Raw genomic sequence first — 72,089 nt, forward strand, 5'->3', positions numbered from 1 at the left:
AAGAATGGTTAAACTTATTCCAAGAGCATTTGAGGAACAGAAGTTACACATCCCTCCACAAAGATAAGATGAAATGAATTTGTTAAGTTAAAGACAAAACTGAAAAATGACCTACAGGCAATAGACCAAAACCTTTGGAATCATCTTTCCTCCAGACATATAATGTCCATCAATACTAAACACAAGGCAGAAATTAACATGTAACTTCATAGAGTCTGTGCTCTGATCAGTAGGATATAGAAGGTCAAGTGAAGTTGCATGTTTCTACATAAATGACACATGGGTGGAGCAGTATTATATTGAACGTACTCTCAGCCATCCCTTTCCCTTATTTCATGTTTTGGATGTGTTTTCTTAGTAGTCCTGAAGGTTATTCCTAATCACAAATAAGTTTATTTCATAACATTAGCTCTGCTACTTAATACACATGAAACAACAGGTGCTGTTTAACTATATACACTTCTCTATGATCATCAACCCTAGAGCTAGTTACTAGGATCATGAAATTACTTTTGCCTTGAAATTTTATAAAGAATCCTGGACTCTGAATGGACTTTGAAAAGCCTCCACTATTTGCTCCTCGATTCAGAAGCTAGGAAACTAAACCCAAGAAATTTTTTCTACCGGGTTTCCCTTGCACTAACAATAAATACGTGTGATTCCCTCTCACTTTGAGGTCTCCAATATCCCATAATGCACCTAAGCTGGAAGGAAGTGACCTTTCTCCTTACCTATAATGCAAAGAATCTGTTAGTTTCCTGGGAGGGCTTCGTGTTTCCCATATGAATTAGAACCCTTGTTCTTTAGTCCTGGTCTTATCATAATGTCTTAAATAAGATGTAGTCTCTAGCTTTGGCCAGGGTGGCTCAGTTGGCTGGGTGCCATCCAGAAAATGAAAGACCACCAGTTTGATTCCCAGTCAGAGCACATGCCTAGGGAGCAGATTTAGCCCTCAGTCGGGGCATGTATGGACGTCAACCAACCAATTGTTTCTCTCTCACAGTGATGTTTCTCTTCTTCTCTTTCTCCCTCCCATCTCCTCTGTCTAAAAAATTAAAAATTAAAAACATTTTTTAAGAAAGATCAATTCTCCTGTTTGGCATTCCAAGCATGTCTTTGGTTACACCATTATTTTGTCCTACTATATCCAAGTAAAAAAGAGGTCAGATTCTCATTAAACTTGTGCAAATGACTACATTGCCATGAAAAATAGAGAAATGTTAAAAGCTTTTCTGTATTGTAAGACATCAGAAAGAAAAAGGTAACATTTAAAAAATATTTTATTTCACACTGTAGAAGTATTTTGTAATAAGTTGAGTCATAGGGATAGACCAAGAAAAAGGAAAATGGACTTTCTAGAGTACCAAGTAAATAATAGGACCTGAAAAGCAATATTAATAATATTTCAAGACAAACAACCATAATTCTGCTTCCTTCTTCATCATTCTTATTCAATCACTTTTTTCCCATTGGCTTTTGGACCTCCAGCTGCTTTCATAAAATCATCTCATTCTGGGTTGAAGAGAGTTCTAGAAACACTCACTTATTCCCCAAATATGCAGTTGTCAAGTCAAATCAATTTGAAGGCTTATGGCATAAAATAAAAATAGTTAAATGTATTTGTTTGCTAGGTGTGCCATAAAAAAATACCACAGAGTGGATGGCTTAAACAACAGAAATTTGTTTTGTCACAATTCTGGAGATTAGAAGCTCAAGAACAACGTATGGGGACAACGTTTCATTATGAGGCCACTTTCCTTGACTTGCGAATGGCTGTCTTCTCCCTTTGTCTTCAAATGTTCTTTCCTCCATGTGTCTGTGCCCTAATCTTCTCTTCCCATAAGGACATCAGTCATACTGTATCAGGGCCACCTACAGGACCCCAATTTACTCTAATTACCTCTTTAAACACACTACATCTTGAAGTATTGGGGTTTAGGATTTCAACCTGTGGATCTCAGGGCCTACCACTTAGTTTATAACATTAAGTACATCCGGTTTAGTTTTTTCCAAGAAATTCTCAGTTGTCCTATTTTGACAACTAAACTAATTTGGGTAAGCATGAAAGGAAAGTAGTAACAACTTGCTGATGATAAGACTGAATGCCATTAATTTATTACAGTAATCCTTCATTTCATGATGGGGATGAGTAAAATACCCTCTACAAGTAAATAAGATACATAACCATTTTAAAAGGATTAGATCAATGTTTCCACTGAGGATAAGAACCTATTATAAACTGACAAATTTCCAGGACCTTCCAATGCGTCTTATAAAGCATGCAACCAATAAAACATATTTATAGTAATAAATTTTTTCCTGTACAAAGTTAACCTATGGAAAGCTGAGCTGCTTCTTTTATTTTACAACTTTTCTCATGAAACTCATAAAACAATGTTGAGTTAATTTAGAAAAATAGAACATACAAAAATGCCTAATTATTTTTTTCATCTCTCTTTTTATATATGGTGAAAGACAAAATCTTCATAATTTTCTAATATCTATCTGGAAAATCTCAAAGACAGTTTTAGTTGTAAAAGCAATCTCATTGTTGTTTTTTTAATGTAAGGCTCATGAAGAGACAATGAAGTGTGATATTAAGAGAGGGATCATCAACGGATTAAAACTGAAGCTTAGATATATAACAGTAATGAATTGGAGTAATACTGGTTGAGATTAACTACATGTAAATTGAAACAATAATGTAGTACTTTAAAATAAACATAAAGTAAGAAAATACAGTTGGAAGAAACTAATAGTTAAGAAGAGAAAAAGATTATTTTTAAAAACAAACCAATGATATAACAAAATCATTATACAGCACAGAAAGTTATTTTGTTAACATATAAAATCTTAGTTACATAACTATTAGAAAACATCCTTTTATGAATTCTTTGTTAAGAGTCAACTGAATATTCCATGACTAATTTGCCATTTTAAGATTGAAAAGAAAGTGAAACTTTACTTATTTTTAACAAAACAATTTTATAAATAACATACATCAAAATGAGCTAAAATCTTCTTCTAACAATGATGTAATAACAGAACTAGGACTTACCACCCTACCCTAGACAATTAGAAAACTGAACAAAATTATGTGAAACACCAAGTTTTCACACATGGGACAAGAGCAAGCATAACAAGGTGAGCTTTCTGATTACTGTGTAGATGTTGAACGTGTAGTTAAAAATTTTCAACAAAAATATCTCCAGGCTCAGGAGGTTTCAATGCATTTCTCCCAATACATAAAAAGAAATTATATCGATTCTACCCAAATTATGCCAGAAATTTAAAGAGGACACACACAAGAATACCCATAATCACCAATGAAATAGAGATTTTCCCTGTCTCTTTTCAGCTTTAATTTTAAAAATAAAGAGTTATTTGAAAACTCTATATTGTGCACCTACAACACGAAAGCGCTGCGCTAGGTGACATGAGACATTCAAAGGTGAGTAAGTCAAAGGCGGGGCTAAGCTCTGATTTGGTTCCACTAACTGGCTATGTGACATCAGCAAATCTCAGCTTTTCCAGGTTTAAGTTTTCTCATGGGTAATAATCTCTCAGATATCTTGACATTTTAAAGGGTATAAATCTATAATTTTATAATTCCTATCCCTAAAGAATTTAGTAAAGTTTTTTCAAGACTTTTAAAGATGTACAGAGTGGAAAGCGGGAGAGGTCCCAACACAGAGGTTATTTCATTCAGAGTTTTTCAAATTTTTACTTTTCTTTTGTTTGCCACAGACTTAGTGGTTCAAAAGCACTCGAAACTGGGAACATAAAGAAGTAAAACAAATAAGCATGTGTTCTGACCAAGTCAGCTCCGAGGTGCCAGGACTCCTTGGCAGACCATCTCATTCGGCCTTTACACTGCCGGGTCCCTAAGCAGCTCCACCGAACCCCACCGGGTTCTCTCAAGTATGTTTAAAAATCATTTTACGTCCAACCTGTGTAGTTTAAAGGTAATAAAATAATAGGAATAGGGAAGTTAATCTTCCTTAGCCAGAAATGTTCTTTCCCAACTTCACAGAGATCGGGGACAGAATTCGGGCCAGGCCACCTAATTACCCCCTCTTCAGGCTCTTTCGGCTCTCTGTGCCCCCTCTCTGAAATACGGATCCTCTTCTGCTCACTACCAACTCCTCCACCCTCTTTCAAACCTACTGAAGGTTGTTATTTTTACAGCTTTGCAAAAGGACCATTCAACACCAAGATCAACATATCTGAACATTTTCATAGGAGTTATCCGGTAAATGAAAAGAACGAAGGAAGGATAGCCTGGAGGTCATAATACATGAGCTTGCGCTCATATGCCACTTGCCTCCTAAAATGTTTTGTAGAATTGTCATGTTTGTTCATGAACATGCTGATGGAGGGCCTCCAAAGGTCATTTTCAAATTTCTCCATTTGCAGTGTATCACTTCCTGCTTTGAGGTCAGGTCATGTAGTTTCTGCTGTCTTTCTGTTTCTGGTGAGGCATAGTCTTATTGTTCTTTTAAGGATTTGACAATTTAACAAACTATCTTATGATTTAGACCCAATAATGGGGCTTTTGTGGAGAAAAGCTGGGCAGGTAGGAAGGAGGGAAGGAGAGGGAGTGTGAGGTTAAGGGATGAACTCAAGTGTATCGGGATTGCCTTTTGAAATTGTACACAGATTTTTTCCCCATTCAGATAACTTGCTGACCTTATCTTCCGCTGTATCTGATTGCAATTACTTCAGTTTGTTAGGCTGACTAATTTTAGAAACTTGGACAATGTACTTCGTTGCAATCAGATCTTCATTAGAACACAGAAATGAAGGATAAATTGGTTATTGCCATTTAAGTTGTTATGGTATATTTTTTCCAAAAGAAATACACTCATGTCAGCAGACCTAAACTTTCATTTCTTCAAACTTTTAACATGTCTTCTGCCAATAATTTTAGTATCTTCAACATAATTAATCTATAATCTTATGAAACTCAATTACAAGTTGTTCTAGTAGCTTTTCCTAATTCTTCACTGCTCTTCTCCTTTGTAAATTTTAAAATTATTGACAAAACATTATAAGGTACAAATCACACAGAGAAGAAAAATTAGGGGACAGTCATACCAAAAATTTTTCAACATTAGAAGATAAGCCTTCTCTGTTCACTGATAAATTTCTATTTATCTTTCTATCATGCCACCACGCCCATGGGTGGAGTGATGTGGCAACTTCTTAACACAGTGTGATTTGAGGAGTACAAAGGAAAGTGTCTATGCCTTTTAAATTCCTTCCACAAATTGTGTTAGCCTCCAACACTCCCTCCCTTTCTCTCTACAGTAGGGATCTGGATGCAAAAAGCCCGGTTAAAATGCAGCTGTAGCTCCTGGAAAAATAGGCTGTAATCTAGGATCTGCGCCCAGGGCTTTGTGATATCCCAACCAGAGACCAAAGCCAGGAGATGAGATGGGATTTCGGGAGGGGAGAGTGAGTCAAAGAAAGGTGCAGAGCCTTTAGGGCAGCTAGTCACACTCTCCTGGAATCAAAGATGATGTTTTCGCTGGCCAGGTGAAGCAGGCTTAGATGAGATACTTTGGCAAGGCCACCACCAGGTGTGGGATAATGAGAGAGCCAATCACTTGCCCATCTCTGGTGCTCTCAAATGCATTATCTGGTCTCACTTCATCTTCAAGGCAATCTTAAGTGTTAGGAGCTGCTATACTAACCAAGAGAAGAGAAAATGAATCCTGAGGACCCAGCTTCACTTTACATCAGCATCTGGATTTCAATTCATTGTCCACCACCTTCCACATCACTGTCTCACAGAGAAAGTAAACCTTGCTTCTTGTGACATCTGGTATGAGAAGGTGAAATGAGCCCCATGTCTGAATAATTCTGAGCAGCACAGGAAGACTGGTTTCCAGATGGGTAAATATTTAGCTGCAGATTCATTTCATGAGGTTCCTCGCCCATCGCCTCCATTTGTTCCACCCTACGCTCCAATATTCTCCTCTGCTCCAAGTATTGATTGGTTCATGCCATTCCCTCCACCAGGAAGGTTCGTGTCTTCATCTACGCCAAACTCCTAAAAAGAGGAGCAACCTCTGGTACTACTGCTAAGTTGTGAAGTCACCTCAAAGTTAATCTGTAAAACTCCTGAAATCACCTTTCAAGTTCAAACTCCTTGGATCTGTCCCTGCAGAGCTCTGCGGCACACAACAGCTGAAGCTACTGAGGGAAGGGCACGTTCGCGGCTCCCGTCTCACACTCCCTCCAAGATGCATTCTCATTACACAGAAGGGTGCGTGGGGGTGGCCTTGCCTGGTTGCTGCTTTGTTTTTTCTCCTCCTTTCCAAATAGAGCATATGCGTAGTTCAATTCAAATAAATTACTCATGATACAGCTTGGGGGTAATTCACTCAACGTGGATTTAGATGACAGGGACTTCTTCAATAGATAGGACACCATAGACTATCACCTCTTTTGGCACGCAATTTATTGTTCCATATAAGGCTATCTTTTTTGGACTCATCTTCCACGTGATTGTAAGATTTCTGTGGTCACAGACGGTGCTCCACTCATATTTCTAGGCTGTGCCATATAAAACCAATGTGTTGAGTTTAATCAAAATAAGCAGATAGTTGTATATCAATAGTTCTGCTCTGGCTGGCCAGAACCACTGGCTGAAAAGTGCCCAGATACTTTATGACCTCTACGGATATGCCAGAGGCATCGCAGGGCCAGGAGGAGAAGGCAACTCCTGTAAGAGGAAAGGCCCAGGCCTAGCCTGGCAGCACTTCGCAGCCTGGTGGCATCAGTGAACCAAAGTCAGGGGTTCGAGGCTAAGGGAGGGAAAGGACCTGTCTCCCTGCCATCACTGGGAAGTGCGAGAGGTTTTGCTATGTAGAGGAGGCCCCGCCATGAGACCGATGAACTGATTACTGGAGCCAGAAGGGCCTCAGCACAAACAGAACACTGCTTAGGAAGGGAAGGCAGCAGAGGAGACCATTGGAAGAATTTTAGGCAGAAATGTCATAACGAATAAGGGAGGCAGGCTTTCAAAAATGCTTCCTTGAAGAGACCAGCAGGAATATAGACTCCATCCAAAGAGATTCTCTGAAGTAAGCACAGTGGGGAGACATTTTATTTCCACCCCCATACGGACTCAGTGCTGGCCTAAATGTTTAAATATCTGTTCTTCCTGATTTTTCTTTCCACACTGGCAGCTTTTAGGTATATGTTCTTGAGTCAGTTCTGGAAGTGTTCTGTCCCTCAGTTTTTTCATGCGTCAGGTGGAAATAGTTATCATCCTTACCTCAGACAGCTGTTCGACGAGTAAGATGAGCTAGTCCAGACAAATCACATAGGATAGTATTTGACCCTTAGTAAGCTCTCAATAAAATTCACTTTGCACCTTATCCACATCCGCCCTATTTCCCACTGCCAGTTTCACATACTCCAACCTTTGTACTTAGCCTCTACCATGTCGGTTTGGAGATTCTGCGTGCATTCCTCTCAAGCTGAGTGGCAGAAGCTATTAGCAGGCACTGTTGTCTTTCTCTGTTTCATTCCCTTGAGTTTTAGTTGGACCCTAGGCCACTTAGCTAACGATTACATTTCCCAGCCTTCCTTGCAGCTAAGCATGGCCATGTGACTGAATGCTGGCCAATAGGAACTAAGATAAATTGTTATGTATAATTTCCAGAATATGTCACTTAAAAAGAAGTATGTCCTGCACGCTGCTGGCTGAAATGTGGCTGTTCCACAAGATGAAAGCCACATAGTGAGGATAACAGAGCAAAAAGGCACGTGAGCCTGAGTTCCCGATGACTTCCTACAGCACCCACCCGCATTCAAACAAGCACGGTAGGTGAAATCTTCTGTCTTATGACGTATCCTTTTCTATTTGGTACCTGCATTTTTTATGGATAACTCATATTAGAGGTAAGGATATCTACACAACTGTTTCAAGCCTCCAAGGTCTTATAATCTTGAGAGATCTTAAAGTGAAAAATATGACAAGGTCCAGATTCCACTGAAAAGCAGTTCACTAAGGCCAGATTTTCCCCTTTTTGTTTCCTTTTGGCTTTGAGGAAAACCAAGTTCTCTCTATCTGTTTTTCTTGCTAATCAGTACAATTTTGAAAAATTGAGACACCTTGGCTAAATTGTAAATTTGTTATTAAAATGCATTCTTTGTAAAAACTTGCCATAACTCTTTTATGAATGTTCCAAAGATTTATATGAGCAATTCATGTCAGTTTTTCCACAGCATGTTCTCCCTTCTTTTCCGAATATCTGTCAGCACACATCTGTGCTGTGTTTATAACATTTTGCCACGTGAGAGCCCCACATTTGACAGAATCGAGTTTGCCTCATTTTTCAAACAGTGTTAATTCAGTTTAAAAATACTTTTCTCATTATGTTATTGCAAGGGTCTTCTTTTATTCTATCGTATGCTTTAGTCTATCCTGGATCTAACACTTATTTAATCAGAATTTCACCATTGGGAAGGTGGAGCTCAATAAAATGTGGCCACCACTTCCCAACCCCTGACCAATTTCTTGGGATGCCTCAAAGGAACGAAGGAAGGTACCACTTTCTTCAGGCAAACACTAGAAATTCGATCCATTTGGAAAATGTCTTCCTCATATCCTTTATCTGTAGGGTAATTTCCCTTGTAGTGGGTTTCACATCACAAAGTATGCACAGCTGATGTATACCCAAGTCCAGGGAAATGAATTTATATGTACCCCAGAGGACAAGTTTCATAGAGACATCCACTGTTCCCCACTTTAGGGCTATAGGGACCTCTGCAACACATCCCCTTATGGAAAGATCCTAGAGGTACACAATAGGGGCAGCCTTTGTGAGGCAAATATCACCCCCCTGCACTTAATGGAAGACTACCTAGAGTCATCGTTACCACTTTAAAATCGCTTCAACTGGCTAATGTGTTGCTAGCAGTCTAACTCAATCAATCAATTTCATATTGATTTCCAATTAAAAGAAAGGCTCTGGCCTTTATAAAAGATACAACTTAAGATATTATTTCTCCCCAGTTGCAGGAACTTGTGACAGTTCCTTGTTTTTCAAGACATCTTTCGAAGAACAAAGTCACAGCCCCCATGTGCCTTACAAAAGAGAGTCCCTAGGAATGGCTGCACCCTCCCCTGGCTGTACAAATCTGTGTGTCATCCCCATATCACCCAAGTCTGAACAGGCTTTTTAATCTTCAGTGAAGAAAGTCCTTAGCAGGGTCTTCGTCTTAGAAATTCTTGTCCTCAATGCCTAGCTTGGTGCTGTACACAGTATTCAAAATATACTGATGAATGAATAAGCGAGTAAAAGAGTGAATGAGTAAACTTTTGGTACCATGTCAACGTAGTTTACAAAACTATCTAGTTTATCTCCAGGTTTACGTCCAGGACATTATGGTGCAATAATTTTTTCTTATGCTTACGAGGGACTAAAGACAATGTGGCTCCTTTGATAGCCATCCAAGTCTCCAACAAATATTAATTGGGGGCTCAGTATATGTCAGATAGTGTAGTAGACGCTGGGAATACAGTGATTAACAAGCCAAGAATTTTCCCTAAGGAAGTTTATCTTCTAGGAAGAAAGTAATTCTGAGGAAATAAAAATCTCTAGGGTAAATAAAGAAGCCAATAGGGAAAGAAAGAAGAAAACAACCCCTTCAGTTTGGGCTTACAAAAAATAAAATTTATTTATTCAAGCTTTATAAAATTCAACAACAAAATGTCTTTAGTCTCAGAAGTGAATAAACCAAAATGAATATGCCTTGAAAAGTGGCAATAAAAATTATAAGACATTTTTAAAATAAACTACAAAAATTTAAATGCACCTCAGAAATAGCTGAACTATTCTTTGCATGAAATTTTATTCTGTGCTTTAAGCTGAAGCTTCTCTGATTTATTGCTAGTCTTTCTTAACTCCTTCTGCCTCTTTTAACAGTCTTCTACCAGTGCATAAACTGCTCACTAAAATTCTCATGAGGAGAAAAACACTGAAAAGATGCCCAACTTAAAAATGTACTTCTGTTTTATATAATAAAAATACTGTTTATAAAAACCACAAAAGTCATGTCTTTTACCCATACATAAGTTATTGTTCTTGTGACTTTGCAGCCCCTCTACTGCCACCCTTGGAATGCGTGACTGAGCTAGGGGTCAGCAACGAAAGAGGTTAAGGCTTCTTTCTAAAACTTAAAATTTTCATTTGCTATATTTGAATCACTATCAGGCAGGTACCTTTGAACACCAGTGGTAGGTAAAGATGGAGAGTAAAAAATCCATCTTTCACTAGTTTGAAAAATTGTTTTTCAAGTAGGAAACTTGAACTTATGATGTTAGTTTATTGCCCTGGCCAAAAGGTCATGTGTTCAATTCCCCAGTCAGGGCACATGCTAGGTTGTGGGTTTGATCCCCGGTCAGGGTGAATATGAGTAGGCAGCCAATCGATATTTCTCTCTCACATCAAAGTCTCTCTCTCTCTCTCTCTCTCTCTCTCTCTCTCTCTCTCTCTCTCTCTCTAAAAAAGTGATGAAAAAATTCCCTTGAGTGAGGTTTAAAAAATGTTACTTTGTTGTTCATTCTAAATATTGCTAAACACTGAATTAGGCTAGTATAGCTTCCTCCATCTATTTGTGACTGATGAAAATATTTGGCTAACTTCACTTTGGAAATATTTTACCTCTATGACATAATCTATATAAAGACTATGTCAGAAATTTTTCATCTTTTCTGTTGAGAATAATACACTGATGATATGTATGTGTCATCCATATCTAATTCTTATTTTTATCCTTCTAACCCTTAATGATTAAACATTGTGTCTTCATTTACTTATAGACAACCTCTCCATCACTGAGTAGTGTTTCCCAGCATAGGAGTTCTGGTACCCAGACTATTAAGGTACCTTAAGGGAGGGGCAGGAAATGGACATCCCTCAGCAAAGCACCTAGAACTCAGCAGACACTGGGTAGGGAAGAGGAGTCTGGCATCTGTGATAAAACTGGCCAGATAGTCACAAATCACTTCTTCTGTTGTGCTCAGAAAAGAGCCACATTGGCTGCTGCCCTTGCAGTTGAGAGTGGCCCTTAAGACTGAGTTCTGAGGGAAGGGATGTGGAAGTGATGTTCGTCCCCCCAGGCTTGACCAGGAAATGCCCTGCGCAAACCTACACTCCTCATCCAGGCCAGCCAGCCCCAGAGGGTAGGGGAGCCATCTCAGGAGGTCCTAGCGGGTGTTGGAGCCATGAGACCAAGCAAGGGCAGCAGAGGACCCGCACGGGAAGGGTGACCTGAGTGAGACAGAAATCTTTCTGTGTGAAAGCACTGAGGTTTTGAGTTATTTCTTGTAGCAGTAGCCTCCCCTGAGTAATACACACCACAGAAATGAATGGGGGCTGACAAACTCCTCATCTCGTAGCCCTGTGAAGTAGTTGATCCTCACCAACCAGGCCCTGTTAGGACGTCTCTAATGACAAAAGGAGCAGGAAGAGGAGCCTCTCCGTGTCCACTGAGTAAGGGACGCATCCTGTCCATTTACAGCCATAAACATCCGGGCGGTTTCATTGCTCCTCACAGCAATTGAATGTTCTTTGATGCTGTGTTGATGGCCAGTGATGTCTTCCTTTCTTTGGGGGTGGGGGGAGAATCCTGGGGCAGTAAGGTTGGCTATCCCTGACATATGAAGTGATTTTGGCAAACCCAGCGAGCCTTTTGGTTGTGATTTATATCTAGTCAGAGAGAAATGACATCTGGGATGTCTGATTTATTCACTAGCAAAATGCTGGCTGAACCTAAAATAAGAAAATAGAAATTTATGTAACAGATTGCAGTGCCTTAATTTAAGAATGGTTAGGAAACCAGCAGACTCTCCATGGCTCTGCTCAGCTTGGGATCACATGCTTCAGGCTAATATTACCTTTCTCGAAGTATTGAGTCACATGTTGAGAGTTGGGGCACTTTTTTCTTCACCTGAACATTTCCAAGATGACTATTTTATATCCAAATAAGTCCTGGCATTGCAATTACATGTCAGCTGCCATAAGAAAAGCAAACAGCTCCTGTGGAATTCAGCAGACAGCTATAGTCCATGGACAATAAGTCTACTTGGAAGCACACAAACTACTTTGCGCTAGCCTCGGTGCCAGGAGAATCTGGGAATGGCTGGGACTTAATAGCAGGGGATTCTGTCCCCTCTGTTCAGAGACCACTTGAAGTCAATGTCATAATTGTTTCTTTTTTAAAACTTAGATAAGTTAAAACTTAGACAACATTAGACAAACAATACTCAATGTTGTAAACACCAAAATGCACTTTCTGCCTGGTCTCAGTGCCCTCAGAGATGGGCTCCTCCTGAGCTACCAATTTCTTCTCATCTTTGGAACACTGAGTCCCATGACATAGTCCTGCTTCTGCTTAGTATGAAGTGTGGGAAGTGCAGAGCCCACATGAAATCCCCTCCAGAGAACGCAGTGGACTCCACGGCATGACTATGGGGTGCATTTCTCTCTCTGTTCAGATGTGGTCGCCCATGTCCTCATCCATGCATCAGCTGATCAAACAAAATGTTTGTTATGTTTGTTGGCTAAAAATTTTTCTGACTGAGGCTAGGGGATCCACAGAGAGGTTGAAAGCTGATAAAAGGGAGAAGAAAAATGAACAAAGAAGGGAATAAGAGGATAGGGAAGGAACAGCAGGATAGAGGGAGGTAAAGAGTCCATATTTCCATCAGTGTTCAGCAGGTGAGAAACTTGAGTAGCTTATCAAAGGATCACTGAACAGGTGTATTTACCTTTTTGCATCATTTTTTTTTTCCATTTCAATCCACCATATGGTGAATGAATGGCACGAACCCCTCTTGCAGTATGAGATTTTGATACCTCAGCGTGCCTTTCTGGATGGCAAGCTTTGAGAAGAGTCCCTGTTGTGATGGTTGGGGGTGAGATTTTAAGCTCTAGCATGACTAACCTCGGAAAGCCAGCGAGAGCTGTTTAGTTGCCTCTTTTCAGTTCTATCCCAAAGGCAGGGGACTCCTCAGGTACCATGTCAAGCCTGGCCTCCCAGGAGCTCAGCTTTTATGTCAGCCCACCTTCCACCCCCAGAGAACTCCATCTTCTGGGGGAAAAATATGGGTAGGGATAAAGTCTGGTGCTTTCTTAGGCCTCCAGTTCCCTATCCTCCTCCACAGCCCAGCCAATCCCATCTTTTGAACTCCAAGCAGCACAATTCATCTGCCATTTCTCTTCTGGAACCATCCAGTGCAGCAGGCCTGACTTTTCACAAATCAGCATTGAGCATCTAAGAAGGAGAATCACCTTCTTGCCCCATAATTCTCTATTTCCTCCCCGCACCCATGTCTCCAAGACAAAAGGACACAGAGACCTGGCCACAAGAATGAAATGAGAGTCTGCAGAAGAGGGGAAGGAACTGCGGGGCACTGTGGACATTGGCCCTCTACTGCCTCCCTCCCTGGAGCACGGGGTGCTAAGCGCATGTACCCAGAGCAGAGGAAGAGAGACACTCTGGGTAAGAACAAAGCTTTGGACTGAGAAAAAATCGGGCTCAAATATGACTTCTGCCATTCAGAACCCATGTGACACTGTACACATTAATGTCTACCCTGTGTCTTGGCATCCTGTCATTAAAATGGGACAGGAACACTTTCTTGCAAAATATTCTTGAGGAATAAATAAGTCAGTCCCCTTTTTCTTTAAATCTTCCCCAAATGTACCAAAACACCCTCAGATGCTGGGTGGAAAGGCAGGAAATGGCAGAAAGGCCAGGGGAGTTTTTCTAAAAAATTGTCCAGAAAGATTTTTCTCTCTAGTCCAATGTCACATTAAGCTCCACATGCCTGATCAAGCAAGCGTAAGGGGGGTTGGGGACAGGAAAGAGAGGCCACTGTTCCTGCCTCCTCTCCTGCCCCATCTGGCCCTGAACGTGATCTTCTCAAATACAGTCTCGTGTTTACAGCCTTGGAGTCCATCAGACCCAGGTTGGAATCTCAGCTGCATCAGGAACACTCTGAGCAAGCCTACTAATGTGCGAAACAGGCACAACCTTGCTTATGACAAAAGCTAGTGTAAGAAAAAAACACTGGGATGACACACGAAAGGGTTAGTACGGTGTCTGCCAATACTGGTGGCCCGCCTGTAATTTCTATTGTCGTCATCATTAACATCTTCTGTCCATTTGCTGAGAAACCTTTCCATGAATACATCAGTTAGAGTTTTCCTTCTGGTTTCATTATTTTTAGTCTCAAACAGGGTTTTTTGACCTCTTCCTGATTCTGTTCGATCATGAATCCCATTAACTCTCTAATATGGAATCCTAATAATTATCATTCGTTCCAAAGCAGCTCTAAGGTACCAGAGTTCACCAGCCACAGAGAGTGGCTTCCATGGAGCTAGGGAGAACACCCTGCCGGCCACTGCAGAGCAAAGTGCGCGCAGGGTCCGTGCTGATCACCGGTCTCATCTTCACCCGGGTTACCATCTCGGGTATGACCCTGACTCTTGTTTTCTCCTCGAGGCTGACAAGTTGCACCAGTTATTGCCTTCTTACTTAAACACCAAAATAAAGTCTTGTCCAAACTACTGGCTTTGGCGATCTCATGCCAGGGCATCAGAGCCAGCCCCCGAGTCACGCCGCTGAAAGCCAAGCTGAGGGGAGGTGGTTTTCGTTTCAGGCACTCGGCTCCGCTTCCTGGAGACTAAGCACAGCCGCATCAATAAATAGGGGAGAAAGGAGGCAGCAAAAAAAGAAAACTTGAAACTTCAGTTTCAATCTTAATTAACATGTATACAAGAGTTAAACGTGGCTGTGCAATGCAAAATATTTCGATATGGTAGGCGGAAAGGATCAAAATCCAAGACAGAATAAACTCTGATTTTGCTATCAGGTAGCCAACACGGATGGAAATAGCATTTTCTTAAATCCACAGTTTGCTTATTGAAATAACCCAGACTGTTCCTAATGTGTACTCTGAAGTACCACTTTTTCTTCCATTCATTCTGTAGATATTATCAGCGCCTCGCATCGATCAGAGCACTACAATTAGGAATAAGACAGCAGTGGTGTCTAACTTCATGGGGCTCATACTCTACTGGGAACGACAGGCCATAAACAGGGATCTATCCTTAAACACGGGATGATGAACAAGCTGTGTGAACCGGGCCAATGTCTTCACCTTCTGGTGCCACCACTTTGTCATCTGCACAAGGGGGATATTAATGGCCCCTACATCAGAGCCATGGTATGGGGGGGGGTGAAAATGAAGAGCTGTGTGTTCAAAGCTGAGAGGGCGCCTGGCACAGGGTCAGCCTTGGCTGGCCGGCTGTCAGTGCCCCCAGGGAATGCAAGCTCAAAACGCAGGGGCCTTTTGTCCTTTCGTTCACTGCCATATCTCCAGTACTTAGAACGGTGCCTGAAACAGAATAGGTACACAATAAATACTTATTGAATGACTGAAATAAAATAAAATCATGGAATGTGATTTGTGTTCAGAAAATCGTGGACAGGGTCCTCTAGAAGAAGAATGGGAGAATAGGGAGCAAGGGTGATACGGCCAGAGGTGTCTCTGCGAAGAGCTAGGGGAAGAGAGAACAAACGTAAATGCATCGTGGCAGGAGAAGCTCGCCGTGTTCAAGACTACCTAACCCAGGAGGGTGAGAACACACGTGGCTGGCTGCTGGTTTCCCGGCTGCATCCTGTATCATCTCCTGCCCTTTTCCTCCCCTTAGTTTATTTCCCCTGCAGCAACCCACAGCTCTTAACTTCTCTCCATTAGACATTCCCTTGAAGGGATAGTGTTGGGAGGCAGAGGGAGAGGGAGAGGAAATGGAGGAAAATGTTTTTCTTGAATATTTTAGCTCTCAGCAGACTTGTGGGAGACTGGTCAGTTGCAGTATAATCAACTGCATGTCCGTGAGTTCCCAGACATCTGTCCTTATTTTTCTCCCCCATGTCTCGTGCCCCTTTCTAAGGATGTTTGACATCTTGGAATTTCCAAGACTTGACCTTAAGTTCTTAAGCAAAGAGGTCGTGTCACATCTCATAAACTTGTTCCTCAGTACAGGATTTCCACCATGTGTGTTCTCATCTCATCAGCTGAAATTATGAGTTGCTGATGTGTCTTTAGAAATACTCATATCTGCTCAAAAAAGAAAATGGTATTGATTTTCTCTTAATAATAAAGCAGACTTCTCTCTGTTTTATGATGAGAGCTTATATTTGCTTCTGCTAGAAAGACAAGAAGGAAGGAGGATCCTCAGCTCCTCCAGGGAGCTCATGATGGGTGAGACCACAGATGTGCCCATGTGGACAATGAGACAGACCAGCTGCTGCCACACGGTTGGCAGAACTGTCCGGTTCCACCAGCACCCTCACGATCAGCCCTGTCAAAATCATAGTTTCCTAGCCATGCTGTGGAACGGAAAGAGGAGTAACTGAGACGATGCCTGTTCTCTTCAGTAGCCAGAGTAGGTGGAAGGAGCCAGATAACTTCTACTAAGTTCTCTGCGGGCTTCTTAGTCATAGTTGTTGAATAACCATCGTATGTCCCTCAGATTAAGCAATGCAGCTCCTTTGGAAGTAGATAAAAATATTTACACTGCACAGTGGGTTCCTACTGGCAACCAGCATTGGTGTCCCTTTCTATTTCCTAAGACTGTTGGGTATACCTGTAAAAGTATCCAGCTGGGAGCTAAGGACTGGAGGTGAAAATCTGTCCTTTGGAAGTCCCCTTGGCCTGCAGCACCCTTACCTATGAAATGACGGGCATTGGGCTTGGAGTCTCTTCCAACTCCAAACATCTCATGGATCTGTTTAACAAGCATAAACTTGTGATGTTTTTCTGGCACACCCAAGAGGAATTTTCCCTGTTCGGGCACCGTTTAGTGAAGTCTGCTGCGCATTGGCTCTGCCAACATCAGTTGGGCTCCCCTAGTTCTGATAGCATCCTATAGTAAGTTCAGGTAGGATTATTTTGGATCTAGATTTTTTAAAGAAAAAAAAGCACCTGAATCCTGAACAGACCCTATGAAATATAGAATGTATAGTTTATTAATATTATGCTTAAAGATCCAGAGTTACAACAGCCAACATATGTATATATTTCTCCAAATTTTCCTCACTATGGTTTTGATAAAACATTTAGCTGGATACCTGTAAAGCAAATACTTTTATCATGGACCTCTTGCTGATCTTCCCTTGTAAGCCTTGTTCAGAAGAGGACAAGAATCCTCCTAGATTCTATACCAGTCTGTATGTAACCTTGTTTCTAGCCTGAGTTGGAGAATTAGTAGTGTCTCCTATGATTTTACAACATTTACACATTGAAGTTCGGAGTCTTCATCCATTGTCTTTATATAACTCTAGCTATTTCCAGTCCTGCTTGTGAAGACACAGACTCATGCAAATGCACAAACTGTGGAAAGCATGGCCAGTCTCCAGGGCCCCCTCTGCAACTGGGGAGGGGTTGCTGCCACTCGTCTGCTACAAGATGCCTTCTTGCTCCATCCAACAGCCATGGAAGGGCTTTTACAGACCACCCTGACTCCTGGAGAGAAAAGAACATGTGAAGTGAGTGCTGCCTAAAGAATTCTTCCCCACTAGGCTGAAGCCAATTCCTCAAGGTACTTCCTGAGTCTCTCCAGCCAACGGCCCCTGAAGGATAGCAGCTGTAAGTAAAACCGTAGCTTTCTGGTTACAGGGATTTTCTTGTGTAGTGGCTTTCCCTCCACTTAGTCTACACTGTGCTCTCTTGGTTGTCAGGGATTTGTCTTTAGCTAGTGTCTTCAGAACCTGTGCTTATCTGTAAGCATCCAGTGATTCACCCTTTATAGGGAATTACAGAAGAGGAAGTTCAGCAAGGCCTCTTTTCAAAAGCTGGCCCAGTATTACGCAAGGGGGTTGAAATGAGTAGTAGAAACAGATGACTTTAATTGTACTCATCTGTTCCTTACCTGCCGTGCAAGCACGTGTGTGTGTGTATCGGAGCATATGTTCCATCTTTCTTTTCCCACATCCTTTGACCCCTTCATCAGTGATCCATGCTTAAACCCCCCTTCCCGGAAAGTTATATATGATCTCAGTACTCCTACATTTCCATTCTGTACTTTTCATGTGATCAACAAAAACGTATACCTGACTGTAAATCTGTGAAAGCTATTTCTTTCTAGTGAGAAACTGGGATTCTTTCTCAGCATTTCCTTACAGTATCCCCAATACCACTCCCTTCAAAATGGGTGGCTGTTGTGTTACCATCTCTGCTACCTTCAAAATAATCCTCTGTTCAATTTCAAACTGAGGAGTTATCTGTTTGCTCATAGAGATTCCCTGTAACCTTACCGGGGACTTTTCACTTAAGAAGAAATCATCTTTGTATCATATACTCAATGAATCTCCAGGAAACCTATACAGTGGCTCCATCTCTCACAATAGATCATATTCATGTGCTGGGTTCCCCTACTTGAGACGTGCAAATGAAAAGCATACCTAAGCACGGATCATCCTTCATGCTCAGCACAAGCCCCTGCGTGGAGGCTTCCATGGTGACTCCTGCCCAGACCACCGTCCTCTCTGCAGCCCCACGGCCCTGAGGTGCTGTGTTCCATAGTCAGCACTTAATCAGACCTTGTGTCGAATCAATGCCTGCTGCTCTATGTGGGTGCCCTCCTCTTGCCAATGACATTAGCATTTCTTTGAAGGCTACATACCTGTAGCTGGCTCTTGAAGTCTTCCCTGGTCCCCCCTTATAAAGAATAGAACGAGTCTTCTCTGTGATCCCTACCGCCCTCTATCTCTCTTTAGAATAATAGTTTTCATGCTGAATGCAAAGTTTCTTCTGACATTCCTGGATGTACCACTAGATTGTGAACCCATTCAAGGCAAATGGGGTCTTATTCACCTTTATGTTTTTAATGTCCAGTGCAGAACAACTGTTCAATAAGTGTTTGTTCTGAAATGAATGGGTAATGGACAAACAAATACATTTTGTCAAGAATTTTTAATTGCTCAGAGTGCTTTAATGTGATGTTTTAACGGAGCACTTATTGAATATTAGAGAATCAATAAATACTATGCTGTAACAGTTCAATGACTCTTGCATTTTTGACAGGCCAGTTACTTTCTGTGCTCAGATTCTCCCAAACGAGTGAAACATTGAATAATATACAAGAAGAACTCAGTCATCGCTGAGATGCAAATAAAATGTAGCACCCCATGCTGAAAAATGTGACCTGAAAATAGTTGCTACTTTATACATAACACACTTAGAGAAGTGCAGAAACGTTCAAACAGCAATTCCTATGTGTTTGATAGCACTGAGAAAGACATCGAGTATCATTTTACAAAATATCCCACTAAACGTGAAAGCCCGACAGACTGCCTGTCTCCTGCTGAGGGTCTGCCTCGGGTCTGGTATCTGGGGAAGCATTTTCTTGTGTCCTCCAAGTTGACAGGAAACATTGAAGTAGAATTTCACCCTACCTGAGACCTCTGACAAAATAGCCTTCTACCTCTGCTCTCCAAGCTCTTTGCAACGAGCTAACCAGAAATCACATCAGCCAGTTCAACCCACTGTTATTTCAAAGTGCCACTGACATGCGAAAAAGGAGCCCATGACAAGCCGTTCAAGGTACTAAAACCATGACTCACTGCCAGACAGAGAAAAAAGCATTCTCTGCCCAGAAATTCAGCAACATGTTATTGCTAAAATTAAAAATAAAAAAACTCTTCCAACAGGCCTGCAATGAATTTGTATAAATGATGGCATTACAACATAAATCTGAAAAGCAAAAGGTCTAGTTTTCCAGTAAGTTCATGGGAGAACATTAGATAACATCAAATAGCAGCAGGAAAACGAAGGAGATAGTCCCTGAAAAATGCTTTCTTTAACTGAATGAAGTCATAGAGTTATGAGAGGGGAAGGACAGTCTGCCTTTCTTGGCAAGACTATTTAAACCAAGTTTGGAAGTGATTTCAAAAAGAATTATAACTCCACAGGAAAAAAACGCATCTGCCATGTGATTTCCAACAGCAGTTACTTTGCGCCCAGGACAGAGGTTCCCTCTCGTGTCTCTGGCTCATCACTGGGATTGATATGGTCACTGATGGTAACAGGCCCTTGGCTGCACTGGTACCAGGGCACTCTCACGAGTCTTTCTCAAAAGCACGTCAACGTGGCACAATGAGGCCAGCATGCAGGAGCGGGGTGGGGGGACTCAATGTTGTTATTAGAAAACAGTGCTTTACCTTTTTTTCCATCTAGGTAGTGGCTCACGGCTGGTAAGAACAAGGAAAAATCGATACGTGTCTCTGCAATGTCAGGATAGGGTGAAAAATGAAAGATTCACTGAGCCTCCCAGGTCTTTGTGTTTGTGATGTTAACCATTTCTTGGCTGTTTGGGAACAGAATTAGTTCCTTTGAATATTGCAGAACCAGAGTGGGACTAGGAGGAATGGTGACCACACAATTGTTTAACAGGGTAGAAATGAGCAGAATAATGTGGGCAAGAATAATGGAGGAATGCTGGGAGTGGAGCTGCAGTGTGTGGAGGAAAACACAATTTAACATGCTTGTCTGCCAGCTGAGAGAAGCTTCTAGAATACCACCCAAAAAGCCAAGAAGTCTTAATGGCAGACACTTTTTTCTTTCTTTTTTTCCTTTCCTTTTCTTTTCTTTTCTTTTCTTTTCATTTATTTATTTTTAGAGAGAGGGGAAGGGAAGGAGAACCAGAGGGAGAGAAACGTTGATGTGAGAGAGAAACTCAATTGGTTGCCTCCTGCACATGCCCCAACCAGGGACTGGGCCTGCAACCCAGGCATGTGCCCTGACCAGGAATCAAACAGGCGATCTTTCCCTTTGCGGGATGTCACTCAACCAACTGAGCCATACAAGTCAGGGCTAGACATTCGTTTCATAAACCAGAGCTGATGATCTAGAGCCGCTTCCGAGCACCAGGAGGTGGTGTGAAACGTTGTGCCTACGCTGTGTCCAGAACAAGCTTTGGAGGCTTTAAGCATATTAGTGACTTAAGCAACGATTCACAAAGTAAAAAGTTAAGTAAATTTAATACTAACTACATTCTTTATCTACTGAAAAAAATATTCCTAGAGAAAAATTCCTTAAAGCATAACACAATTCGATGGATCTGAAGTTTGGGGGAAGAGAACTCTAAGGTGTCACAAAGATCTGTCCTGGGCTATGTCATGTTTGCCATTTCTTGATATTTCACATGAAAATGTAGATGCCATTTCTGTCATTCATGAAAAAACAGTAATTGAATTGAGATTTGGAATTATCCCCATGGGCCAGGATAACGGGCTGAATCTCACAAGAACGCACGTCATTCTCCTTCAGGTCTTCACCTAAATCATATTTCTTTAGCAAGGTCTTATCCAAGCCTTGGACCACCTATGACCACCCACATGCTTCTGTAGCAACTTTCTTTACTGCAGATGGTAAGTTTGTTGAGGGGCAGAGAACACCTCTACTCATTCACCATTGCATTCCTACTGCTCACAGCAGGTCCTGGCACATAGCAGCGCTCAACGAATGTAGTGAATTCATAAAAGAAAATACAAAAAGTTACGCATTTGAGCTGAGTGTGTGATCGGAAGATGTAGCAGAGCAGCAGCATGAGAACAAGACACGGAAGACTCAATATGTCAAAGCTGAGTCGAGGCTTCAAAAAGTGAATACATACTGACTACCTCAATAAACTCAAAACCTCACCCAAAAAGGAGGCAGTGGTTCTCTTCTAATCTTCCCTGAAATATTGTATCTAATTCCGGGGAAAATAACAAACTGAAATGAATCAGGTAAGCTGTCATGAGACACGGGCCTGAGAACCACAAAAGATTCCTGAAGACCTGAGGCCTATTAAAACCAAAAAATAGGATTTATCTGAAAGCATTCTTCATATATTTGAAGTATTCTCCTGCAAATAAAGGATTACATTTTCTATTCCATGTAGCTCTGGAGGTCAGCGAAAGGACCAATGCATATAAATCCTATATGGCTTAAAAGAAGGAAAAAATATTAATAATGACAGCTATTTAAAAAAAATAAAATATGCTTATTCAGCCTTTGAAAGTGATGTTACAGAAAAATACCAAATAACAAAGGATTATAAAAGCTGGTTCTAAAATACAGACTGTATGATTTTTTCAAAATAAAAGTATATGCATACACACACATCTAGACATAAACATCAAAATGTTATTAATACTGATTATTTTTGTGTGATAGCATTATGACTATTTCTAATTTTTGTTTTATGCTCTCCTCTTTTATTTTCTAAAATTATTACAGCAAAGACAAATTGGTTTTCTGACAGATAAATACTGTACAACAAAAGCATCGTCTGGGGCCTGGGGTGCCATCGTCTTTCACTGGAGTGTTTGCGCGGAGCCTGCAGCTGTGGGAACACTCAGGGGTGTCCAAGGCAAGACCTGTTGTAGAAAACCAGGTGTTTATTGCCTCTACGGTGCCTTCAAATTCTGAGTCTATTACACAAAATGTTAATGCTGAATAACTACTTTAATTGTTGATAATATAAAATATGCAGTCATTAATAAGTTATTCATTATTAATAAAAGTCATAAATGCTCAGATTTGTGAAGGAACTCAGAAGTCATCTTCTCTAGCCAACACAGACAGAATTGAAAGTCCTTTGGGCAACAAGTGCCGGTAGGTGAACACCTGTGGCCAGGAATGTGCGTCTGCTCCTGTTGGCCATTCCAGCACGTAACAGCTATGCTGCTGTGGCAGTTAAGAGATACGTCTGTCTTACAGACACCCAGCCCAATGGTACAGGGAACAGCTTAACCTACTCATTACTCAGGCACGAGAGGATGACCTGCACTGAGGCCTGTGACATTGTAACCCCTCTCCTGTGTTCCCCAGTGAAAAGAAAGAAGAGTGTTTTACCAAAGTTCCACAATATCTTTTCCTTGGCTCAAAAATCTGATCTTATATTTCTTCAAAGCACATACAACTTTTTTCTAAATCATGTCTTGTGTACTGTTATCAAATCTGTTTTTCATTGTTCTTTCTGCTCAGGCTATCTGAACATTTTTAGGTGGAGGGATTTAAGTAAAAACCTAAGTACGATTCAAAACAAGATGCCTAACTCTAAGGAAAGGCTTAGGTAAAGGGTTGGAGTTAGGATTCACTTACCATAAGTGCTAGAAGATGTTAATACTCTCCCTAGCATCCTCTTCCTTCAGTGACTTCCTCAACCTTCCTCCCTCTGCCAACTCACAATCAAAATTCACTCTTAGGCAAGAGATCTGATTTTTTTTCAAATCAAAGCCCACAGTGGAAAGCAATCGACTGAGTCTAATCGAGACTTACATGCCCTGCACTGTGCGAGACCGCCGGGAAGCAACAGGGGATCTAAGACAGTCCCTGTCCTTATGAGCAGAGAACTTAGTTGGGATAACAACAACAACAAAACAGACAAACAAAAAACATCATGAATCAGGAAACCGCACAGTAATATGTAGTCATTAACAATCCAGTATTTCAAACAGCAAATGCTATTGATAAATACTACTTAAGTTCAGAAAATGAAAAATAACTGTCTTTGAACTGACAGATTCCCAGTGCTAGGAAATGAAAGAGGGAATGATCACACAGTGTGGGTGCTTCTGGGGCTGGCAGGAAGGCTGGGGAGGTGGCTACTGTAGCAGAACTGTCAGAAAACCACAGAACAGGCAGGCCAGCGGCAGAAAACAGGTCCGTCCCGCATGCTGCTTGAAGGGTTGAAGGGCGAGCAAAGTGTGGCCTGTGAACCAGCATCCTCTACACCACTTGGGAGCCAGTCAGAGATGCAGACTCAAGGGCCCCGCCCTGAGCTACAGAATGGAAAGTCTGTATTTTAACAGGATCTTTGGATGATCCACAGGTATATTGAAATTTGAGAAGCTCTGGTCTGAACAATGGAGAGTCTGCCCCTTTCTCATACTTGAGTTGTAAATATACCAAAACCACTTGTTTTCTTTAAACAATTACTAATTTGTACTTTATCAAACTAAAACGTTTTTGCACAGTAAAGGAAACCATCAACAAAATAAAAAGACAACCCACAGAATGGGAGAACATATTTGCTGATACATCTGACAAGGGGTTAAAAACCAAAACTTACAAAGAATTTACAAAACTCAGCCCCCAAACAACAAACAATCCAATTAAAAAATAGGCAAAGAACCTGAATAGATACTTCTCCAAAGAGGACATACAGATGGCCAAATAGACACATGAAAAGATGCTCAGTGCACTAATCATCAAAGAAATGCAAATTAAAACCACGAAGAGGTATCACTTCAACCCTGTCAGAATGCCTATAATCAATAAATCAATACAAGTGCTGGTGAGGATGTGGATAAAGGGGAACTCTAGTGCACTGTTGGTGGGAATGCAGACTGGTGCAGCCACTGTGGAAAGCAGTATGGAATTTCCTCAGAAAACTAAAAATGGATCTGCCTTTTGACCCAGAGATCCCACTTTTGGGAATATATCCAAAGAAATCTAGAACACTAATTTGAAAGAACATAAGCACCCCTATGTTCATTGTAATCTTATTCACAATCGCCAAGATATAGAAGCAGCCCAGGTGTCCATCAGTAGATGAGTGGATAAAACAACTATGGAACATTTACACAGTGGAATTCTACTTGGCTGTAAAACTGAAGAAAATCTCACCCTTTGCAACAGCATGGATGGGCCTGGAGAACATTACGCTAAGTGAAATAAGCCAGTCAGAGAAAGACAAACACCATACGATTTCACTCGTATGTGGAATGTAATGAACAAACTGAACTAACAAGGAAAATGGGGACAGACTCATAGATGGAGGGCAGATAACATCTGAGGAAGGGTTAGGGTCAGGGACTGAGCAAAAGGGAAAGTGGACTCATGGACAAGGACAACAGTGTAGTGATTGCAGTGGGAGGGGGCAGAAGGGGGATAAATGGTAACAGAAAAAAATACAATAAAAAACAACAATTTGTAGCCTGAAATTTTTGTATTTTCAAATTTAACTCATTACTTCACTTTAATCTTTTTCTACTTTATTTCCCCTCAATATCTTCTATTCACCAAAGGAGAAGAAGAAAGCCTGATGTATTTTCCATTTAAAGCCAGCAACCCAGGAACTACCCCGTGTCCTACACTAGGGGGCACAAGAGGACTAAGATATGGAATCTTCTAGGCCATCTCCACAGTGATCTTTATCAGCTGGCTACTGCCCCCTTTCTCCAGAATTGGTTTTCCAAAGTCGTTACTCAGAAGAATAAAAGGAGTTACAACAAGCCTTCTCTACGCTCAAAACCAAGCATTTGCTCAACCACGGCCACTTTCTCTGCATTTCTTCACCCATGGCTGCTTCCTCCACAGGCACATTTGCCTGATGGACCAGCTTGCCATCTGCCCACGAGCAGGGCCACCTCTGGGACATCCTGCCTGGAACTGGGGACTCGGAGAAGGAAGGAGAAGCTCTGCTTTAAACACAAGTGCAGATCAGAGGCCTTTCAGTCAATATGGCCACTTTTTTGGGTAATAACTTTCTTGTTTGGTCAGGTTACACACCCTTGAGAGTTTTTGACACACGTCCTCCTCCCTTCAGTTCCCAGGCTTTACCTTCCTCAGAAGGCCACAGCCATCACTGAGAACCTAACTTTTAGAAACTCTTATTGTGGTCTTTTATGGAAAGAGGGTAGCAGACCTCACAGAAGGGCTAAGTGGTGAAAAATGAAGAACCCAGAAAAGACTCTGGATTCCTTGCTAAGTTGCTTCTCAGTCTTTAGCCTGGAGCATAACTAGAAGCCTAATTTTCCATTTCTTCAAGAAACCTTTCCTTTTCTCCAGTGGAACCCAATACTCGCTGTGGTGGTGTGTTTTAGCAAGTATCTTGCAGACGAATTTCCTGAGTCCATAGTGGTTATCACTGCTTAGACACAGTGCCCTCCGCACGTGGGCGACGAGCAACTCACAAATGCATTCTGGAAATTCCTGCAAATGTTCAGTATTATAGGGGACTCCCGCCTTGGAAAAGTTTTTGTCCTGGTGGGGTCTGCGAAACAATTCTTTAACTGTATTTCTAATGGGGCTCTCTCTTTCAAACTTTAAAATTTGTATCAACACTACACTTAAACAAATTGGAGCCTACTCCAAAGCAAACTTAAGAATGACAGAAAAACATTTTTTTGGCAGGGAACGCCAGGAAGCCAGAAGGAAAGAAGAGAATCCAGTGGAGAGTGTAAAGCAATGAGAGACCTTTTCCATATGTGTGGCCATTAAAAAAATTATAATGATTCCTTATGTTGCACATGCAGCAGACAGCTCTATCTCATAATAAAAATAATCTTTTTGCCATTGCTGTGGGTACTACCACACAGCGTTTCTTCTATAAGGAAAAGAATATGATGAGCAACCGCAAGGAATAGAAAAATAAGGCCCAGGGCTAGACCGTATACCCAGCTGACATTCGGGTCACACAGGCCAGTCACAGTTCTGACTTAATGCGTGCCTGTGTCTCAGAGCAGGCTTCCTCTGCGTGAATTTAGAAACTGAGAACGAGCTTTCTCAGGCTTCTCGTCAGGAGTATCATGGGAGACCTTTAAGAGCACAGACAGACTCATGGCACAGCCGCATGGGTCCGACAGTACTCAGCCCTCAGTTCCACTCTGTGTGAAGGAACGTCTCCCATCACCTCCTGGGCTCCTCCGCAGGTAACATGGCAACTCTGGCGTCTGCCTGGCTATATTTTCATCAGGCGGTTAAGCAGCCATTCATGGGCCTTTCTCCCCATCACATGGGCTTTCATTTGATGATGTAGTTTATTGATATCCAATAAAGAAAGAAGTTAGATATCCTGTGTACCTTCCCTTTCACCCCGGGAGGACACTGGCATTGCCCAGTTACCTTCCCTTGGACTGGACGCCCCTCAGGTCTTCCTCCAGTGGAAAAGCATCTGGCTCCTGGATGAGCCAAGGATATAAGCAACTACTCCTTTAGCCCATTTATTTCCTCAGGAGTTCAGATCCATTTTTTAATTGGGTAATTCTTTCATTACCGTCAATACAAATATCATTAGCAGGGCCCAGATTCTGTGTCAGGCACACGAAAGCCAAGTGTCTATAAGTACTTATAAGTACTGAGCCTACCGGTGGTCAAATGTTTCATCGTGATAATTTCTGTTTCCTTAACATAAGCCAGCAGGTAGAAACCATTCCATTTTATATAAAAATACATCTAGTGTTCACTTTAGCTGGATTTGCGTGGCCACAGGAGAGAGAAACCCATTCTAAGGCTAGGGAGCCATCCCAGGGGAGGCAGAGGAAGAAGACCTGAGGAGTATATTTAGAGAAGTGTAAAGAAAGTAGTCGAACCCGAGCAAAGTTGCAACTGCAGTGGCAGGGAGCAGTCACTTCGGAGGGCTAGAAAAGGGGCCGTGGTTGTGCTGACATGGACGATTGGGAGCCCTGTAATTCAGAGACCCACGGGGCATGGAGATTAGAATGACTCTGAACACGTGTGCTGGCTTTCTCCTTTAATGGGGAGACAGGTGTGGAATTCCTAAAGGGCTAAGCAAGACCTGACGATTCCCAAAACATGGGGGGGAGTCTTCATACGCAGAACATCTCCAGGACTATTCATTAATTCCCCCAAGTACTTACCAAGGCCTCCTCTGCGCCCAGTACTTTCCCTCTTCAGTGTGGGGTTTGGGGCTATTGAGACCCAAAGGCCCTCCCTCAGCTGTGCTGGGGAAACTGGGCCCAGTGGCTATAAAGTCCCTTTGGGGGTTCTGAGGATGCTGCCAGGAAGCTTCCAGCCTCCTCTCAGCCTCCCTTCCACACCTCAAAGGAGAACGGGCTCCCTCCACCCTCCTCTCCTGCCTGCCAGAATTTCCAGATTTGTTCTGTTTTGCTGCTGCATAAAGCCACACTCAATTCCAGCCCTAGCAGAAGGCATAAATTAACATTTTATTATGTGTACTTGTTAGGGTCTCTTAAAGCAGACATGCAAATGCGAGGCTCCCATAGTAAACTAGGGCATGCCCAGGTTAACTGAAAATAAACCAGGTTGCCCTGGCCAAACCCTTGGAAAGCAGCACCTCACTGAGCTATCCTGGGAGAGATACTCACCTCCGCTTCTGCCCCCAGTTGTTTACCCTGGCCCCTGGCCATTTCCTGCTCCGTTTGGCACCCCAGTCCTCTCTGTCCAGCTGCCATTGGCTCATCTGACTCCTGGTCAACTTCCATTTACAAGGAACCAATTTCACAGGCAGCTGTAGGTGAGCCTTTTACGGGCCTCTGGCAAGGGACTGAGAGGCCTCGGGGCCTTCTCCATCAGGCAGCTGGACAAATACATCTGCCTTGGCCTTCCAGGGGGACCAGGCTATTTTGAGGCTGCCCTCTGATTGGCTCTTCCTGTTACTGTGCCTTTAATTCTAGCTTATAGCTTATAAAACCTTATATAACAGGAACTTCAAGTTAGATGGAGTTTGATTTGACTTGGCTTGGCTCTAGGGGAGGAATTAGTAAAATTAAAAGTGAGAACTCCTGGGTATGCCATTTATAGAGCTCTACCTGGTTAAATTTTAAATTGTTCTAAGGTACAGCATTTCCCCCTTATGCACAGGGGATAGATTCCAATACCCCCAGCAGATGCCTAGAACCACAGACAGTACTGAACCCTATATATACTATGATTTTTTCCTATCCATACATACCTATGATAAAGTTTAACTCACAAAATAGATTCACATCAACAATAACAGGACAGAATAATTATAAAAAGGTGCATACTGTAATGAAAACCACGTGAATGGCTTGGAGGCCAGGATTAAGTAAGATAAGCACTACCCCTCGCCAGTCGCGGGGATGACCAAGAAGGCTACCAGTGACTAATGCGCAGGCAGGTCTACCCTGTGGATGCCAGACAAAGGGAGGATTCACATCCCAGGCGAGAAAGAACAGGGTAGCATGAGATTTCGTCAAGCTGCTTAGAACAGCACACATTTTAAAACTTCTGAATCATTTATTTCTGGAATTTTCCATTTAACATTTTCAGACGATCATTGACCACAAGTAACTAAAACCGATGAAGCAAAATCGCCGAGGGGAACTACTATATTATTCTTCTAAGTACCGATTCGGTCACGTATTTTTCTGTATTGATTGAGGAAAGGAGGACAGGGGAAAGAGGGAAAAAAATCTTTTCCCCTTTGCCAGGTTCTCTTTTGTATTCCTCGCATTTTATGTTACTATAAACATCTGCCTTCTTGTTAACTTGTGTGGACGATCCCACCCAAATAACGAGAGAAGGCAGCAAAGGAAAGGAAGACAGCAGAACCTTCCAGAATTCAGGTGCTTGTCATTGATGGGAAATCCTGGTTCTAACTTCACAGCGGGAGAGCTGACTTCTGGTGGCCTTGGGCCAAACTGGGTATGTGCACAGCGAGCATTTGCAGCTGTAATATTTGACCCCCCCTCCCTTACAGGTCACCCCAGAAGCCACCTGCCAGTGGGTCCTGTGGAGTGAGCGTCTAGAGATGCGTCCCTGGTTCCCAGCCCCAGCTTCCAGGTGGAAGCCTGATGTCTGATGCTCCCACCCCTGTGTCTCGCATGAAGGTGGCATGTTCTTTCTCAGTGCTCATGGATGCTCCTGAGCTTGTCTGTAGCTGCCCTGTTGATGTTTTATTTTTTCTTTCAAACAGATGCTTCATTATCTCCCTCCTCTCTATACCCACCTCTAGTCCAGCTTTTCTGCTTCCTTTCTCTTCTTGTTTCCCTCAGTAATTCTTAGCATCTCATTTCACTTTTCTGCTCTGTAGAGAGCTATGTGTGGTTTCTTACCTTCCCCCTGTGGCATTTAAAGTGTTCCTTAGTGCAAAACATCCTATTCATTGCCATAGAAACAGGAAGCTCAGTGTGGAAGAAAAAGAAGAAAAGAAGTCTGGGAGTCTGAAGCTTTGCAATTCTGTTATTTTGCCCAAATCCATAAATGGCAACATGCTGGGAGATATGCAAAAGCCTGCTCAGTGCGGCAACCAGGGAAGGAAGGGCCTCCCATTTCTAGGAAACTTTCACAGGTTTTCAGCCCCGGTTGAAACCAGGAAAGAGCAGGCTTGTGCAGAAAGGATCTCTGCTTTTCAACCTCACGCGGAAGCTCTGAGTTGAGTCTGGGGAAGTTAGACAAAGCTGCATTCTATTATCAATTCTGTATCTTAAAAGCTGCAGCAAATAGGATACTTCCTTAACGCCTCTCAATCTCCTTCATTAGAAAAATAAACACAGGAACATCCCCATGGCCTTTGGGCTGGAGTCACGTGTGAGCTTGCAAAGCTGAGGCGTCACGGCAGCCCCTCATGGACTCACCATGTCTGCACCCCGTCGCTGCACAGCCCCGGTGCTGGGATATCCATTCCCAACTTGAAGCCCCTCCCTGATATAAAAGTAAGAGAACTTCACAGTCACATCATCCCTAAAACAAAGCCAATCTGCCACAGTGGTTCTTGAAACGCAGTAAAATGTGTTTAATTTCTACATCTTCGTGCAAAACCTGCAGCACTCTTCTTCAGACCATTGGTTTCGAAGATGTATCTTCAGCCTGCACTCAGTGCTACCCTTTCCGTCTGGGGCCATTATTCCTCAACTGAGAATAGACCGGCTAATTGTATGGATCAGAGCGTCGGCTAATGACCTAAATTGTGAGGTTGCCATCTCCACTGAGGCGGTGAGTTTCCCAGAGACAATCTGTACTCCATTTCCAGAATCGCACCTCCCTCCAAACAACTGCCTGTGTTCTAACTGCATTTTCTGAGGTTCTGTATTTGTCTATTTGGCATCCATTGATCACAGAGCCAAACTAATAGCCGACGTTGCTCACATCTCCCCTGTGATCTAGCTTTGAAAAGGGCACAAAAATCTCACTATATACCCTCTAACCAATTCCCAGTCCATTCTCCCAAACAGATCTTTTAACTGACTCTCCCACATCAAGTCAGTATCACCGCTGCCCTAAGCTACCCAGAGCTAGGTACCAGATAACTAGAGATCGCTCTTACGGCTCAGAGCCCTCAAACAGCTTACAGACTAGCCAGCCCTAAGCTATTTCCCCCACCCTCCCCTGCCTTGCCAGTCCCTCAGAAAACACAGTAAAGACTCAGGGCCATGCTTTTTTCTGGATCCGGCATCCGCCTCCTGCCCCTTGTGGCCCTGTGTGGCATTGCATGCCTTCTCTGGGAAACTGTAAGTAATAAAAAGGTTCTTTCAATAGCATAAGTCTTTCTGTGTCACCACTCAGTCACCTTTATAATTTAAGACCCAGGCATAAATCAACCTTGCCCACATCTGTCCTATCAGTTACAAGTACATCCTGGTAAGGAGAAATAACTGGCTTATCACATACATGGCACAACCAGGGAAGGGCTGTCCCAGGGGCATGCTTTGCTGCTGCTAGCTCAGCAGCATCTGCATCTATAAATAGGGTGACCATATGCCCCATAGAGTCCAAGTTTACCCCTGTCGACCTGTGCAATTATTAATAGCACCCTTGGTCACTCCCAAAGCAATCCCAGTTTAGAATATAAAACATTTGGTCACCCTAATATAAAGGACCAATAATTAATAACCCATTAAATAAGCAAATGTCTTTGATACAGAGGACTAATTGCAGTTTAGTCATTTAGTCCCACATTTCCACTTCAAGAAAAGGTCAAAATGTCACAGACTTTCTAAAAATACAAGTGTTCGTCTTCACAAAATGTGTGAGAAGTTAAGGAGGAAAAACCAGCTATATGAAGTATGTATACAAAGCAGAGCAGTGAATCGTGATTACTCCAACATTTTGTTTTGTTTTTTTCGTGAGATTGGAGGGAGATGGTTATGTGGTCCACAGAGACTGAAAAGCTGGACAAGGGTAGGAGTCGCTATGGGCCATCATTTGCTTCAACATACCCATGTGTTTTAATGTTTGGTGACAGAGGTGAGATACAGTCAATCATTCCACAAATATATCTTGACCCTAATATGTGCTGAACACTGTATTAAGTGCTGGGGATACAATTAGAATCAGCTTCAGTTTCTTCCTTGCGGAGCTCATTCTATAAAGAGAGGCAGTTACAAGCATGAGAAGTATTTGAAAAGGTATAACCACAGGTTACTATAGGCCCATTGAAGAGAAGCACTTATCCTAGTTCTGAGGGTTAAAAGAACTTTGCAACTGAAATTTGGGGTGGGTTGTGGGGAGATAGGAGTTGAATTAAGAACCCTGGTAGAAGCTGAACCAGTGAGTGTAGAGCCAGTTTTTGAGGTTCCAGAGGTTAAAGAGCAGAGTCCAAGGGGAGTGGAGGACCAGATTGGGAGACATTTGATATCAAGCATCAAACTAAACAGAATATAAAATAATGGCTGAAGGTCTGGCCCGGAGTCTTAGCATGTCTGAACATGTAGAAATGGGGATTTTTAAGAACCGACAGTAAGAAAATCACTAAAGCCAAAATAAGAGAAAATTGATGATGAAGACTCCTGATTTTCAACCTATCCTTAAACAACCTATATCATTCTTCAGGTGCCAGGACTGGTGCTGACCTTTGTCCTTCACACCTGTAGCCTCCATCCTGTGGAAAAGCATGAGCCGTGTCAGTCACAGGGACAGCTGTCTCACCATTCTCCCAGGGGAGTCTGTCTGGGGTTGTTTGTCATCAGGCCCTAAAGAAATCTACGACACGCAGCTGCACAATGTGTGACAGCATGTATATCAGTGAGAAAAATTCACGATTTCAGAATGTGTCTGAACTGTGGTTTGTGTCTCCACGCCCCCATCAGATGCACAGTTGGTCTGGTCCTCTGGAGGGTCACAAATCACGAGCCAGCTCTAAGGGTTTGCTGAGGCAAACCCAGGGCTGAAGGAGCAATCCCTCTGTACTGACCTGACTTAGACGTGTTTGGAATATGATCTTGCTCTCTCCCCAGGCAAAGGGAATTCCTGTAAAAAGAAAGACATGATATTGACTCTAGCAATATTTTAGATACATGGAATGTTAGACACTAAAGGGACATTAGGAATATTTTTGCCCTCTCCTCTCCTCTCCTCTTCTCGACAAGGGGTGACAGAGGTTGTAAGGCTATTTAATGGAAGTCCTCTACTAGGATTCTCTTGTTTATTCCAGAAGCAAACACAGTGAGATTCAACACCTTGGAAACTAGAATTTTGTCATATCGGTAAGTTGCAAAGAGCAGCCCCTGCTGTAATAGTGGTACGCTTACACTAAGCAGAGGAGCAAACTGGACTGTGTTCTGCACCCCAAAGTACTTAGTGTCTCAGAGTACAGCCCTGAGGATCCCCAGGGCCCATCATGGGACACTCTTAATGAGTGCCCTGTACATGGGATCATTCTCTCCACTCTCTCACCCATCACCAAATTTCCCAATTAAGTTCCCTGTTACCAGAGTTCTCGCAGGGGACAATTGGTCTGATAAACTCATTTACCCCAAGATATCCATATACAACATCTTACTGGGAGTAAATTTGTAAAAATATTTACTTACTAAGTTACACTTAAAAAATACAGGCTAATGTTTTTGAATGTGATGAGCCAGGCATTTCACTGCTTTAAATACATCATCCCATTTAATCACGACAAGATACACATCCTATTACTCCCATTGCTCGTATGAGGAAAGTGAGGCTGGGAGTGGTTGTTCAATGTCACACTGTTAATAAGTGGTGGTACTGGGATTTCAGAGCCTGTGGACTTCACTAAAGAGCCTGGAACGAAGCAACTACTCCATGAATTGTGACTGCAACAAACAGCTAAAACAATGATATTTGCATGTCTGCTATTATGCATTTCCACAAAGGCACAAACTATGGTCTTTCTGACTCAATCCCCTTTCAAAAGCCTTCATGTTGAGAGTTTAACTAAACTACTCCATCATTGTGCTGCACTGGCATCCGTTTTGAGTGGCGGAGTGGCCCGAGGGGCCTTGATCTGGCCCTCCTTCCAGCATGCCCTAGACAATAGCCTGCAGAGTCACAAGTAAAAGCAATTTTCTGAAATGACTCCCCCAACCACACTGTGTTAATGAGTCACCCCCACCTCCCAGAGCCTTTGCCTTGTGTGCCCCTAATAGGAAGCCCAGGAAATGTATTAAAACCTCACTCTTTTTTCATAGGAATTAACAATCTGGCTTCAGCCTGGGAACTCCAAAGCACTTCATCCACAGATCGTAATAAAGGCATGTGCCCCAGGTCTTGCCATGCTCCCTGGTTGTACCCGTGGCCCCCAGAGGCCTGCCTTGGACCCCTCCAGGACCTGTGCATCATAAACTTCTCCATTTCAATCCCCTTGTGGTCTTTGGTTGACCCTGTGGCTCACCTTCCGACACGCTGGGGTTCTTTTTACCAAATGTTCACTCAACAAAGTCACAACACTTCATCTTACACCCTAGCAGCAGCTTCCTCATATCTCCTTTCATTAGTTTAGCCCCAACAATTTCAGTAAATGCTTAAAAAAACCCCAGCCAGTAAAGACCCTCTTTGACGGTGAAGCTGCCTCCATTTTTCCAAAATGAGGAGTTGCAGTTTCTGCTTTACCTGCCCTGTCCTGTTTTCACTCATATCATTTTCATCATTGTCATTGTTGTTCTGCTTCCTCCCTCAAGACTGTTCAAACGCCAGGAGCTCGTGGAAGTGTCCTCTGTTACAGTAACTGGCCGGAGCGAGCAGGGCCGGGAAACTTGCCCTCAACCAACTCCAGAGACCCCATCACCCCTTCAACTTCCTCTTTGTTCACGCTTAGCTCTCTCTGTTCTTTAGCTTCCTCATTTGCAGCATGAGAAGCTGTGCCAGGAAATGAGTCCAACACAAATCCTGGGTATCACTCGACATTTTAGTTTTTGTGAAGAGAATTGTCACCCCTGGGCCCCAAAGCTTGCTGTCAGTCTCTCGGGCCCTGAGAAGAAGGGTCTGTTACGTCAGCCACCCTGAGACAGACTCAGCTGCCTTGGCACCACCACATATGGCCACACTGCCTCTGTGTGTGGGGGGGCGAGGGGGGCGCGAAGGTTGTTTTTTTACTGTTTCTGTCTCTGGAGCTTCTACAGCTGCCCACAAGCTCTTTAATCCAATCAGAGCTACAGTGTCCTGTTTTCCGTTACCACCATGCTCAGATTGCCGGACACAGGATATTTATTCATATTGATAAACCCATCTCTCTCCAGAGAGGCCATGTCTTAAGGTTGCTTAACCTCCCTTTTTCTGCCCTTACTGTCCAGGGACTTTCTTAGACAGACCCAGCTCTCCAGATCTTTTCCAAATCATTCATTGTCTCACTTTCTCCAGGATCCTGAGGGCAATTTAGGATCTTTGATGATGTCTTGAGTATGAGGGAGAGCCCCACTTCCCTCCAGGTAATAGAAGAGCATGACACAGAAGGGCTGAGCTCTCTGCCCACAGTGTTCAGCCCAGGACCTTCTGTCCCATTCTCTGCACAAGCCACCTCCACACTCTCCTCTACTGGAAAATTTGCCTACCTGGGAGCGAGCTGCAGACAAGACTTGGAAGTTCCCAGTACATTTTTTGTTAAAATTATAATTCATTTTTTTTCTTTTAAGGTAGGCAAAAGAATAGACATGAGACATTGCTGACTTTGAAAATGGAGAAGGGGGCCACAAGCCAAAGAATACAGAGAATCCCCAACAGCTGGCTCAGTCAAGAAAGCAGTTTGTGCCCCAGAGCCTCCAGAAGGGACCCAGCCCAGCAGACACCTTGATTTTACCCCAGTGACACCTGTGCTGGGACTTCTGACCTCCAAAACTATAAGACAAGAAACTCGTGTCATTGTAGGCCACTAAGCTTTATGTACGGCAGTCACAGAAAATGAAAGCAGGTGAAGAAGAACAGGTAGTTTGAAGCCCTCGTCTTCTCAGAGTCCCATTGGAATAGACTTCATCAGACGACTCCCTCTCAACTGACAGCTAGCTCTCAATGATGAGCAACTGTGACAACAACTATGAGAAAAGCCAGGTCACTGAGTCTCCAAATTAGACAAGAGAAATTTCAAAAAAGAAACAAAAAAATGTAAAAGGACATTATCCAGTCTACCTAGAAATATATATTACTACCAATGAGGAAGGACATGGACTGGTACACATTTACTCCTGAGATAATTTTCAATGCCAACTTTAACCTTTAACATGAATGTTCTTTCTGATCACAAAGCAAATGAGTACTTTACAGTTATACATTTTATTTGCTATGATCCTAAAAACACAAAGGAGAACTGAAGAGCCTTTGAGATCCTTCGGAGTCAGGGCATCTCAGAAAATCTCAGCTCACTATTGATCCTGAAGATCTTGTTCACTGACCCCTGAGCAACCCAAACCATGACGTTCAGCCATTGCGCGAGGTCTAATCAGCAAACCCTTCAAGGGGAGAGAGCTTGGCTCAGTGTTATTCCAGCATGAAATGAGGCTTCACCAAATTTGGTCAAAGCATTTCAATCAAGTGTCAGAGATGCTTTCTCTCATCATTGGCATTTCATTTCGTATTCCCTTCCAAATGCAAAAAAGTGAATTACCTTTCTCTCCCCCAGCTACACTTGAATATAGTCTTGCAAAATAGTTTCATATTCCTTCTTATCACTTACTTTTGTTTACTAAAAAATGAGTTAATAAAAATTCCTACCATTTACTAAGTAACTACTGTATGCCAGGCACCTGACTATTACTCCTATTTATTGGAGGATGAAACCAAGGCTCGGAGAGTTCAAATAACTCTCCCAAACTCACAGAGGTGAGGGGTGGCAAAAGCCAGAGCACCTTCCCTCCTTAGTCAGGGGTCTTTCGGTTTCATTCATTATTCTCTGTGTTTCTTTGGTATAAAGTATGTTAAAAAACAACAGTAAGAGTCAACAGGGGTTAGGACAGTAACTGGTGGGTCCAGTGTTAGGTCATGAGTACACTTCCCCATCCCAGGTCTGGGGTTCACCTGGCAGCACACGGAGAGGGCCACTGGCTTCCCTCTCCGGGACAGACAAATAGGAAACCAGTGAAACTCTTCCTTGTTTTTCAGCATGGCTTCCACCCATCAGTAATTAGACTTCTTTCCTGGTGGGTACCCTGGAGGGGTGAGAGTACCTACATGGCCTGCAGGCCCCTGTCACATCAGAGGTTACAATAAACTCACAGTTCCTGTCAGGTGAGAAAACAACGGTGCTCAATGCTCAGTCACTAAGCCAGCATCCTGCATTCTTTACTCTCTCGCTTTAATTTTATCTCTGTTCCCCAAAAAATTTTCCTTCAAAGAAATATTTAGTATCCTGGTGCCATATAAATTGATCTATTTGTTCTCTCAAGGCAGTTAGCCCTAAAGTATTCCCTTCCTACGGTTCACTACTTACCCTCCATTTAGATCAAAATCACCATTTCATGGATGTTTTCTACAGCAATGGCTGCTGCAGAATGATTCCTGAACCGCTCTCCTCTCTTTGCTTTCCTTTTGCTGCCGTACTTCTGCTCCTTCTTGACCTTTCAAAGGCCAGTCTTAATTTCCCCAATAACTGTGTTGTGGCCATGATGCCATGATATCCTTGTGAATCACGTCACAATGCCCGGAGCCCCCTTCAGGTGGGTGGAGTACTGTAAGCAAAGAATTAGCAATAGTAACATGATTGCATGGGCTGCTATAGGAACAACCAAGCATAAAGTGAATTAGCTTCTTTCTGCTTCCATTCACAAGGAGCCAACTTGAGCTCATCGGTATAGTGATAAACACCTGTAAATTTCCCATGTGTACAGGTACTAGCTTATCAATACAATTGTTCTCAGTGGCAGTAGATAAAAGTAATAGGAGAAGTGATGAGAAAAAAGTGGTTTTGTGGGGATCATATTTGTAGGCTCAGAAGAATCACAGAGATCGTGGCAATGTACCCATACATGGGTCAAAATATGAGAGTAACTGCTTGTGAGAAAGTAGGTCACTTCTTGCAGAGGTTGCCCTAACACTAGAAATAAAAAAGAAAGCAAGCCTTCTGGGATCTGGCCTTTCGGTTTTCTGATTTTGAGTTCAGGCCTCAGAGTAAGAAAACCTGCATTCTATTCCTGTACTTGGTCTTCACGCTCCCAGGGTTCCTCAGGGAGTGATCCAAGTAATGAAACAGGCAGGGGATTGTAGGCAAGAAGAAACAAACTTCCTTCTAAAATATTGGACAAAGTTGGGATGATTCACAGGCTAACACAGAGTGAAGCTCAAGGAAAAACGATACCAGCAAACAAAATGAAACAAAAGAAGTGTGCCAATTCAACATCAGGACTCTAGCTACCTATGATTTGCCTTAATAATTACCAAAGTGAAATTAGGAATTATAAACAAGTCAGAAAGAATAAGTTGCAGATTTGCAGGTGCTAGTCTGAGTGCAATCAGACCTCAACCATTCAGATTCATTATCTCAATGCAAAGCGTTTTCCCAAGAGAAGACAAGAAGAGCTTAGTATGTTAAAATAAGAGAACAAACACTAAGTTTTATAAAGACAGCCGATACTTGCACTAATAACATATAGAATCTCATTTGGGATTATTGTTTTCCCCAAATCTTCGTATTTCTCATGTATGTTTCAAGGTAAAAGTTTTTCTTTCACTTCTAAAGTTTACCAAACACATTACAAATTTACCTGAATGAACCGTAGCATGGGAAATTTAAGGCAAGATGCTAATATTTTCTTTAGGCAAATACATGTTGAGTAATAGTTTCAAAATCACATTAGCCTTTTCCTTCTAGTTAAAATGAAGTAGCTTGCACCAGACAAATTATTCTGGTAGGAACAAATTAAAAAGTAAGCTAAAATATAAAGGAAAGAAACAGTAACAACAGCCCTGTGGTTGAAGGCATTGGAAAATGACTGAGCCCACTAGGATCTGAGGGGCTGAAATCCAGGAGAGTAGAGAAATGCGAACTGCAGGGAGCCGAGCTGATACTCTGCAAGCATTTTTCCCTTCAGGGCGGTTACTAGTTTTGGGCTTGGAATCAGACGCTAAAACCCCCACCTAAAGATCTGTGGCTGGTAAGCAGAGGAATAAACAGAATTTATGGAAATTTCACACGGCTGCAGAGAGAGAGAGAGAGAGAGAGGTTGCAAATCTATATCTATATATGTGGAGGTTGGGCAGTCAATGCATCTAAGACTTAAAGGAGAATCCTGGAGAGAAGGAAAGCATGGACAAGTAAGTTAGCGATCTCATTTTCTCCTAGAGGCATATGGCAAATTCTTAAGCCACACAGGACAAGAAGCTAAGCAGGAATTCATAGGAAATCAGAGTTTTGGCCTCATAGAACTGAAGAGACAAAAATAGGAGTTCAAGACCTGACAAGATGGAGAAGCCCCAGTCAAGACTCCAGGCTCTCGGTTGGAACTCCTCGGAGCTACCCCACCAATGAAATGCAAACCGACAGTAGACATGATTTTTAAAACTTCAACCCAGCCCACAGTCAGTTTAGCTGCTAATTGAACCAAAGGGATCTGCCGGCCTTCTGACTACAAACTGGGAATGACCATGGAGTCAATCCAAGTTAGTCTTCTGCCCTGCGGGGCACTCCCCCATATCTCTTCCATCTCCTCTCATCTGCTCCACCCACCTGACTCACACCACCCCATTCGGTACTTCCACTGTGGCTGATGAAGTCTCCTGCTACCAATCTCCCAGTAGGAAGTCATTATTCAAACTTCTACCTTTATAACCATCCAGAGAGAGCATACCAAAACAATAGTGACCTCCCTGCCACCGCCATGCAGTAGCACCACTCAACAGTCAGGGAGCAGACCCTCCAGGCCCTGGGGACAGAAGACAAGCCAGACATTGCTGTGGGAAGGTCAGAGCCCTTCAGATCACGCCAGTGACTACCTACTTGCTTCCTGGCAGGCCAGCCTTTTCCTGACTTGGACTCAGTCCCTCAGGCCCTAACTAAAACGAGCCTCCAAGACTGTTGTTGTTGGCTTGAAGCCTGTTGGTTTGTTTAATTGTTGTTTTTATGGGTTTCAGGCACTGTGTTGGACACTGATGTCTAATACCTCACTTACTTAAGTGATACCAGTTGTCAGTGGTTTCATTGGGTGAATAGCACGAATCATTGCAGACTATAAAGCATGATTAATATGAAGAAACAGTCCTGAGATGGCTTGATTTTAAGAGCATGGCATGAATGTCAAACCTTCTCCTTTCTTTGATAAGGGAAGGGATGTTAGAGCCACTTCATTTGTGGTAAAGAGGACCCCAGAAATATTAGACTAATATCTAAGACCCAGCAAACATTTTTTCTTAGTTAAGTATTTCTGATTCAAGGAATGGATATCTAACCTGGGGTAACTTCTTTGTTTTTTTTTTGGAACCCCTCTGAATTGGGACTAGGCATTCTTGTGGGGCAAAGAAAGTCCTGTGAAATCTTTCTTGTGACAAATATATCCGTTGATAGCTAAGCAGCATTTAGAACTATGGCGATATCCAGGAGGACCAGGGAAAATGAAGAGACATGTTAAGGTTCATTTCTAATTATAAAGGATGTATAATAGGTGGTTTGGAAATCACCAGACTATCTGAAATACAGGGGACCGAGGGAATGGCACTTCCAATGGGCAGCGAGTACTTCTAACCAACACGGGCTTCCTAAGTAACCCCAGCTGTTTCCTCATGGATGTCTCTCCAATGCCCTGTTCTCAGCTTCCAGGCATGAAGCCTCCACCCCTGGGATGTCACCTGCTACCAGGTGTTGAGCCTCCAGACCACTGAGCATGTGACAGTCCCCCAGACCCTATGGACAGTTCACTGCTTGCCTATCCCCAGAAGCAGGCACAGCGCACTCCCAAGGCCTGCCCCCACCACCAAGCGAATGTGTCTAATTTCCAAGTCCTGAGCACACCTACTCCGATGGTATCTACTGCCTCCTAAGCCTAACCCATCAGACTTGGCCTGCACGTGTATAAATGTGCGCACGGGCACCTATGTTCGTGTGTGCGAGCACACGTATCTGAAGAGTGAGAGAGCACAAAAGATCTTAACTAACGAGTACATATATTTTTCACTTTCCTCTCAATGTCCCAGGGATTCTGTGGAATCCCTTCCAGGGGAGGGGAGGAGATGAGGAAACCCAAGAGGCCCCAGAGCACCCCCAAACCCCACACTTTGTACATCTTCCTGACCAACAGATTCATGTATCGCCTTTTGTAGAAAGCACAAGCTGGAAGAAAGGATGCTTCACTTTTAAAAGGGTGTGTGTGTGTGTGTGTGTGTGGGTTGTGTGTTGTGTGTTGAAAGCCAGAGACTTAGTTCAACCCCTTTGTCTTACAAATGAGTAAATCAGGAAGAAATGAAGATTGTCCACAGTCATGTAACAATTTCACTAGAGCGGGAACTAGAACTGAGGTTGCTTGAGTCCCCAGCGTTGTGTTTGCTGCGCAGCACACAGCGGTGAGAAAGAAAAACGAACACCATCGGGGTTTTTTCCCCCCTATTTTCCTCTAAAACCTAGGTGCTTATGGTCTGAAAAACACGGTAGGTTATATCTTGATGATAATCTAGGATTTAAAGGGCAAACAAGAATGTGGGAGTGGAGTGTCCCATTCTATAATGTGTTCCAAGAAATCTCAGGAAAATCGGAGACTAATCAAAGGGTTGAAATCTGGGGCTACGGGAAAGTCTAGATACATTTGGTGACTCACGGCCTACATATTCACAGCACAAAGAGGCACCATGAATCAGAAATAGCCCTTATAAGGTTTTCCATCATTGTGGAAATGTCCCTCATAAACTAGCAGAATTTGGAGGTTTTTTTCCCCATTGGTTATTTGTTAGGAGTGCTCCTAGAGTTGTGGCAAGGCTTATAAGCAGAATACCAACTACCTATTATCAAGAGAACTCAGGTGAAGAAAGCTGCTAAAGTCAATTGAAACGGTCTTTCCTACCAGAATCTCTTTCATGTGTGGTGTACGTACTCACGAGCCTGCAGAGTCAAACTGTGGAGGGTTTTCCTGAGTTTGAAATCCGCACTTTGTGGACAATCCTGATCGTCCTATTAGAATCACCTGGGGAGCCTTAAGCAAACCGATGCCCAGGCTCAATTCCAGGAGAATGAAGTAAGACTTCCTGTGGGTAAGGCGTTGGCCATGTCCCAGACGGTTTTGCTATACCACCAAGGTCAAGAACCACTGAGTCAGAGGGTTCAAAAGAACCCAAAAGGTAGAGGAGGAGGAATGAGAGAACAAGTCCCAACCAGCCAAGGTGACTCACTATCCAGACAAACCTCCTCAGTGCTGAGTGACCTGTGTCATGTACAGAACCCCTCTAGAGGTGCATGCCTGCCTCCCACCTCATCACCACCCTACGCCTCTCACTATCCCAGTGCATCTCTCTTGGGGTGAACTTCCTTCTGGGGCTCTGCCTGAAGTGCAACCACTTCATTCTCGATAATGAGTCCTGCCTCCACGTCTAGGAAACGCTACCTCTATCTCCCATCTCCCATGAAGAAACTCTCACCGAGTCTGTGTGTGTGTATGTATATTTTCCCACCACTGATGAACAAAAGAAAATTCCCAAATACTGCTGTTTTTTATGAGGCCCTAACTGAATCCTTCCAGCTTCTTCTCACAGCCCCTATGCACCTATGAAGGGAAAGGAGACCTTTCTGGTAAAGGCTTTTCCTTCTTAACTGAATCCATTTTTAACCCTTGCATTTTTCAAAGCAATGGCTGCTTAGAGCAACTGCAATAGCCCAAACAGCTCTGAACATCTCTGCTAGCGCTGGTCAGTGTTCAGATGCTGTGTCCCATTTCTGCTGGAGGTCCCTACTCATCTCTGCTCACAGCTTCTAAATCGCCCACCCTTTCAGCAAGCAGAGCAACATTCCCCTTGCCTGCTTAACGTGCAGAGCCCAGCACTGTACAAATCCTGGAACAAAGTATTTTTCATCCTGGCAATTCGGTTCAGGCTGGGACTGCTCAGCCTTCTGGTAGACCTGACATGCCCCACTCACCACAAAAGGTGCCCCAACAGCCTGTGATTCTGCCCCTGGGATGGAGGAGGGAGGCTGGAGTTCTGCAGGACAAGAACTGGAAATGGATCAAATTTCATGAATATCATTGCATCCTTGATACTTATGTTTTCACTTCATTACTGGGAGCTTACTGAAGGCTTACTCTGTGTTGTGCATAGGGAGGAGGGTTGGCATTCGGACAGTAAGGGCTCTCCTGAGGTAGGGGGACAATGAGATGATAGTGACCCCAGGAGTCGGGGTTTATGAAGTCTGGTCCCTGCTCCATTACTAGCATGCATGGGACTAAGAGCAAGTGTCCAGTTCCACATCCCTAAAGCAGAATGATGCCTAAGGAAAGCACCCTGGGAATGGGAGGGCTTGGCATTTCTGCGGCTGGAAATCTGAATAGAAAACCCACTGCAGCACAAAGGAAATGACTTGAGTAGTGTCCGAGGGCAACATATACAAAATTTTGAGGTAGTATCATCAGTGCCTTAAATAAATAAAGGACTGTGTTATATTAAAGGAGAAATAAGAATTGAGGGCACTGAAGAAACACATTCTTAATATTTGGTCCACTCATTGCACATATAAGAAACGACTATTCCCATTTCCTCAACATGCAGAGCCTTTGTTCTCCATATGCTCCTGAAGCCACTTCTCATCAGAAATATTCAGAATACCCAAATCTTGGAGAACTGGGATAATTTTGCATCTAACGACTTAGCTTCCAATTTGGATCCCCTGGGAAATGAAACTCTAAAGGGAGATTTCATCCAAATGAAGCCCCACGGGAAAAGCTTGCAGATGCCAGCTCCAGCTTTTCAGAGCTCCCTCCACAATGCCGGGAACGGCAGGCAACCATTAAGAGGAACAAAGAGCCAAATGAGCTTCACAGATTTATCCACGCCGTGAACGTGCCCGTGAGTGTCTGAAGACTTCCCTGACAGCACAGGCTGCTCCATCGTGGACCCAGGAAGCTCCGTCACTGGAGATCCAAAACTGGCCGGAGAGCAGGCTGACACAGACTGAGTGCCCCACGCTGTTCTGATGGGGAACCCACAGTGTGTCCTCATCCAGAAGGTCTTTTCCTCTGCGGTTATCTGGGGATCTGCAGGCTGGGAGCTTCCGAGGCTGAACAGAAGGACGGGTCTGTGCATGTTCACACATCTCATTTCATTCATTCACACTTCAAAAGGCTCCAGATTCTGTTAAAGTTTTAGCTCGCTCTTATTCTCAAATCCATTTTTGAAACTGGCAACAGTGCCCCCAACTCCAGGTATAATAAATGTACAGTTCCTCTCTACCTCCCACTTCCAAGCCTTGCTACCAAGTACGCCACTACATTTTCCCCCTCTCAACACAAACGTGATGTTTTTCATGCTTTTTTTTTTTTTTTCAAATGATGGGTGGTAGCTGGGCTAAAAATGGAGACAGAGGTTACAGACACATTTTGTTCCTGTTAAATGTGTTCTACCTATCGTGTTACTGCCTTCTCTACTTCACATTAACTCCCTTCCTTCCTCATCTCTGAAAAGTGCCTATGAAAAGTGCCTATGAAAAGTGCCTCAAAGTGCCTCAAAGTGCCTCTGAGGTCAAAGCTAGATTCCATACTCTGGATCTACCTTTAGGTTTAAAGGGTGCCTCTGTTTACCTGTAATCTCCCGTCAGAATGGAGTAAATCACCTGTCATTGCTGTGGTCTCAGATAAACCATTTCTTTTGGAATGACTTGTTGAGTGGTCAGCTGATAAGATGAAGGGTGAATTTCGAAAATGCACTTCTGGAAAACCAATGTTTAAATTTTCCCCTAACTTGTCATAAATAAGCTTACTGTAGGATTTTGTGAAAACCCATGAATGCTGACAGAAAGTTGAGTGTCAGGCTTCTGAGACAAAAGCGGGCAGCCTGGTCTCCTGTTTCTGCCTCTCATAGTTGTGTGATGAAGGGCAAGTTGTTTACACATGGCGTGGCAAGCTTCAGTTTCCCGGCCAACGTTCCCACACTGTGTATTTCAGTGTGATCTCTCCTTAATCACCCTCATTACAGAACTCCCCTGTTTATTATGGTCATCTTTTCCCTTATCTCCTGCAATGTAATGTCTTTGTGTGCCAATTCCAAAATCTCAGTCATTCGGGGGTAAATTTGTATTGATTGACTTTTTCATACACATGGATTCTATTGTGCTCTTTATTTGTATGGCTAATCATTTTTTATTGGCTGCTGGCCATTGTGATTTTATAGGTTGTCCGTGTCATATTTTGTCATATTCCTTTAAATATTATTGAAATTTGTTCTGGTGTGTGGTTCAGTTACTTGGAATCAGTTTTGTTCATCATGTTATTTGAAATAAGTTGGTTGGGGTGGATCAAGAGAAGCTTTAAGTATAGGGCAAACTTATCCGCACTGCCAAGATGATGTTCTTCTGAGAACTCTACCCACTGTCCTGTGTATTAGGAGGTCTTTACCCCCAGCTGGTGGAAACGCAAACTAGCTTAGCCTTGTACTGCTTTCCAGTAGCTCTTTCTTTTGGCCTTGAGTATTTTCTTCTCAGGCATGTCCAGAACAGTACTTGGCTAAAGCCTTGGGAAGACCCTCTGCAAATCCCTGGCACTCTCTGTGCAGCTCCCTTCTCTTCAGTATTTTCACATGAAAATTCTGGCCGCTTTGGCTTCACTGAGTCCTAATCTTGTTCTCCTCAATTCGGTGAGGCTACCAGGCTCTGTTGGGTTTCTCTTTCCTGTGCTGCAGCCTGGAAATTGCCTCCAAGCAGTAAGCTGGGTCAGTTGTAGTGCCATTTGTTTCCTTTTATCAGAAATCAAAATGCTGTGCTATCTGCCAGTCAATGTCTAAACACAATTGTATCATATATATATATATATAGCCAAGTTTTCTAGTTACTTAAGATTTGGAAGGTAAGTTAGGTACCTGTTACTCTATCATTGATGAAAGGAAAAGACCTCCTTGTCTTTTTGTTGAGTCCTTATCAGAATTTAATTACATTGTTTGCTTTCTAACACAACCAGATATTCTAGGGTCATTTCATGTTGTCCCAGTCCCATACTCAGTATCAGCCATCTCCGCAAGGAGGTCTGGTTTGTTTAGTAGGTGATAGTACTTAGCAAACAAATATGGGTACGAGATTTGCTCATTTCTACTGTAGTATCATTTGATCTGTGACTTTTTGAATTATTACTTGCAACTGATACAGTGAACTCAAATCCAACACCATTCTCTCCACATCCCCCCGTCACGTGTCTCTCTCTCTTACTACAGTGAGAACCCTAGTCCCCAACACCGCCATGTTCGCACATTTCCTCAATACGCACGAGACTAATTTTGTAATTGTTCCACTAACACCACTCCCATAACATAGCAAATAAGTAAAGTTTATGAGTTTTTTTGCAATTATTCTTATCTTCAAAATATTCCCCACATAAGATGTTTAGCCAGAGTACTATGTTTAAAGTTATTAGAATTAATTTTTCTATTTAATTTTGTTATAAATTTGACATATAGTTCAGTTTATTTTTATTTTATTTAATTTTAGGGTGTGCTCTTTTTTTAACCATTTTTAATTTTTTTTATAATTTTTAAAATGTACATGGTAAATCAACACTAGCAGAGAGATCTCACTCCTAAAACAATTCCCTCTACTTCATGCTCATAACCTTTAGAATTAGTCATTTTAATTACTAGTCTATTTTTCATATGTTTCTTTTTGAAAAATGAATAAATATGAGCAAATATATATTCATACATATATTCTAATTCCATTTACTCTTTCTCTCACATACAAATGAAAAACCACTATATATGCTCCTTTTTTGTACTTAACAATGAGGATGCTGTATACAAGCTGTCTCTTAGGCATCAAACTGGATATCTCAAACAGACAAGTTGGACATACAAACATAGAGTTCAGAGAAGACATTAGAACCGTAAGATTTCTTCCTGATAAGTTTCTCTGCCAATTATCAAGTAATACTTCATTCTGGTTTTGTTAAAATCAAGTCCTCTTGAAATTTCCTGCACACAACTTTGCAACGATTACCCATGCTCTGTATTGCAGTTTTAAAAGACAGAATTCTCTTCATCCTGACAAATTGGAATGACATTACTCTCTTACCATTGACCCCATTTCTCACAATGCAATTCTTTCTAAGTATAACATTTGAGAACTTTTCAGTTAACTATAGCTTGCTTAATCTGAGGAAGCCGGTGAATAAAATTGTCCTAATTCATATTTGACTTCCTTATTTCCTTCTCAACATCTCTCTAAAGGTCAGGGAGATTTTTAAATTCTATACAGGCTTTTCAAGCAAATTTCCATATAAGCCAACTTAAATTGTGGGCAAGGAAGAGTTTTTTCTTACTTAATCAATCAAAGTAGTCACTGCAAAGCAAACAAGTGAACAAAACTGCATTTGCTGAAGAACTAACATTGAGAAAATCTTGCTGGCATTACATAGTAAGAGTAGCTTAAGTAAACTTAATAGATCATCTTAGAGGACTGTAGTGCCAGTCGTGACCCTTTCATTCTTTCAACAGTGCCATGCTACCGACTGGGAGGACGAGGCTGGGCCTGAGCAATTGCACACCAGAAAAAATCAGAGCGTTAGCCCTCAAAGGGCTTGCTGACACTTGAGGAATCAATATTCACAGATATTATTATTTTTTAACTTTATTTTTATTGTTGACACTATTACAGATGTCCCCATTTCCCCTCCACCCCTTTGCCCACCTCCACCCAGCCCTGCCCCCACTTCCCTCTGGCCATCGCCACACTGTGGTCTGTGTCTATGGGTTGTGCATATGTGTTCTTTGGCTAATCCCTTCACTTCCTTTTGTACAATCCCACCCCACCCCCACAGCCTATCAGTCTGTTCCATGTACCTGTGCCTCTGTTTCTATTTTGTTCATCAGTTTATTTTGTTCATTAGATTCCACATACAAGTGAGATCATATGGCATTTGTCTTTCTCCGACTGGCTTATTTCACTTAGCATAATAATCTCACAGGTATTGTTAAAGCGGCACATACTGTATATTATCATGAGAAGAGCCTTTGAGTAAAAGGCAATGAGGATTCAGCGACAGGGACATTAATTCTAATGGCAGAATCTGACAACTTCTTGGCAGACATGATATTGAATCTCAGTCTTTGAAGGCTAAGATGTTGACAGCAATGAGTGGCACTTGGTTTTGCCTTCAGCTGAAGAGGCCTATCGGAGCTGTTGTAAGACACAAGCCAGAAGACAGCTTTAATTAAGGCAATTTCAACAGGCATGGGGAGGACAGACATTTCAAAGGTCAAATGTTCAAAAAACAGGAAGATTTAGCAAAATGTCACTGATGGCCGCACACTGCACATTATTAAAAAGAAGGCAACATGAAGATTTAATGCCATGGAGATGCTGAGAAAACAAAGTGAGTTTTCTGATGGGTTTATTTTTTTCACTTTCCTCACAGGGTTCTCATTAATATTAACAGAAGTGAATGTGAAAACTATTTTGTTTGTTGCATGGTGTTCTTGTTATTTCTTGTAACAAAAACAGCAGTGATAACATGGCTATTTAAAAGTTGTTTTTGTGGTGCGCCTGTGTGCGTGTATAAGCCTGGAAGTGCAGAGAAACTAAAGGCTGAAATGAGTTTTGCTGTAGAAAATAATCCTACCAGAGGTTCAAAGTGAATTGTTTGTAGCTTCTGGGATTGAACATAGTGGTTTGTAAAATGACAGAAAAAGGGCCTCCAAGTTCGTGCTTAGCAGGATAACTAGTTTTGTTATTTTTTAATTTTGTTTTTTTATTTTCCGTATGAGAAGGGAATCTGTTGGAAATGCACACAGTTCACTTTTCCCCAGGAGTGCAGGATGGGTTGTGGTAGCCTGGAGTTTTCAGGAGTCTTTATTTACTCACAGGGAGACAAATGAAGACCAGCTGTGTCACAAAGAATCCAATTCCATGGCCACCTCTGACCTCTCCTGTACCGTACAGGGCATGTGGCCTCAGAAGGACTTAAATTCCCAAGATTATGTATTGTTGTCACCATCGTCATTGCTCTAGACTAAATGTTTGCATCCACCACCCCATGTTGAAACCTAAGCCCCAGTGGGATAGTATTAGGGGGCGGGGACTTTGGGAGGTGATTAGGTCATTAGGGTGGAGCCTTCATGAATGGGATTAGTACCTTGATAAAGGGGACCCCAGAGAGCTCTCTGGTCCTTTCTGCCCTGTTAGGACACAGCATGTAGGTGGCCATCTACAACATGAACCAGGAAGCCACTGTCACCAGACACCGAGTCTGCCGGTACCATGAACTTAAATTTCCCAGGCTCCAGAACTGTGAGAAATAAATGCTAAGCCCCTCGATCTATAGTATTTTTGCTATGGCTCCCTGAACAGACCGAGACAATCACCCACAGAGCATTTCGATAAGCATATCGAAATGGTTTCGATATGCTGGTTTCATGTGACAATGTGGTAGGTGGTACTGATAGAATGACCCTGGCGGTGCCGATAAGCACAGGCTCAGACCCCAGACCTGTGACCCAATGGCTGCAGTGCAGCGTATATTTCTTTAAACAGAGAAGGTAATGACACCTAACATTTGCTGGATGCAGGTTACACATCCAGACACTGTTTATAAAAGACCCTCCTGTGTTGCCTCATTCATTTTCACCATCAAATCACCCTTTGAAGTAAGTCTTCATCTTAACCTCATTTTACTGATGAAAAAACTGAGGCAGTGGGTGATTAAAGAACTTTACAAAACTATGTAGCTAATATGTGGAGGAGCCAGGATTTTAACTCAAGAAGTACGGCTTCATAGTTCACCTTTTTAACCACTATAGTTTGTTGCCTCCAGCAGTGCAGAGTGAGGGCTCAGAATAGGAAGGATTGATTCCTGATTGGAGTCTAAGAACAGAACCAAAGAACTCCGTGTGGAGATATGGGGTAAAGAGATAATGGCAGCTTCCTTGGTCAGAGATGAGAGAAGATTACAAAAGAACAGGCCTGCTTTTGAATGAAAGCTCTGCCACTTACTGACGTTGTGACTTCAGGGAGCCTTTAGCTATGCATGTCTCCATTTCCACACCCATAGAAACATGTACAGCCAAGACTTACAGTTAGATTTAAAGAATTAATACATGTGAAGAGCCGACAAGTAGTGGTGGGCACATAGAACATACTATTATTATTAATTATTACAACTAAGAATTTAGCTACCAGGTAGCTCCTCTGAAGGACAGAGCATGATATCCTTGTAATGGATTAGTTGTTCGCAGGAGCCTTGAATTTTCTCCTCAGATAGAGGAAGATTTGAATATAAGAGGAATGACGGGGAAAGGGGGTTGAGGAATTGAAGGCTCACCCCCGCTGAGATGCAACAAGCTCTCCACCGCTGGCTCCTCAGTCATGACCTTGAGGTGCACCTCTGAACTGGCTTGCTTCTTTCTCCCCGGGCTCCAGCCTGGCTTCTTCTCAGTCACTTCCTCCTGTGGCAGCCACAGAGCAGCGCTGCCTCTCACAGCCTCCTGGGTGCCTGTCACAGGAGCACACAGAGACGTTGTCTCGCCAGGGATAGGCCCTCCTCTGCAGAGCAGCTCAGCCTCTTCGAAAATGAAAATGAGAGTATCACACCACACAAGTGAAAGAGTTCATAGTTTAGAACAAAAAAGGTCTTAACAGATAATTCCATTTCCTCACTTAACAGATAAGGCAATTAAAAACTAGAGAAGTGATTTGCTGAAGATCATTTAGCCAGGGTCGGTAGACTTGGAATGGCCAGATCTTTGGCCCAATGGTCAGTGTTTTCAAACCGAGCTCCTCAAAGCACCTGAGCTTCTCTGATGTTCTTCAGAGGCCTGCCCTGGAGAAGAGAGCAGGGAGGTTTCCGGACATTTCCTCAGTGAGTGTGCTCCATGGCACCATGGGTTTTATCCTGCGGCTTCTGACTAAGACCGGGTTGGAGGAAGGCTCCAGAACTGAAAGAATGCTCGAGAACCACTTTCTTAGGCCTTGCTGCCTTATCATTGAACAATTTGTTGAAAGCAAACTGGAAACTTCTCCCAATTATGAAGTCTTTCATTAAATATTGCAAGGCCAATGTTACATATTTGTGTTCAAATAGGTCTGAAGACCAAAGGGCACAGAAACCTCAGTATGTTTCTGCGTGACTCACATACACTTATGAATATTATTATTTTTTAAATTAATGGTAAACAGTTTGTCTGAATATGAAATACATTGATAGAGTAATGAAAATAATCTCCTCAACAAATATTATGTGCCTACTATGTCTCAAGCTTGGCCTGTTGCCTGAATAAATTTTTCACACATATGTGCTAATATTTTTCAAATGTGTATGTGATTTTACCACTGATAAAATCTAAATGCATCTTAAAATGCTATCTAATTTATCTTTCGATTATCATAATGTTTTTTCAGTCAACATTTCCCTTATTATAAAATGTATGTTTCTTTTATTTTTAATGCGAGAACTACATTCCCATGTGTGAAAATTTAAGGAACTCTGGTTCGAATGCAGGACTGGAATGAACCTTGAGTAATCCATTCTTCTGTGCCCTGAACATCACACACAGGAAAGGTTTCTGATCATTTTGGGGTTATTTCAGGTTGTCACATGTTTTTGTGAGTCTGACCTCTACCATTGTTTTATATATAGTCACTTGAATTTGACAAAGTTTTCCAGGCAGAAGGACATGAGCTGGGTTACGTTATCTAAATATTAATAAAAATAAAAACCTTTTGAAAAGAAATATAATATAACTTCTTTATTTCTCCCCAATAAATGACTCTGTAACTGTATAGGGGACAGAGCCATGTACGGAAAGGTTATCATTTGTTTAAGATAGAAGTTGGTCATAAAAGATGAGCAAGCACTACAGAAGAGATAACTTGCTCACTTGCCACAGTGAATGTCAGTGCGGGAGAGTGGTTTGGGAGACCTGATGGGACTAGATGAAGATGCTACTCAGTGTCTGTGTGGTAACGGAGCAAAATCAGAGCTGGGTTCCTTTGGAAGGAAAATCTAAAGTAACTAGGCTATCACCATGCAACCACCTCAAAAATATTGGGGACGTTGGAGAGGCGATTATCTTTTTGTGGTCGTTTCTGGTGTTCTTAATTTCCAGCCACAGTCTGGGTGGTGACCATGAAGCCAATAGGAGTTTGGAGGGGCGTCCTCTCAGGAACAAGAAGGCAGCTCTGGAGTGAGAGGCCACCTTACAGCCAGGAAGGCGGAGCCCATAACCAAAGGGGAGTAGAGGAGAGAACCCAACAACACAGTCACTGGACTAGAGACAGTTGAGCGGAAGTGAGAGCCAGAAGCTTCAGGTTACTAAGAGAAGAGTCCCTTCCTCCTGTTCCCCACTCTTGAAACCTGGGCAGACACAACTCCGAGAGGTGTCTCACAGGCTGAGCTGCCCTGACTGAGTCACAGACACCGATTCTGCAGTAAAACCACCTTGTGCCATTGGGCTTTGAATGACTACCCTGGATATCAGGGAAATGCCCAAAGCACCTTCTCAGCCAAGGGCAACAAAACATGCTACTGATCTCAAACTTCTTGAAGCCATAACATCTTAGGGTGGTTACTTTCCCAGATGACAGATTCTCTCTTGTCATGGTATTTTATCCAATTCTCAACACGGCTACTTCCAGGATTTATGCTGTCTGATTGTACAATGTCATGGGCTGAAAGTTTGCATTTCCTCAAAATCTATGCATTGAAGCACTGACCTCGGTGTAATGGCCTTTACAGGTAAGGCCTTTGGGAGATAATTAGGCCTAGATAATGAGGTCATGGGGGCAAGGCTCCCATCATAGGATCAGTGGCATTATCAGGGGAGTAAGAGTTGTCCTATCTCCTTCTCTGTCATGGAAACACACAGTCAGAAAGCAGCCTTCTGCAAGCCAGGAAGAGGGCTCTCATCAGGAACAGAATAATCCAGCCCCTTGATCTTGGACTTCCCAGTCTCCAGAAGTGCAAAAGTTAAGTGTCTACTTTTAAACTACCCAGTGTATGGTATTTGGTTATTGTAATCCAAGCAGACTAATACAGACAGTTACAGGAGCAGGTCAGGTAAGTCTTGACAATATGTTGGTATCTCTTACTTCCCTTTCATACCCACAGACCCATTGAAAATTGGTTTGAGAATGGATAGAGCTATGTGAAGAGTTCTCAAAAGATTCCCAGAGCGCTTGGAAACCAATGTTCTAAGCACGATGAGGATTTGACTGTGTGACCTCACGCTAGCTAATTTTCCTGGTTCAGAGAGTATATAAAGGATCTTTAAGAACTAAACAGAAAAGAATTGTACCAAACTGGATTCACTGGGGTTCCTCAAGTGAGGGCAAGCCCAGAACACCTGCCAACCGTTAAAAGATTGTGACCTACAGTCATTGTAACAAATTGCATAAGACTGCTTTGGCAGAATTCCAGGTAACACCTCCCTGAGATCTGCTACCAGGAAATTGCTAGTGAAATGCCAAGAAAAAGTGGCTGTGAGTTGCAAAGGGCAGCTCCCTGTCTGCAGTGTCAGACCTTTGTTTTTTATTTGCAAGTGTGTGTGATCCTTTGGATTTAGAGGTTCAAACTTTGATTTGCTCAGTAGCACTCCTTTAGAAGAAAGGTTAAAATCCTTTGTCTCATAAGGTTTTACACATACCCTCTCCTGGGCAGGGGCGTTAAGAGGCGTATGCAGGAAGCAAAGCTGTAACGGGAAAATAAGTATGAAATCACATTCCCAGAGACTGCAGTTCAAAACAATTGGCTTTAAGTTCTGTGTTGTTCCCTTTGCCTCAACTTCCTCTTCCTATCAGTAAACCCCTATCAGATTACTGAAGCGATCGAAGGTCAACGTACTTATCGATGAGTAGTACATCACTTAGTGTGTCTCCTTAAGCTGAGGCGACCGACAGCCCTGCAGACTGTCTGGGGCTTTGGTGATGCACAAGCTATAGCATGAAACAGCTCATATAAATCATAGTTTCTGTGTTTCTTATTCCTGTAACGCAGGAAGTGCTGGTTCTACAGGCCTCTGTGCTTTCAGAGATAAGAAGGTTCTGCACCGTTCAGGGTTTTTAGATAGCCCATAGGAATTTTGTAAGCGATACGGAGTGGGAAGCCCTACAGTGAATAGACAGGAAACTGTTCTCAAGGTGTCATCGCCCACTGGAGCTGTATCAGGACCTGGGAACCATGGGTAGCTGGGATTCCTCTCTGGGCTTGATACAAGCCAGGGCCTATTTGGATAGATAAACTTATATCTAAGTGCCTTCTAGCCTTTGCTGTGGAATTTCATTCATGGGAACAATGTCCCGACGAAAAGAAGCAGATCTAATTGTGTTTGGTCGGTCTGCATAAGAAAGCAGGCTTAGATCTGACAGCCCAGAATCTGATTAAAAGATCAAATGAATCAGTCATTAAATTATTAATCAGTGTTTTTTTATGTTACTTGAAACACTTTCTTTCCCTGAAGCAAGGTAGGATATAGGCAATAAGGAAAAAGCCTGATAATAAAAGTTGTGATGTCTGCTTTCTGGAAGCTTTTATTTATTTAGAGGGTTATGGTGGGGGGTGGAATTGGGGGTACAGTAGTGAATATCTATGTTATGAAGACATGACATGAATAATCTCAAATGGAATAGTCAGAAACATTAACATGTTTCTATTATAATCTATGAAATCAGAGCAGAAAACAAAAGTGAAAGACATAGAGTGTGTCATGATGGCTTCAGCACAGAGACGGTGCCTATTGATACGGCAGGGGGAACATAAAGAAGTGAAAGCAGTTATATTCTTGAGGGACAGTGGGGCTTCGGTGCCCCCAGGACTGTCATACCTATGGTGTGCGACTGTCCACAGTGGACAAAGTGATTCCTGATTTCTCCGGAATGTACACTGAAGGTGCTCTGATGTTAGGGAATTATTCAGACATCTGCTGCATGATGTTGCACCTACAGACAACAGTACTATGGTGTACACTCAAATTCATTAAGAGAGGAGACCTCATGTTAAGTCTTATCACAATAAATAATATTTAAAAAATCAAATAAAATAAAGGACTACCTAGAAAGCAGGCTGGTTTTCTTACTTTGCTCGCAGGACTGGTTCATGTTGGGAATATTGACGCATTTCCCTTGGCCACACAGCCTATTTTTTAGGTTGTCTGTATCCCAAGCACTTTTGTAAAGTGGGTAAAGGAAGCATTGAAATGTTGGATTTTGAAAGTATTTTTCTAATGATGGAGTTTGGCTTTGTGGGGATTTTATTGGTTATTTCAAACACACACTCACTTCCACACCCTATAGAGGGATCTGGCTGAAGAACACCATTTTTCTGGTCTTTAATGATGTCGAATCAACTGTACTAAAAATGCTGCCAATTGAATCATACTCATCGCTAGGAGTAATATGTGTTTTTCTTGATTGCTTGATAGCACATCCTGTCCTTACAGTATTAGCTATACTTTAAAAATACAAGTACGACCATTCCTCACGACGTCCCCCATTATCGCCCTACTCCAAGTCACCATCATTTCTTCCCTGAACTGCCGCAGCGGCTTCTAATCGGTCTCCCTGCTCCTGCACTTGCTCCCCTAGAGTGCATCGGCTATAGCATGTCGAGAAAGACCTTTTAACATCCCACTACTGCTCTGTTGAAGGCAAGAGAAACACTTGAGAAAATAGATTGCAACTGGAAGTATTGATACAGACTTGTGACTTCTAAAATATGTAACATCATATACACATATAGAAACAAATATAGATACACACATGCATTTCTTAGTTTTATCTCCTGAAAAAAACTTGGAGCAATTGATACTCCCAGTAACAAAATGAACACACTTAGCATTCAGATGTTGATTTCTACACCATCTACACTAAAAAGAATCAGGGATTCTTAGAGAAAGGATTGTTTTCCAGGCTGGGGCATGGTAAGTACACCACAATACTGACGAATTCCTTCATGTGACAGATTAAGGAACAGAAACAGACTCATAGATACAGAGAAGAGACTGATGGTTGCCAGATGGGAAGGGATTTGGGGAGTTGGGTGGAAAAGACGAAGGGATTAAGAAGTACAAATTGGTAGTCACAGGAATCATAAAGTACAACAATGGAAATACGATCAATGATATTATGATAACTATGTATGTATGGCACTAGGTGGGTACTTGAAATATTGGGGGGGTCACGCTGTAAATTATATAAATGTCTAAACAATATACTGCACATCTGAAGCTAACATAAAATATTATCGAATGTCAACTGTAATTAAATTTTTAAAAAAATTAAAAAAATAATAAAAGATAAAAAGGTTAAGAAAATGTTCCCCTAACATGATGGGGACTTGTCACAAGTACAAAGTGAACAGCTTGAAGGAGCTCCCACTGGGACAATTTGAGAAATAAAATAATTAAAATCAGTAATTAATCATAAGCCATTTTTGAAAGCCATGTGTGCATTCTAATAATGAGTAATGAAGTAAAAAATATTGTAGAAGAGAAGGTCCTTGGTAACAGCAGAATGTGAGGTGAGCATTGAATATAAAAAACATCATCTTGCAAGCATCAGAGGAAAGAGGGGTTCAGGCAAAGATCAGCAAGAAATGCTAAATCTAGGGAGCACGTTTTGGTACGGTCAGGATATCTGCCCGAATGCTTATTAGCAGTGAGGAGAAACTGGATAACACCTTGACTGGGTGATAAAAACTAATATAAATGGAAGACAGATGGACATTGTTTGTCTCCCAATGGGATGTTCCAAGGACAAACACCAGTTCTATGTTATTCCTGCCAAGAATGCATAACATGATCATAAAGAAACATTAGACAAACCCCAAATGGGAATTGGCCTATTAAAACAGGGTGGTAGGAGCAGGTTTGGTGACAGGGTGGGAGACAGCATGCTTCAAAACTGTCAACAGCCATAAAAGAAACAAAAGGCGGAGGAACTGCTCCAGATGAAAGGACCTAGAGACGTGAAAACTAAACTCAATCTGTGATCCTAGACAAAAGGAGAAAGAAATGCTACAAAGGACACCACTGACTCAACAGACACAACTGGAATACAGAGGGTGGTTTGGATAGAAGTATGATGTGGATGACAAGTTTCACCTGAGTTGCTAACTATTCCATAGTTATGTATGGAGTTGGGGTTTTTCAGAGAAGTAGAACCAATAGGAGATAGATTAGATGATAGATGATAGATAGATAGATAGATAGATAGATAGATAGATAGATAGATACAAAGAAAGAAAGAATAAGAAATTGGAACACCACACAATTGTGGAGGTTGTCAAATCCCCAGATCTGTAGGGTGAATTACCAAGCTGGAGACCCAGGAGATCTGATGACATCATTACAGTCTAAAGGTCAGCAAGGTTAAGACTCAGGAAGAGCCAATGTTTCAGTTTGAGTCTGAAAGCAGAAAAATAAATGATAATAGTGTTCCAGTTCTAAGGCCATCAGGCAAAGAATTCTCTCTTACTCTGGGAAGGTCAGCCTTTCTGCTTTATACATGCCTTCAGCTGATTGGGTGAGTGAGGCCCGGCCACATTAGGGAGGGCATTCTGCTTTACTCGGTCTACTAATTTACTGTTAATCCCATCCAGCACACCCTCAGAGCAACGCTCACAGTAATGTTGGACCAAAGGTCTTGGCCCTCCATGGTCCAATCAAACTGACACTCAAAATTAACCCTCAGAGAAATGAGTAGCCTTTTTATTGGGAAATACACGTCGAAGTGTTTAGAGTTTAATAGCCACGGTGTGTGCCATTCACTCTCAAGTGGTTCTGATAAAAATAGTTTCTGAGAGAGAGAGAGATGGTAAATGATGAAGGAAATTGGCTCAAATGTTCACAATAAGTGAATCTGAGTAAAGAGTATAAAGATATTCTTTGTACTCTCTAAACTAATTTCTTTGTAAATGTCAAATTATTTCCAAACAAATTCTCTTAAAAGCCTCCCAGTGTTCTCCTAAAAGTACTCCCACAGTTTCCCAAGCATTAAGGGTGGATCCAACTTTCCTCACTTGGCCTTCTGGGCTGCACCAGCCCAGCATCTGCCCTCTGCTCAGCTCAGTGAGTCCAGCTCATCTCCCCAGGGATCCCCTGCCCCCATCGCCCTGCATGCTTCCTGCTCCTAGAATAGGCCAAGTTCATTCTCTCCACAGAGCCTTTACACTTGTGTTCTTGTTACCCAACAGCAAGTGGGGCCCTGCTGCCCACCGCCACCCTCGAGGCAAAATTCCAGAGGCAAAGGTTTGGTGATAAAGGAAAGGAATCTTTATTCAAATGCTTCACTATTTTGGAGTAACACCTTTCCACATTAGTCACTTAAGCCTATCGATTATGGCTTAACTCTTCAACACCTGAGTTCTCCTATTATTCCCCCTGTTAGTTTTTAATTGTCTTTTTTCTATAGGGTTAGTTTACAAACTAAAACAACATAAGATACAAAAGCTACACAATTTTGGAAGAATGGCAGTTTTCTGCCTCAGAAGTCCTCCCCTCTAGAACACCCAAAGAAGAGTAACCCTGCCTCCCTCTGCCAGGCCAGCCTAAGCTGCGCCCGGAGTTCCCTTCCATCCAAAATACTATTTGTTGAGAAATGCAGGCAACTGCAGCATGATTATCCAGGTATCCTTGAGTAAGGGAATCAGAACCCAAGAGCCAGCGAGCCAGAGAGACAGGCCTCTTCTTACTGCCAAGCGGGATGGAGGCGTTCAGCTTCTCAGCCGATCCCATCCTAGGCTGTTTACTATTGCCTTGGGCAACCTCCTCCATGACCCTTTCCTACTCCCATGAGTGATCTGACAAGATCTCTGTTATCATCCTCTCACCTGAAAGCTCTTCCCCACTCTGCTCATGGCCACCCGTTCTCATTGCTCATGTGTTTGGTCAGATGTCACTTCCTGAGAGAGAGCCCATCTTTGGTTGAATTGCCCTGTATCACTTGACTCTCTGAACTTACCTTGTTTACTCTCTCCTTTACCTACTTATTGTATCCTACCTCACTGCGGTACAAATTTCAGAAGGGCAGTCTCCTCATCCACGCTGTGTGCTGCTATATCTTCGATACCTAAAACACTGCTTGGCATAGGGTAAGTCCTAAAAATGTATTTATCTATTTCTTAAATAGATAAATATTTAAGTGCCTGTAATGCTAAAGCCATTGAAATTAAACTACTTAAACCTATTAGCTATTTGTCCTTCATTCTTATAAATAGGCTTCCCTAGTTTGAGACAAGAATTTAATAATTAATATTATGATGTTACAGATAAGTATCAAAGATAGAGTGTTATTATAGGGAATATAAAGGTAAGTATGAATGGATGAATAGAAACATTTTTAAAGTAATTCTGATGATCCAAAAATTGAATTAGGCAGACTTAGTTAATGTGAAAATCTCACATACATTGTAGTCATAAGAAAATCTCTTGGTAGCAGGTCTTTGAATTCAAACTATCTCGCACAGTACCTGAAAAATAGTAAAGGATTCATAAATGTTTAACAAATACAAGAAATAACCTACCAATAGTTCATAAGAGGTTCACTCCAAGGAAAATACAAAGAGATGGCTACTTTTACACCTTCGAACATTAAAACAAATTTAGTTTGTTAACTAGAAGAAGCATTCATGGTAGTAGGAGGTAAGGATTCCCCCAGGAAGTAGAAACAATATTAGAAATAACAATTACAGCCCTGCCTCAGGACAGTTACCACCTTCTTAACATTCTTGCTTGGTTTATTTGTTGTTTTGTTTCTGTGGTACCTCTGATTCAATCGATGACTCCTACTTCCCAAGAAGCTACATGTTTCTGCACAAGGTATTCACTCCGCATTCAGTAGGGATGAGAGCCAAGCAAATATAATAAAACCACTTTTTCTCCGTCAAAAATAAGAAGGAAATTCCATCTGCAGCAAGAGTTAATTAGCAGACCATCAGCCATTGTGGCAAAGGGGAGCAAGCCCTCTACTGTGTAGTGACGCTGGTTTCACACCTTCACATGGCAACCCAGCATCACAGTAGTTACACCACAGGAGGTGCTCTCTTCATTTTTACAAACAAGTCTAGAATTTTCCAAGTTCTATGCATTTAGATAAAACTACAGTCTCCGGGGGTCCTCTCTAGGCGCTGTGCCTTCCACGTTCACCTCTCCTGTTCCCCACTATCCAACACGCAGTTTGCTGCCTCTGAGGCAAGGACGACATTTACTGAGTACAGTTGAGCTGTTGATGTAGTTAGTTTTAGAACTTGAAAGAGTTTTGGATTGTGCTCTTGTGAATGTGCAAATGTATTACTCTGACCTCTTCAGTAATGGAAAACCAATGCCATTATTAACATTTCCCAAGCTTAGGAGAAAACTGATTTATTGATCCAATCTTTTTTTCTGTGGAAGTGAGGTACAACTTGCAAAGGGTAAAATTCACCTTTTCAATGTACAACTCCATGACTTTTGACAAATGCATGCGATTGTATCACCACCACCACAACCGAGATTTAGAACCTTTCTATCACCCCCCAAATTCCCTCGTGGCCCTTTGCAGTCTCTCCACCCCTACCTGATAAATCGACTTTTGTATGTGAATGTGTTCATCATACCTCACTTTTTTACCCTAATAATAGGAAGACTTTATTAGAAACCATGGATCAAAATGAAATTTCACCTGCAGGAAATGAGAAAAGGCAATTTAATAATGATATCTTTACATTCGCTTCTATCATATCTTATTTTTAATTATGTTCTCCTTATTACGTTACCAATATGTAAAACTCTTAGTTAATAAAAAAGGATGATGGTATATGTTATGGTCGATAAGCAAAAAAATCATTTTGGTGCTCAGGGTAAGCAAATGTTATTTCCATAACAGTATGTAAATTATTAATTAGCTTATATTGACCTTCTGAAGTGACAGGTAGTAATTAACACACCATTCTTCTAACCAGGGATGTGAAATGGTCTCAGTTTGAATCCTGGCTAATTGATATTAGCTGATCGTCCTAGGTAACGAAGAATTATGAGACTTAAGGGGAATAATTACATGTAACATTTAGAACTTATTGAATATTACATGTATATTATCTTATTTGATCCTAACAAAGAGCCCAGGAAAATGTTCAAATTGTCATCCCTATGCCATGAAAAGAGAAACTGAGTCTTAGAGAAACCAAAAAGCGCATTCGAGGTTGAATAGGGAGATAAGTGATGAAGCTGAGATTTGAACCTACTTAACCCCGAAAGCTTGGGTGCTTTACCACGTTGCACTCAAGCAATTCATCACACAATTATGGGAGGTCAGGCAAATTATTCTGAAGAGGGAAATCTGGGCTGAAATCTGAAAGCATGTGTTAAACAGGGAAGGAAGAGAGGGCACTGAGCAAGCAAGGGCTTTTCCAGAACAGTTCCAGAGCCCTTGTTGGTGGAGGAACAAGGCCCATCGGAGGAACTGGCATGCCAGTGCCTGAAGCTCAGAGGCCCAGAGCGAAGAGAGCGAGAGAGAAGCCCACACACTAGGGCCCTAGAGCCCTCTGAATGACTTTCATATCTCTCCCAAGGGCATCTGGAAGCCCCTGCGTAGCTTTCAAATGCCTAGTGACACAATCCAATGTCAGCTTTCCGAAGGTCACTCTGCCTGCAGGGAGAAAAGCTTATTCACCAGCATAAGAGACATAGAAGAAGGTCACTGCCAGTCCAGTTGAGAAACAGTGGCTGTATTAACCACCATCTTTTCACTTTCTATATTCTGAGGCTTTGACCTCGGGGCCTGGCTGACCTCATTCTGGGAAGATTAGCTAACTCTTAAAGATTGTAGAAAACTGGCCTGCAAGCCTGCCTTTCATATGCAAACCAGCTAATTCAGAACCCGTACCCCTAACTGCCTCCTTTACCTAGCTCCTACTTTCTGGGCTACTTCCCACCTGCTCAATCACCTCAGAGACACAAACCAGCCAGCCAGGCACAGCCCCAGAGCCCACTAAAATTATTCAAACAGCCAATTCCAAATCTTGTGTTCTTGCCTTCCCCTTTCCTTCCCCTGGAAACCACAATAAAGCACAACAAAAGCTTTTGCCCTTGTGATCTCTCTCCCTCTGCCTCCTGACCCACCCTGGTGCTTCCCAACCTGACCCCCGTGGAGTGGTGTGCTCCCTGATCTTGGGGTCCCTGAGCATAACAAACTCTCTTTAATGGCAGTCATCTCCTGGTCAGTTGGCCTTGCTCTACCTGAATGATAGTAAAACCTATCTTTTAAGATTGTCACACTGGAGAAGACTGGGCACATCTGAGAGATATTAGAGATCAAAAAAATGGTGGTTGGTTGAATATGGGGGAGTGGGGGAGTGCAGCTGTAAAGCTGGATATGTAGATCTCTAGCCTGCAAAGAAAAATGATAGCAAACACCTATATGGCACTGGTCATGTTGTCATGTTTCAGGCCCTGTTCTAAGCACTTGACATATATGAATATATGTGCATATGTATATATATACACATGTCTATATGTGTGTGTATATACACATATATCTACACCATATATGAGGTCTGTCCAGAAGATGTCCAGTCATGTAATATGAAAAATAGAGACATTTATTGAAGAAGATACAAGAAACATTGTCCATGGGACAATGACATCTCAGTCCCCTTCAAATTAGGCACCTTGGGGACTTCTAATAGTTCTCCCAGTCACCATCAGCTGTCTCATCATATTTTCCTGAATCTCATTGATGGTCTGAAACCTTTTCCCTTTCAAAGGGAATTTTAGTGATTTTAGTTTTGGGAAAAGCCAGAAGTCACAGGGTGCCAAATCTGGGCTGTAGCAGGGTCTGAGTCACCTGGGTGATTTGATGTTTTTCCAAAAACTCTGCACAAGACGTGCTTCATGAGCGGGTGTGTTGTTGTGATGAACCTGCCAATCACCAATTGGCCATAGCTGTGGCCTTCTGAATCATCCGACTAATTTCCGCAGAGGAATGTTCAAGCTTAACACAAAATTTGATGTATATTCGTTGCTCTACTTGCTCAGTCATTTTGAATGTGGCGGCCACACAGTACACATGCTCACTCAATAGTGTCTACCACCCCCACTGACTAGTACAGTGAAGTTGTCGTTGTTCACACAGGTGCATTTCAGTCCACTCTCCTTAGCTGCCAGGTTACATAGATGTTGTGAAAACCATTCTTGTTATATTAACAACAGCTGTACTTTTTCCAGACAGACCTTGTATATATATAAGGCCAGACAGGCCTTACACACACATACTCTGAATGAGTTTATATATAAATCTAGTTTATTATTCCCATTTTTCTCAGGCTGAAATGGAGACACAGAGAAATTGAATAATCTGTAGCAGGGACTGCTGTCCATCTCTTCTCTTTTGCTTCCTGGGAAAGCACTTAGGCTACATTCCTCCCAGAGTTCCTGCGTGGCCAAGTGACTGGGTTCTGGCTGCTAGAACATGGAAAGAAGCAATGCACAGCACTTCCGGTCCTAGCTCAGAAAATCCTCCCATGTCCCACCAATTCTGTGTATTCCTTTCCCCTCTAGATTAATGAGTGAACCTGTGAAAAATGGTGGAGTCATAAAATCAATGGAGCCTGGGTTCCTAAACCAAGGAATAGCAGACTTTTCTTTGGTAAAATACCAAATAATAAATATCACAGTCTTTGAGGACCATGAGGCTCAGCTGAGGATATTATGTCATTATGTGTATAACCATTTAAAATGTGGCCATTTAAAAATGTAAAAACCATCCTTAGTTCATTGATCATACAAGGAACATGTAGCAGGTCAAGTTCAGCCTGCAGTCTTGGCTTACTGAGTCCTGCCTTAAATCATCACTCACAGGGAAGTCACCTGCTAATCTGGAAAACTTTCCCTGAGAGAGTAATAGCCTGCTTGTGCATCAAAACACTGAAATTTGGGGGCCAATTTTCCCTAGCAGTTAGCCTTCCATAACCTACCCAAGGCTACATCCCTAGGAAGTTCCAAAAGGCAGATTTGGACCCATGTAGTCTGGTTGTCAAGGTTCTGCTCACTGAGAATGCACAATGCTGAGTTGAAGAAAGAGGACAAGTCTGATCATTGACATTCTCCAAGGAGCGGGTTCACATGCTCATATTCTGAGGGGCTCACATGCTCGTCTTGCCATCCTAAATCCAGAGTCAGAAGGAGATGCACAAGGGCAAGCAGTAAAAATTCTACTGTAAATAAATGTCTTGAAAACCCACTGAATACCCAATTTTGATAAAAAGAGATCTCATTTAATAATGTCAAGATTAGTGGCCTGTTACTGTTCCTTCAAGGAGTAGAACTACTCTTTTGCATTTTATAATCACCCTCAAATGTCACTTCTTCCAACTCCAATTCTACCTGCAGTCTTCTTGGGAGTGCCCCCAAATCCAGAGTCCACACAAATCTGGAAGCATACTGCCCTTCTCCTGGAAGGAGAGGAGTGGAGAGACATATAAGGCCTGGCTCTGTGGTCGTCCCTACTTCCCAAGGTCTACATCCCTTAGAGATGTGTGATGCCTTATTTTAAATGACTAAGGAAACAAAGTAGTTGTTTCTAGAACTTCACAGAAAGTAAAAATGAAGGGAAGGAGCTCTCCTGACTGTGTTCACCTTCCAACTGTTGGCTGGTATGTAGTATACCTAAAAAACAAGCAGGTCTTCCTGGTACAAATTTGGGAGGAAATAAATTGACCTTCAAAAAATTACCTCTCCTGCTCATTCTTGCCCTCTTTCCCCACCAGGCAGGATTTGTTTACACTGGTGTTTATAGTTACTGGTTGGCCTCAAAATAGATAATTTAATTCTGAGGACTCACTCATGGATAAAGAATGTGAAAAGAAGGTTTCTGTGGTGATGTTTGCATTTTAAAAATAAAGGTGCAGTTAATTAATCTCTACTATCCATCTCAGGAAACAGGGGATGATTAATATGACAACAGAGGTTGTTAGCAGAGAAAATAGTTCATAATTATTCATTCTGGAATTTTTCTTTAGACTTCGTTTTTGCTTTTAGTTCAAAAGATATAAGAGAGCAGTTATTTGTATTTATCCTGAATCCAAAGTTACAAAGACAAACAAATCAAGGTCGATATTTATATGCTTTTTCTTGTTTGTGAATACTCCATTATCAGTTGTTGTGGTTTGGTTATCATGCCAAATTCTAGAAATTCAATGCACAGTGTAAGTTGTCTTGCACAATGCAAATGGAACTAGTTGTTAGTTGGTTAATTTTCAGAAGCCAAAAGGTCATAAAAACTTGATACATCTACCTTTAAATATTTTCTTATAACTTAAAATTTTTAAATGCCCATGCATTTATCATCATGTAGTATAGTGTGTGCCCCATCTTTTCTCTAAGCATGAATTTGCGACTGGAGATTTAGCCAGGTAGCTTAAATAAAACCTAACTATAATGTATTGCCTGCATTTTGATTTCATTTTCTTTAAACAGAAATGAGAACTTAAAGACATTCAAAAATCAATTGGAGGGCAGAATCCTTTTTTATTTTATTTTTTGAATCTTTTACAGTTGAATCACCCACACATAATTCAATGGCCACTTGTAATGACTCCTTTATCAAACCTTTCTGAAGCATTTAACTTAGTTGTCATAGACATAAGCACTCTCTCTTTCTGCATTCATACTTCATAGGTTTACAGGGGATTTGAATTCTGTAGCTTAGACACAAAACTTGCACAGACTGATTTGGGATTAAACTCAACTGCATGTAAGTCAGCCGATGACAGCAAAAATGCATGGATGTAGGGAGAGTGGCTTTGGGCCTTCAGCTTGGGTTGTGAAGAGAGGGGAAATGCAGTCACTCTGATCGTCTGTTAGGTAGAGGTCAGAGCGAAGACCTCTGAATGTGTATGTAAGGTGATGTTTACATGTTCATAGCTTTTACAAATCTTGTGTTACTACAATTTAATAAAGATGATAATAGTGAGACTGCATGGACTCCAGTAGTAAAATAGAAACTGTGGTGATCTTCATATGACTTACTGGGATTTGAACTTGATAACCTTAGTAATAATGGCAACACAGTAGTAAAAAAAGCAGTTAGTGCCATCACTACTTTTAAGTTGCCTTAAATAGCAGTCATCTTCTTAACACACTATGGGTATATTTACCTGTCGACTACTCTATGCAAAATTAACTTCCAGAAACGGTCAAATGTTTGATTCTAAGCTATTGAAGATGAGCCTTTTAGGGTAAATAAATTTTTATCTGATGAATTTCTATCATCTTTATCTACTTCCTCCAGCTTCAGACAGGCCAGTGGTTCTCATCCGGGGCAGTTATGAGTCCCTCAAGGCCGCCCAGGGAATTCTGGGAATTTATAAGGCTCTTCAATCGGTGCCGCGATTGCAGGATGCCCCTGGCGTTTTACTGGCCTCCCAGCAATGTGCAGGACGGGCTTGTCCAACTTCCTAATGACCCTTCGGACAGGACACTCGTGAAAGTAAAAAACCAATTTAGATTTAAATGACCCTAGAACCGAGCTCTGTTTTATAAAGACAAAATTTTTTATGGAAGGAATAGATTTTTAATGTCATTTCTGCTCTAACAAGACATGTGTGCTCCTAAAAATCCCTGCGCTATCAAAACTGTGCAATAAAAACCACAGGGCCTACGAGATAAACAGGGCTGGGATGCAATACTCAACACAGTGACACATAAGGAAAAAGATAGCATCCCTGTGATAGGAGTAGCACGGTGTTAAATGGCTAAGAAATACACAAGTACTACAATACATGCAGCACTTAACATGAAAAGGACCTAAGGTTTGCTAGTGGGAGTGGGCAACAGAGAGCTGCACTTAGTGACTTACTGTGTAGCGGGGGCAGGAGCGTTCTCTAAAATGGGGCAGAGAGTCGCAGCCCCACACACCACGTGGGTGAGTGTGGCTCCTAGCGCAGGTGCTGAAGTGCGGGAGCGGGTGGGTATACTGTGTGCGTGCGTGTATTCCCGCACAGCTGGTTCCGCTAGGTGCGCTTTCCTGGGTCACATAGTGTTTCTCATCAAAAAAGCTGTTTCAATTGTGCCCTCATACATCAATTGCATTGGAACAAATTTTAAAACAAGTGTTATAGTAGCACAGGCTGTAGGCTGAATCTTCTAGGAAGGCAATGACCATGTAAATTTTTTTTTAATTCGTATTTTGCTTTGTTTCAAACTTTCCAAGATCTGTTCACTATTTCAGAAAACTAAGTCCTTGAGGCAATTCCACTTGTGGTACACGAGTTCCCAGCACTGCGTGCTGGTGTGAGCCTGTGTTTGGAGCTGTTGTATTCATGGCGATGTATGTAGAGGTGTGAGCGCCTTCTACTTCATTAGATCCTCTGTCGTAGTCCTTAACTACAGTAGGAAAAGGACATTGCTGAATAAATAAATACGATTTTATTATAAATGATTTTCCAACCACTTCTCCCTTATATAGAATTAAGATATCATACTGAAACATTTAAAATGATATATGTGGAGCATTGATATTACACAAAAGGGGCACTGGAAAATGTGTAGTAGGAAAGGAGGGTGGCACTGGGTTGGATAAGATTGCAAACCACTGACATAGAGTGATATGAGCAATTATGAAAAAAAGAAAGGGAACATTGGCATATTTTTATCCACTAATACATGTAAGGATTCAATGAGATATGCTGGTATATGGTCAGATTTAAATAAATTATAGGGGGTATGATTAAGATCATGGTTATGATGACTGATAAAGAATCAGAAGGACCACATATCCAGTGGCTCCCTTTGGGTGCTGCACAGGTCCCTCAAACTCAGGAGTTCAGTCGCCAACCTTCTCACCACTCCCCCAAACTTGCCCCTCCCGCAGTGGTTTAACCTGTAGTAAAAAAACATCTTCTCTAACCCAGTAGTCACCAGCTAGAAATAGGGCATCATCTCTTCTTTCTTCCAGAGGCCAATGTCTAATAAAGCACCATTCCCATAAATTCTGCCTCCCCGATATGATGGAAGTCTGTATTACTTCTCCATGTCAACTGCTGCTGCATCAATTCAAGCTACCATCACCTCCCCACCTGATTATGGAAGGAGCCTCCACTGAGCTCAGTCTCCCCTCTCATCCCATCAGACCTGGCCTCTCCAGCCTCATCTGATGGGAGCCACATGTGGAAGTGTCAACTTGCTGTGTCAATATTTAGAAAAGGAAACATAGGAAATCAATTTTAACAACACTTTATTTAACCTACTATGTCCCAAATGTAATCATTTCAACGTGTCATCAATGTGAAAAATTATTAATGAGATATTTGGCATCCTCCTTATGCTCTGTTTTCAGAACCTGGTGTACACTTTGTCCTTACAGTGCATATCAATTTGAGCTAGGAAGATTTCATGTACAATGCTGTTTTGTGGTACTAAATGTGTAATTTCTGGTAAACCACATCGGACAACGTGACTGGACTTGGGTTCAGCTGGGAAATAATCGTGTGCATCCCCTTCACAAACTGTGCCATGAGAATAAGCATGGTAAGCTGTAATGCCCTGAGACACCCACTGCGAGTAAAGAATTAGCTTCTCTCCGTGTATGGGGATGGTACGAGTTACGCACTCTCCTTAGGAAATTTGAGAAAATAGTTAAATCATTTTCTGATGAGCTTAATTCTTCCCAGAAAAAGCTGCAGAGTCTAATTACTTACATAAGGTTCAGTTACTTTATTTAATTTCTTTGTCTAGTTTGTTTCCGTTGAATATCACTTGATTTATAATCTCACTAATTCCAAGAGGATGACAGGGAGTCATAGGCTGTGCTTTTGGGGGAACAGGGGTCCTTGGTGATGGTGACTTTTCTCCAAAGGGTGGAAAAATCACAGTATGGTTGTGAAGTTTTGTGGCTACTGAGACCAATGGGAAATGTTTGAAAGAGAAGCCTTTTCCCCATGTTCCTCACTTAACAGGAAGGAGCATTCCATTTCTTCCCCCTCTTCATCCTCTTCATTATCGTGGAAGAAGAAATGGTAGAGCTCTGCTAAGACTTCAGTCCTAGGCTGACTCTTTTCTTTTGCTTCCCTCCTGTTTACTTTTTCGTAGTCATCAGAAATGCAAGGTGGGGCTTCCAGGGGCCCCAGGGCAGACAGCTGTCTCCCACAGACCTCTGTTTCCTGTGCAGAAGCGTAGGCTGTCAGGCCCTTCTGGGAGCCCAGTCGGGGCTCTTTTCCCATAGACCTGCGGGAGAGTGTGCATTTACACTACAGCAGGAAGTGGAGACCTCACATCTGTCTGAGGCTGTGATGCAGCCTTCATCCTACCTCGTAACAGAGATTTCCAGCAGGAGGAGGAGGAGTTGCCTGTCAGGGGCTCAACTACCTCTTCATACAATCATGCTTTGGCTGTTATTCCTTGGGTGAGTTCCAAGGTCCAAAACTCAACAGAAAGAGGAGCAATCACAGGACTGACTGCTTTACCAAAATCCTAACTGGATGTTTAATGGTAAGCACGGAACACAAGTTCTATCATGGCAGATGTGTTGTTATTGGTGTTCACTCCTACATTCCCAGCACCGGGAATGGAGCCTGGCACATGAGAGGAGGTATGTGGTACAGCTGGTGACAAAGGTAAGTGTAATCTCACGAGCTGGGCTGTCCTGTTCAGAAACCACTAAGCCACATATAGTTACTAAGGTTTAAATTAAGTATAATTAAATAAAATTGAAAATCCTCTCTCTCAATTACACTTGCTACATTTCAGGTGCTCAGTAGCCACAGGTAACTAGAGATGATTATAAAATGCAGATACGGAACATTTTTATCATTGCAGAACGTTCTCCCGGACAGTGCGCTCTAGAACCCCACTGCCTGCTCTGTTCTACTCACCTTCTGTGTAAACATAAGCGCATTATTCCTCTCAGTTTTGTGACTATTAACTGAGTGAAAAGACCAATGCACTCCAAACAGTACTAGCACATAGTTCTTCATCATTATCTAAAAATGTTTTCATATTGGGGTGCTGTCCCAATACAAGGAAATAGACCCCAGACCATGACAATGTCTAAAGCCATCATGTACCCTTAAATCCTGACAAAGAGTATTCCTGCAACCAAGGGTTGCTAACTCACACTCAGACCTGGAAACTCAAGACAGACTCTCGCTAAGGGCAGAGGTGCTCAGGACTAATGATTCGCAGGGTCCCTGCCCCTCTCAGAGCTGGGACTTGGCTATAAAAGGGCCAAACCTGTGAGGATTAAGGTTTCCACGGGCTTTGGTAGGCAGGCCAAATGCTCAGGTGCAGTGCCCAGCCTTGCCGCTGCCACACTGTCCATATGTCAGAAGCCGCCTTTGTTCCCCTTGGAGAAGTCCCGTTACACCTTTTTAATTTTTTCTCTTCATTTTCCACAAAGCTGCTTGAACTTTTCACTTTGCTCTGGGGATATGGCTGGATCACTGATACCATTTTATGACTCCTTAGGCATTTTTTAATAGAAAGGTTTTTATTTTAGAATATTTTACCCAAATAACATGATTTTTAATGAATTAATAAAATGTATCATTGTTAATCATTCTATTTTTTTGCTGCAAATAAGTTTTATTCACATCAAACCATAATTGTTCAACTTGAATTTCAAGATTACAAAGCTTAGAATGTGCTTGAAGCATAAAACATGCCAGGGATCTGTACCTGAATCGAAATACATTTTAGGTATTTAGTAACCTGAGAGGACATCTGATGGTTTGGGTCATTTTGATGAGCAACATATATTTCTGAATGTGATCCCAGTTATTGCTAAGTAATGAGTATATACTTAGAAAATGACCCACAGAGAGTTCTAGAAAATTGACAATGGATACATTCTGCTTGTTATTCCTTGGCACTTTTTAATGCCAAATACAGTATTTTCTGTCATTTTCCCAGTTCTTCAGTACAGCTACTGAATGGCCAAACCTGGGTTATCCCTGAATGGAGAGGGTAAGCAGAGGTTTCCCTGCACTCAGGAATCAACAGGAACATTTTCATGCTCTACAGGACGCCAAACAACCTGTGACAAAGTAGATGCAAACATTTTTAGTGACATCTTCTACATGAATAATAGCCTTGTTATCAAGGCAGAAATGGGCTTTCTGTTACCTCGAGATCATTCAACCCCAGCACTGTCACCATAAATTGTCATGAGTGCGATACTGGTCTACGTGAGCTGTATAAATCATCAGAAACTGTTCTTTAAGCAAATCTGGGCAGGGAGTGGAGCGATCTTGTTTCTCCTTGAAAACTTCACCTGACTTCTCTGAACCACAGGCTTTGGCAAAGAGCTTTGTAAATGACAGGATAATTTAAGAATTGCTAATTGTTTAATAATAATGCTGCCAGGATGCCACTAAGTAAACACTACAGTTTTAGGATTCCATAAATAGAGTGGGCTTTTTCCCTCATAAAATGTTGTTCTTAAGGTTTTGCTTTGTAGAGTTTATCTTGGAAACCTTATAAAAATCAAGTTTTCAAAAATCTCACAAATCTATATATAGTTAGGGCCCAGCAGACGTGAGATGGGCTGTCATTGGAAATACGTCTTCTTGGTTAACTCCCAAGCTCCCTGCCCTCCCTGTGGAAGTCCCCAAATCCTCTTCTACCCTTCCTTATGCCCTGAGTGATTTCATCCAATTCAGCATTCGCAGCTCTGACGAAATGACAAGAACTGACAAACCAGTCTCGAACTTGGGTCTTTCCTGAGACTGAACTGCTGCAGCCAAACTGCTTAGGGATCTCATTTCATTACCATATACCCCTTACCCAGCTTTCCTCTCCATGGTTTGTTACGTGCAGTCAACCACAGCCTGAGAATATTAAATGTAAATTCTAGAAATAAACAATTCATAAGTTCCAAATTGTGTGCCGCTCTGAGTGGCAGGATGAAATCCCACTCTTCCCACCTGAGACGTGAATCATCCCTTCGCCCAGGCTCTCTGTGCTGCAGACACTACCCGCCCTTGAGTCACTTGATCTTGGGTCATATGATCTTGGAACATATTCCCTGTGCATAAGGATGGGG

The 72,089-nt window shown here is 42.2% G+C and overlaps 1 long non-coding RNA gene across 1 annotated transcript; it reads right to left on the bottom strand.

The window, feature by feature from the left end:
- Positions 1-22,358: 22,358 nt before the first annotated feature.
- LOC128779509 (uncharacterized) lies at positions 22,359-50,617 on the bottom strand. The gene is made up of 3 exons (XR_011650560.1): positions 50,407-50,617; positions 32,943-32,998; positions 22,359-22,455 (listed from the first exon to the last, which is right to left on the bottom strand). It is a non-coding gene; the product is annotated as an uncharacterized lncRNA (long non-coding RNA).
- Positions 50,618-72,089: the final 21,472 nt, after the last annotated feature.

This window comes from Desmodus rotundus, chromosome 11, assembly GCF_022682495.2.
Source record: "Desmodus rotundus isolate HL8 chromosome 11, HLdesRot8A.1, whole genome shotgun sequence".
Lineage (NCBI taxonomy): Eukaryota > Metazoa > Chordata > Mammalia > Chiroptera > Phyllostomidae > Desmodus > Desmodus rotundus.